At 36.6% G+C, this 61,575-nt stretch overlaps 1 protein-coding gene across 1 annotated transcript; it reads left to right on the forward strand.

Moving 5' to 3' along the window:
* The first annotated feature begins 43,267 nt into the window (after window positions 1–43,267).
* Window positions 43,268–44,027, forward strand: LOC101154368 (peptidyl-prolyl cis-trans isomerase A-like 4A). Its single transcript, XM_019021233.4, has one exon. It carries the CDS (start codon window positions 43,318–43,320, stop codon window positions 43,810–43,812), a length of 495 nt encoding a protein of 164 aa, XP_018876778.2. The 5' UTR covers window positions 43,268–43,317; the 3' UTR covers window positions 43,813–44,027.
* The last annotated feature ends 17,548 nt before the right edge of the window (window positions 44,028–61,575 follow it).

The raw sequence follows: 61,575 nt of genomic DNA on the forward strand, positions 1-61,575 counted from the left end.
ATTAAACTATGAGAACACATGGACACTGGGAGGGGAAAAACACACACTGAAGCCTGTTGGCAGGTGGGGTGAGGGGAGGCAGAGCATTAGGAAAAAAAGCTAATGCATGCTGGGCTCAGTATCTAGGTGATGTATTGATAGGTGCAGCAAACCAACATGGCACATGTTTACCTTGTAACAAACCTGCACATCCCGCACATGTACCCCAGAACTTAAAATAAAAATAAAAATTAATAATAATAACCTAAATCATTTGGCCTATTTTTTCTATTAAATATATTTTATTAAAACTTAGTTTAATGTTTTTAATCAAATTAAAAATATTCCTCACTGTAACTTTTTTGAAGTGACATTAAACTTCTAAATTAACTCTGATTCATATGTCTCAGGACTTAGTATGCTTCTTCACCTTTTTGAATATTATTTTATTTTGCAATAAATTTTACTACTTTTCTTTAATAAAAATAATAATGATAGAAAAGTTTAGAAAGTACAAAAATATATATAACATCATACTCTTAATAGGCCATAATATCAATTATTTCCTATTTTTAAATTTACATAAATTTTTTATATTTTTAGAAAGTTTTAAATCACTTTATTTAATTACAGTAGGTCCTCTGTATATGCAGATCAAAAATATTCCCAAAAATCAATAAAGATAATACAATAATAAAAAATAATACAAATGAAAAAACAATATAGTATAATAACTACATAGCATTTACATTATATGGCTTTAGGTATTATGAGTAATCTAGAGGTGATTTAAAGTATATGGGAGGATGTGTATATGCAAATACTATGTCATTTTATATAAGAGACTTGAGAATTCATGGATTCTGATATCCTCAGGGGACAGGGACTTCCTATAACCAATCTCCCCCAGGTACCAAGCAACCACTGTGTTGCTAATTTCATTAGTGTTTGCAAATTCCCTTAAGTTTTCTAGGTGTCCAATCTTATTATCTAAAAATATTGATAATTATAATCCAGGTTTACCTCCACTTTTGTTCCATGTTGTGGTAGATAAAATAATGGCATCCCAAAGATGTAAATTGTGAATATATTGTTACATGGCAAATGGGAATTAAGGCTGCTAATCAGTTTACCTTGAAATAAGGAGATTACCCTGATTTCTCCAATCTAATCACATTAGTCCCTAAAAGCAGAAGCCTTCTCAGCTTCAAAGAGATAGAAGATCAGAGATGAGACATTGGAAGGACTCGATGAGCCAGTGCTAGCTTGGAGAAGAAAGAAACCATGAACCAAGAAATGTGGGTGGCCTCCGAAAGCTGAAAAAGACTTCTCTAGTGCCTCCAGAAGGAAATGCAGCCCTGCCGCCACCTTGATTTGAATCCACTAAGATCCCTGTTAGACTTCTGATCTACAGAACTGTGATAAATTTATGTTGTTTTATGCCACTAGTTTCATGATAATTTATTACAGCAGCAATAGAAAAATGCATGTCTTCTTATATTGACCTGAACAATGTTAAATAATAATGCAAATTTTGGGTGGAGAAAGAGATATTTAGGTTGAAAAGACAAATGAGGCTGCCTTGTCTCAACAACAAATGATTTAGAAATTTTCTTCTACTTCATTAGATTAAATTAATGTTCTAATTTATTATAGTATTACTAATCTAGTTTCTAATGATACATTTCAATGCTTCATATTTCACTTTTCTGATTTTCTTTATCTGTATTTATTAATTTTTTGAAGTATCATTTTCAAAGGATTGGTATTTTCTCTAATGGTTTCTTATTTGAAATGCAAAGTCTCCTTAAAGTATTGGCACCCTCTGCTACTTTTGCTAGTGTTTCTCCCATATATGCTGTGACAAAATTCAAGCCTTCTGTGTATATTTTGATTGTCATCTTTGAACATTTCTCACATTTCAACCATATCGCTAAGGATAGAATCTATCAGCTGAATCAATAGACAATGATCTTGCCCCATTCTCCTTAATTTCTTTCCCTAAACTAGTCATGGATAAATTGAGTATCAGCTGTTGTCTTTCCAGCAGCTCTTCCCCCTTTTTTTACTAGCAGCGCACTGCAATTAGATTGTAAATCACAGTACCCTGCCCCTTCCAAACTAATAGATAGCAAATAACCAAGATTCTCCCTCTCCTGGTAATCTGAAACCTGAATAGAATGTTTAGTTGGTCTTGAAATCATCAATAGCACTCAAAAGAAACTGTCTCTAAGTTTCTGATTGACATGACCCAAGCTGCTATAGTTTATTAATTTCTGAGACCTCGTTATCTGGTTTTTCCTTCAACTGTGTAATCTAAGCAGTATCTTCCTTTAAATGTCTTTATTTATTTATTTTTATTTTTTATTTTTTTTGAGACTGGGTCTTGCTCTGTCACCCTAGCTGGAGTGACAGAGCAGCAGCCTCAATTTCCAGGGCTCAAGCAATCTTTCCACTTCCACCGAGTAGCAAGGACTATAGGCATGTGCTATCATCCCTGAAAATTGTGTGTGTGTCTATGTGTGTGTGTGTGTGTGTGCAGAGGAGTGGTGGGAGATGGGGTCTCACCATGTTTTCTGGGCTGGACTTGAACTCCTGGGCTCAAGCAATCCCTCTGCCTCAGCCTCCCAAAGTTCTAGGATTATGACCAGTGTCAGTTTCTAATGTTTTCAACCAAAGACTTTGAACTGATTGATTCACAGGGGATGGTGGTCACGATGGCATGTATCATCATCTATTTTTGTGGATTCGATGCAAAAGTGTTTCTTTGTGTACTATCTTAGTTAAGAATCATTTGGTTTTAGTGTAAGAATGGGGATAACAAGAAGAAAGAGAAAAAGAACAATTTTCAGAAGAATCTCCCCAGTGACTCCAATGCTGCCAATGTTCCTTCCAATTAACTCCTGTTCTCTTTCAGCTAAGAGGCAGCAAAATGGAGGCTGGAAAGAGATAGTGTACCTTTTGCTCCCTACTTGGCAGTAGAGTGTCAACAAACCTCTTTCCCAAGTCAATCCTATGTAACTTTTTAATGAAATTAAAGGCTCTAGCAACCGTGTGTCTGTGTCAACTCTACCCAGCGCTCGACTTCTGGGTGGTGACATGTAAATGAGGATGAGCTTCACATAATGAGGCTGAATGTTCTATACATCAAAGTAGGGCAACATGGCCAATGGCAAGAATATGAGTGGCAATGGGGACCACCCTTGGAGAAAAAGCCAGAATGATACCTTTGTGTCAGTCATGCTAAGGGATAAACATTAGCAAATAAATGAGGTTGCATAGTGGACATATTTGTTTTGAGAGTTTTGGCTTTAAACCATCAGAACACTCAATACTCAATACCTTGCCCCCTCCTTAAAAAATGAACATTTATAAATCTGAGTTTTCCCTATCTCTTCTACTGATATTAATACATAAGAAGAAACTTCAAAGCGCAAATACCCGTGCATACAATTCCACTTATCCTGAAGGGAGAATAAAAGAACTTTTTGAAAAGTTTCTCAGGCATAGCTAAAGCTCTGAAAAAAAGTGGGAATACTAAGCCACAAGAATGTCTGAAACCAGGATAGCTCAGAGGAAGTGAGTGGCAGGAGTTTATGCACCTTCCCTGTATAGTTCTACCTTGAATTTAACTTATTTCACAAAACTAGAAATTTACATTTGTGAGAAATGGATGGGCAAAGGCTTTAGAATAACAAGAAACAGTAGAATTTTGGGGAGCCAGAACAAACCCTGACCACAGGACCTTCAGAGCTACATTTTCTAGTCTCAGTGTAGCACTTCTTTCCTTCCTTCTATTTCTTTTTTTTATGTGACCTCCATTATTATTTAAGTTTCATCCTCTGTCTTTTGTTGTTCTCTATTTATTTGACCATTTGATTGCATTCTGTAATTGTGAAAATTGACTATTTTAAAATCTTTCATTTAACCTTTTCTCTTAAAACTTTTTTCATACCTTAACTACTTCATTCTTCAGAATTTCAAAAGTTAAAAAGGATCATTGGTTATCCTCTCCGGCTTTATCTTTCTTTTATTTATATAGTACATGAACTGTAAAAGCAAATTACAAAATCTATAGTGAGTACATCTTGTTTTTGAAAAAAATAGTGTATATATAATAAATTTATACACCAGGGTCTGGATCTAACTAGCAATTTGCAGAAAATATAAAGGATGAGGGAAGAGAGTAAGTCAAATGACACCACAAAAAAAGCAATCAGCCAAATCCAAGAGAGGGAAATTCTTCAAGAGAATAGACCAAATTTCCTCAACAATAAACATCATAAACGTAGGCAGAGGGAGAAGCAATTATAATGTTGTACCTGAGCGAGTTAGAGAAAACGCTACACTTTGAGACGAATTAAGAGTCCGTTTATTTAGCCAGCGGCCAAGAGACGGCTAACGCTCAAAATTCTCCCGGCCCCGAAGAAGGGGCTAGATTTTCTTTTATACTTTGATTTAGAAAGGGGAGGGGGGTCTAGTTAAAACAATTTTACAGAAATAAAGTAGGCAAAAAGTTAAAAGGATAAATGGTTACAGGAAAGTAAACAGTTCCAGGTGCAGGGGCTTTAAGACTATTACAAGCTGATAGACTCAGGGCTTTGGGCATTATCAATCAGATGAATTCCTGGGAATTGCGGATATTGCTCGCCACAGTATCTTATCAGTTAATTGCATTCTTGGATGTGCTGGGAGTCAGCTTGCACAAGTTAAGTCCTTGAGGAAGGGGCTGCCAGTGAAAGAGCCAAGATGGAGTCTGTCTGGCTCTCTTAGCTAAGGGAGAGTCAATTCAGGTGGAAACAAGGCTAGGTGATTAAAGGAAAGGGAGAGTCTAAGAACAGGGTTAGTAAAAACAAGGTTGGGCATTACAATACACTCAAAAAACTGGTTTGTAACCATCCTTGTAGATACTTCATTTAGGGAAACACACACACACACACACACACAAATAAACTGGTAAAAGACATTTTTGAGACAATCAGAGAAATTGTATTAAGGAATAATTGTTAATATTTTTGGTTGTGATAATGACATTATGATTACATTTTTTAAAAAAACCTGTTAAGAGATACGCACTGAAGCACTTTCTGGTAAAATACTATGATTGATATTATGGTAAATATTATCATTGATATTAGTACCACTTTGGCAAACTGTGTGTGTTGGGGGTAGTAGGGCAATCAATGACAAGATTGATGGAGAGTCAATAATTGTTGGACATGAATGATGGGTTCAAGGGGAGTCATTAAACTCTACTTTTGTAGATATGTTTAAATTTCCGTAGTTAAGTCTGACGAGTTTATAGGTGGTTTGTGTTTCCTTTTCAGTATTTTCTAACTTTTTGCTGCAAACTTCCTTGTGTAACAAGGAAAGTTTTAAAATGTTAAAGGTATGTCCTGTATTTTAAATGTATTCCCATTTTGAACAAGAATTTGTTCATATGCTACTGCCATTTTTAAAGTTTTGAGAAATGAATGTTGACATGATCAGAAAAAGGTGACATATTTCATCACAAGGCAGTTTTGAATTTCAACTGAAATCACATTTCTGAAAATACAGTATAGCCATCATAGTCTTATCCAAGTGCATTGTTATTTGCTAGTGACTTGCTTCTTGCTTTTCTTTTAATTCTTTTCTGTTTTTTTTCTTCTGTTTTAACAGTCCAGACTGTTAGCACATACATATAAGTATAGGAGTTTCCACCTTACATTCTATCATACTGATTACTATCATTTGAATTCAGAAGTTTTGTTTACTTCTGCTTCTGTTATCCTTTCCCTGGGATGTAACTATAATTTCCTTTGAATAACTGCTATAACAGAAATTAGCCTCAGATAACTCTTCATATTTCTCCTAAGAGTACATCCATTTCTATTAGAAATGTCTTGGTCAGGTGTAGTGACTAACACATAATACAAGCACTTTGGGAGGCTGAGGCAGGAGGATTGCTCGAGCCCAGGAATTTGAGACTAGCCTGGCAACATAGGGGGACTCTGTCTCTACAAAAAAAATAAAAATAAAAAATTAGCCAGGCATGGTGATGCATGACTGTGGTCCCAGCTACCCAGGAGGCTGAGATGGGAGGATCGCTTGAACCCAAGAGAACAAGGCTGCAGTGAGCCAAGATCACAGACTGAGACAGAGCAAGACCCTGTCTCAAAAAAAAAAAAAAAAAAAAAATTAAAAAAAAAGAAAGACATTCTAATGTTAGGTCTCAAGAGAAAGCATAACCTTCTTGAAAGGTAAATGTAAGCACCTTGGCACATGGAAAATATTGAGGTTAATACTGTAACCGCCCAATGGGTGGGTTCACCTTGCCCGCTGCCTAGATAGAACTGACTTATCAAGACTGAGGAATTGCAATGGAGAAAGAGTAATTCACACAGAGCGGGCTGTGCAGGAGACCCGAGATTTATTTTTACTCAAATCAGTCTCCCCGAGCATTCAAGGATCAGAGTTTTTAAAGATAATTTGGCAAGTAGGGGCTTGGGAAGTGGGGAGTGCTGTTTGGTCAAGTTGGAGATGGAATCATAGGTGGGGGGTGGGCGGGGAGGGGAGGTTTTCTTGTTGTCTTCTGTTCCTGGGTGCCATGGCAGAACTGGTTGGGCCCGATTACCGGTGTGGGTGGTGTCAGCTGATCCACCGAGTGCAGGGTCTGCAAAATATCTCAAGCACTGATCTTAGATTTTACAATAGTGATGTTACCCCCTGGAGCAATTTGGGGAGGTTCAGACTCTTGGAGCCACAGGCTGCCTGACCCCTAAATTGTAATTTCTAATCTTGTAGCTAATTTGTTAGTCCTGTGAAGGCAGACTGGACCCTAGGCAAGAACGGGGTCTTTTTGGGAATGGGGTGTTATCAATTTTGTTTCAGAGTCAAACCATGAACTGAATTCCTTCCCAAAGTTAGTTCAATCTATGCCCAGGAATGAACAAGGACAGGAAGATAGAGTCAATTAGGTCTGATTTCTTTCACTGTCATGATTTCCTCAGTTATAATTTTGCAAGGACGGTTTCAATAATAATGATAATAATAATTTCCTTTCTCCTACACTCTCTTCAATTTCTTTCTGCTGCTTTGTCTTGTCTCAGGTCCTATTGTTATTCCTGTGCTCCTGTGCTACTGTTCTACCAGGCTGTATGGCCCATTACACTGGGTCTGTTAACCCCAGGTCTTTGAACACTTTTCTCTGCTGATTATTCATATACTGTTTTCTTCTCTCTGCCTTTCCACTGATGGACTTAGACACAATCTCTTTCCCAAAAAAGAGCTATATTTAGCTCCTTTTCTTTTGCATATTGTTCCATTTGCAGCCACACTATTTGTCTTCCCCCACACCACCTCTATCACCAGGAATCCATTTTCCTTGTTTTCTTTTTAATATCGGGAGCCTCTGCTCACTGCACTGCATAGTCCTTGGGGCTTTTTTTAAACTTTATTTTTAACAATCATTTGAGCAGAAAGTAGCCAATTCAGTTCTTTAATTTCCCATTTTATTCTTGGTTTGAAACTGACCTGATTGTGTCCCTTTTGTTATGACCAGTTACTTAGAAGCCGTACAGCCCACAAGGTACCCTTGGGTATAAATCCAACTTCTTCATTTTAATGGTGAGAAACCAAAAGCCCATGTTTCCTGATTTCTGGCCCAGCACTGGAACTGTTTTCATGGCATGTCAATTCATCATACATTTTAATAGTGATATTTTATATTTGCATAATTTTATTGCCTTTGCAATGGGCTTTCACATCTATCTTCTCATGTGTATATAGTTTAAAGGCCATTTTTACCCACTATCTCCTAATCATATTGACCACAGCCTCAGGAAATGTCTGCTCTATTATTTCACTTGCCTGTCTGGGTTCTTGGGCAACAGCATAGAATCCTGCACTGTGTTTTCCCTCACGCTTTCTCACTCTCTGCAGAACAAATTTTTGTTACATGCCTTATTATCATGGTAATATTGGCCTTCAGTCCTGTATAGAAGCATTAAAAATGTGCGTAATGTATATCCTTTTAAAATGTTATCCTAAGAAGCATCTTTTGGAGTTAAGGAGAGTTAGATGAATAAAGAAAGAATATAGTTTCTCCTAAACAAACCCACTAAGAAAATCATGGAAAGAATTATGACAACTATGAAAATGAAGGAGGTATACTCTGTCAACAAAAGCAAAATAACCAAGCTACTCTTAGACATAATCTCACGTTATCTTTCTGTAGTGCTCTAGCATTTTCTAAGCCTTTTCACACACTGTTATCTCTTTTCTTTCTCCTTCTAGAAATTCATTATGACTTTTCCTTTCAAAAATGAAGGACTTTTTTTTTTTTTTTACTCCTTTCATTTTTTCCTGAGACCATATGTCAAAGGGAATGTGAGGAACAACTTTGGTGTGGTAATAGCCAAATTTCTCCAGGTCTGCTCCTCAAGCTTGCAAAGTCAAGACTGGCAGAAGTGGTGATTTTTACCTGGGTATCCTGAGAACCTTGCACAGTCCTTATCACATGCAGGTGTTCAGAGTGTGCAAATAAATGAAGAAATGTGAGATTGTGATGATATTTTCATGGCATGCTTTTTTTCCACACTTCCTCATGCAGCCCAACATCCTCTACACTGTGTTGTTCTACCCGTTTAAGTGATTTACCACTTCTCCATTAAGCCAACTTAAACCATGTTGCCTTCAACTCAACATTGATTGATCCCCAATACAGTCCTGTAGGGAGGCAAGAAAACTTACAAACGAAGTGGTAAAGAAAGAGAGAGATTAAGCAATTTGCCCCAAATCTCATAACCACTAGGTGATAAATCTTCAACTAGAACTCAAATATCTGGCTGAGAATTCAGTGCTCTTTTCATTTAAATCACATTGCTTCATAAAAATAGATCTGCAGAAAGAATAAAAATGTCCAAAGTGCAATAAGACAGAGAAGATAATATGGAGACAGACATATTGCACAGAAATCATTTGACCATATGTCTGCCTGATCCCCTTTATGTGTCTTGTTCATAACTTACTTTACTCGGGCAGCAGGAGATAGCATAAGAACTGTCAGAGTGAATTTAGGCCACAGTTTTGTGTTGCTGAATGTGTTGAGTCTTTTCCCTTAGTTCACATTTCTACCTAACTTTATCTTTTAAGTCATCATCATGGCTTTAATCTCGTATTTATTTTGACTGTTGAGATTTTGTAGCCATTATCCAAATAAAACATTTATTTTCACTCGTGAGTCCCTAATCCTTCCTCAATGGAATTAGCTATTTATTTGATGCCATAGCTAGACCAGTAGGGTTAAAAATGCTTTTATAAAGACATTAATAGCTGGGTATGGTGATGTGCACCTAGGGAGGCTATGGCAGGAAGATCACTTGAGTCCATGAGTTTGAGGCCAATGCCTTCGCAACATAGTGAGACCCTGTCTTTAAAGTAAAAATTTAAAAATTAAAAGAAAAGACATTTAAAAAGGCTGTTTACCAAAATGATGGTTAATTGACAGAAAATAGAAACTGAAACTAGAAATCATTGCCATCAGCTTTCTCTAATGTGTACTTGATCCTTTTCTCCCTGTGATGGAAGTTGAAAGTCTTTTTTTTTTTTTTAAATCCACTACTGTTCAAATGAGAATAAACAGCCAAATGACTGAATTAGTTGGTAGACATAATTCCTAGTCTTCAATTATTTTTATATTCTTTTGTAATGCAGTCATTATTTTTTCAGGCTTCTATAATATTGCATTTAACCAATCCCCAAATAGGGAAACGTCATGTAATTTTTCTATTATTTACAGTTCCTTGATTATAATCTTTTATTTGAAAAGATTATATATTTATATAAAAACCCAGTGTCTTTCTTATATATAAATATTATTAGTAGTCTAAAAATGTCACTCTCAATAAACAGGATGAGTCAACTTGAGGACTAGAGAATCAGGTAGTCAACATCAGAGAACTGGTTTAGCAAACAGAAGGGGCCTACCCAGATAGAGAGAAGTCAGGCAGGGCTGTGCTGTGAAAATATTAGAGAAGCTTGATGGGAGGCCTAATATAGTTTGTCTTTACACCTGTATATTTTGCTTCTTGCATCTGCTTCAATGCCCTCTGTCATTTATTATAACTAGATTTATTGTTCCAATAGGTTTGTACTACAGTCAGAACAAACAAATCACTGGATCCAGCAGAAGCCTTAGATATATGACATAACAGAGATTTGCACAAAGATTTGCCCCATTGCCTTCTCGAATTTCTCTTATCATCAATCCATCTAGCTGGAGCTCTCTGAAGGTCATCAGAGGTCAGTCTAATTTTAATAAGATTTTAACTGAAGGATAGCCTTGATGTTCAGTGACCTTCAGACATGTTTATAATCGAGAAGCCACTCCCCCTGTTGAATGATAACCTCTTCCATGAATTACCAAACCAATGGTGCTCACATTCTGATTAACCATTGATTCCCATAAACCCAGCTTCCCCCAACACTGATGATCTAAATAACCTGAATTATTTGCATTGCCTTATCAATTCCATCTCATTTCCTGTCTTGGTGGTTTTGCTCACACTGCTTCTATGTGGAATGTCCGTATGTACCCACTCGAGTTTCCACTTCATCATTCCATCATCTGTAGTCTCTATACACTATCCATCATCAGGACTAGTGTGAGCTGACTTTCCTCCAAAAAGCTTTCCCTGAACTTATCCTGAAATAACGTTTTTCTCTGCTAACTTACCATTTGTCACGTTAGTATACAGCTTCTCTATCTGTCATGAAATGAAATAAATTGGAAGAAGATGAAACTTGAAAAGAAATCTGCTTCTTAAGGCAGGCCCTGGGGGAATAGCCCTGGCTGGAGGTAATGTAAGGTCTAGATGGTGTTTTTAGAATCTGAAGACTGCAACACCAAACACAACAAGTATAAGCCTAGGCAAGCTGTCAGTGCAGGGCCTAAAATTAGGTATTTCAACAAGTGGATGAATCAATTTGGGGAATTGTATTAGTAAACAGAGGAAGCCCGTCCAGTAAAAGGGAGAGTAAGCAGGGATGCAATTTAAAACTATTGAGGAAAAATGGCTAAGAAATAGTAAAATTAACACATGGCCTAAAATATTAAGAAATTAAGCCTGTTACAGAATTACTGACCTGGCTAGTATATAGGAGCATTAACAACACTAAAACAGATTAGGTCAGGATTAGCAGTGGGGGTGAAATAATCTTCAGGGCTGAACTAGTGAGCTAGAAATATTTAAATCCTCCTTGCAGATGAAAACTATAGAGGACAATTTATTGGTTCAGCATGAATTTCTGGTCTTCTGTTAAGAAATACGCTCTTTCATTGAAAGTGAACATTGAGGCAGTAAACTCCAAATACAGCTGCAGGTACTATCTCCTGCTGATTTGTGTGTATAGAGCATGAAAGAAAGGCTCAGAAACAAAAGTATGTTGGAAAAATAAGCAGAAGGAGGCATTTACTTGCAAAGAAATGTGAGGAAGTCAGTCTTCAAAAGAACTGCCCAAAAAATTAAAAAAATAGAACTTTTTAAAACAAACAATATTATGAAGACTATAGGGTTTATATTAATCTCTTCATGGCAGAAAACAGCAATTTTATCATGGTTATTGTATTCAAAAAGTTCATGACATATCTTCAGACAATAAACAGCATTGTAAAGTCAAGGATAAAGTGATTTTCATTAAGGAGTTAGCAACTCTCAGGAAATGCTCAAGGTTTTATTCATTTGGAGGACTGCAGGTAGACAGAGAGACCCTTTTATTGTTTCTTTATGCCACAGTGCAGAGGTTTTTTTCTCTGTTTCTTCAGCAGTGGGACATGATGAACGGGCTGACAATGGTGTCAGGCCCAGATGTCACTTTGGTTTTTGCACTTCATCTTGTGGTCATGTTTCCTTCTCTACAGGACATGTTTGTCTACCTACATTTGCTGAACAATGTTCCTAATCAGTACTATTGATTTTACATTTTAATTTGATCCATTTTATTTGTACAGATCTAAGAAGTGTTGATTAATATTTAATGACCTCCTAGTATTTTTTTGATGAAACAATAAACTAAGGCTCACAAGTTTATGTCTATCTATAGATTTATAAATCCCTTGTGGTTTAAATTTACTTTTACATGTTTAACAGCTCAGTTTAGAGCAGACCAAACCAGTCCGTTCACCTCTACCTGATTTCATCTGCAGTATTTATAATGCAAATGTATCCTTTTTAATAAAAGATATCCAATGTCTCGGTGTCCCTGCTCTGCCAAGAAAGGACATTCTTTCTTACCTCCAAGCCTGAGATTGCATAGTCCATAGAGCAAGTACCAGATTGGTTTCCTAGAAGGATGTTATAGGTATCGCTTCTGCGTGAAAAACATAGAAATTATTCTTACTACTGGATTTGTCTTGTCTAATTAAATTGAATTTGTAGCACAGCTATAAATTTTTTATTAAAAAATTGATTCTTCCTGGCTGGGCAAGGTGGCTCACGCCTGTAATCCCAGCATTTTGCAAGGCTGAGGCCGGCAGATCACCTGAGGTCAGGAGTTTAAGACCAGCCTGGCCAACATGGTGAAACCCCGTCTCTATAAAAATACAAAAATTAGCCTAGCATGATGGTGGGTGCCTGTAATGCCAGCTACCTGGGAGGCTGAGGTGGGAGAAGTGCTTGAGCCCAAGATTGAGAGGTTGCAGTGAGTTGAGATCACGCCATTGCACTCCAGCCTGGGCAACAGAGCAAGACTCCATCTCAAAAAAAAAAAAAAAAAAAAAAATTCTAATTAGTAATATATTCAGGTAGAAGGGAGGACAAATTCTTATTGAACCAATACAAATAACTACATAGTCACAAAAAGTAAATGTTTTTATTAAAGAAACTTTGTGCAAGATTTAACCAATATTGCTAATTAAGAGTATGTTCATAGACAAAACCAAATACTGTATGTCACAATTCTTTACAAAATAATTATTTGTATGTTTTTCTTGGCAACTTATTAGCTTTGTTTTTATATTAAGAATTTCTACAAGGTATTTTTTTCCTCAACACTAAGAATTCAGAGTGTTTTATTTAGTTTTTACAAATTTAATAATTTGTAAATTTAATTGGAGATTAAAGGTAGATTAAGAAGAAAGAAAATGGTTTTCTCTCATGTTCATTAAAGTAGAAAATTAAACTAACCTCAATTAAATTGCCTTACTGAGGCCCTTTAATCCTAAATAACAACCTCTTGTCATGCTGGTCTTGAGTTAAGCAGTCTATTTTCATGAATTCATCCGCTTCTACATTGTGAGTGTCTTGGAAATCCTGACTCATTTACTGCGTATAGTTGGAATATTGTTTGTGGGGACAAGGTCAGCCTATTCTTGGAGGCCTATATCCATGAGTCAATTTCCTGTGGTATCAATAGTATCAACAGTGTCTGCTACCGTTATTACTGGAGCTCTTTTGATATTTCTTTCAGATGACTCAAATTCTGATTGGCGCTTTGTAGAGAGGCTTTTAGGTATGCTTAAAGGGAAAGGAGGGCTGGGCACAGTGGCTCATGTCTGTAATCCCAACACTTTAGGAGGCTGAGGCAGGCAGATCACTTGAGGTCCGGAGTTTGAGACCAGCCTGGCCAACATGGTGAAACCCTGTGTCTACTGAAAATAGAAAAATTAGCCATGCGTGGTGGCGGGCACCTGAATATAGCTACTCGGGAGGCTGAGGTAGGAGGACAGCTTGAACCCGAGAGGTAGAGTTTGCAGTGAGCTGAGGTCATACCACTGCACTCCAGCCTGGGCAACAGAGCGAGATTCCATCTAAAAAAAAAAAAAAGCAGCGGGGATAGGGGGAGGAGATGTTGCTAATAATAAAACTGTAAAGTTTGGTTAATTTTTTGCCATAGCAAACAACATCACAATGGGGGACAGTGGCATTCTCTGTTGAGGTGTAATACATACTCATCTAATGAAATTTTAATCAGTGATTACCGTAAAAGACAGAACACATGAAGAACAATTAGTGCATCCCGATACCTCTCCAGGGCCTTTAATTTTCCCCACAAAGTAGATATTATTATTTGCCACCAACTGATAAGTTTACTTTTTTTAATCAGTTGGTTGACATTTATTGTACCAGTCTTTGTACATGAACATAAATATGTCTCAATCCAACCTGAGAAGTGCACAATTATTGTAACATAGCCACAGTAATCATACATAATTATTGTATTTAATTAATTTAAGATGACTTTATTGCTATTTTCTCAGAATATGGCCTTGAAAAACACAGCAGCTTCCACTATATTGAGCATAGTTTTGAGCAAATTAAGTATCTGGAGAATGCAAAACATTACCTTTATTTCTAATATATCTTCATGTTAAGAGCTAGGAGGAGGATCTCTGGAGTTTCCCAGCAGCCATCTGAGAAACCCAGAGATACTGTGTTCATAAATAACATCTCAGTAGTTTTACTATTTTGGATTTTAGGGTTAAATTTGGGGAATATGGTAGCAGAAACAGTGTCACAGGTGGGGGCTGCAGATGTGAAGGGCCTGCTATCAATCAGGTGACCCTGGATGGACTACCCACTCCCTGTGTCAGTCCAGGATCCCAGCTGTAGTGGGTTCCTCTCTGCTACAGCACATGTTTCTAAAGGACAAGAATCTGGGCTCCCAATAACTGACCTCTGTCTCCTCCATCCTAGCTTGTCATGGTAGACCTGAACCACCCTCCCATTGAATTTGGGCCCTTGTGGCTCATAGCCACAAGGGAAATTGGGAGCTCACATGTGAAAGGCAGAATTAAGTTAATGCACCTTCTTCCAAAGTCTTAAGTTTGTTTGTAGCCCAGGTGCCCCTGTTTCCAGCAGGAGTATTAGCAGTACCAGGCAGCCACTCCCCAGAGTTTGTGTTTCTGAGCTTTCCCATCATCAGTTAATTGGAAATTTCAGGAACTGTCCCTGCCTTACAATGCCTGCTCTGATCTACAGGTCTTTTGGAGACAGACAGCAGGTGATGGGGCATGCCAAAGAGATAAAAATGTCTTCTGATAATCAGGGGTCAGCAGATGAGTATGAAAGCTAATTATCCCCACTACTCAGGGAATTTAAAGGCTTCCCCTTTTGTCTTTGTAGGAATAGCAGACTTTCTGACTGTAATGTCCAAAGTTCTTTACAAGTTGAAGTACAGAAGAGATCAGAAAATGTCTTACACACATGAGAGTTGTTATCCAAAGATTTGTCATAGGAGCAGCGACTCTAGGTGTTCTCTATTCTATTTAGAAGAATTACATTAGATTTTGATTCCTCAGTGTGGCCAAGAAATAGAGCTACTTGCTGGGAGCAAGAAAGACAACATGACTTCTGGAAACTATTTATTATGAAAAATGAATTTTCATTATGTAGCAAATTACACTGCAGAAGTATTACAAAGAATTCTCATAGACATGGTGTATTAAATCTCAAATCAATAATCATACATAGTCAATTAAAATGTCTTTGTTGATATCTTTCAGAACCTGGGAAGTAATTTTCTGACTTTCAAATTTTTTAGTTTCTATTCAATGGCAGAAAATCTATATTGTGCCAAACCAGTCTGAAAATTAGTAGTTGATTATATGCTGGACACAGAAAAATTTTCTATAACCTGTTAAATGCAACACTCCATTCATCGCTTAATTCTCCCCAAATAGCATAAGGTAATTAAGGCTTTTGTAAACTTTTTTCTTTTTTTAGAACAGCCTACGGTGACAGAGGAGAATGGTTATATTGTTAATTAAAGCTCACTCATGTGGTAAACCTGACTCACATGGAAACTTAACTATTTTATCACAAAGATAAATGTTTATCATTTACATATGTATGTATTCATTTTTATACTTCTTGAAAGGATTTCTAGGAGTACAAAGTAAACTACTCTAAATCTCTTTTCTCCCGGATGGCAATATTGTTGTGGGTGAGAAACAATTTAGTCCAGGAGAGCTATATCTAATCCGGTAGGACACTGTGGAGAATACAAGGGTTAAATTTTTGCTAAAAAACTAATATATGGCTGGGAGTGGTGGCTCACGCCTGTAATCCCAACACTTTGGGAGGCCGAGGAGGGTGGATCACCTGAGGTCAGGAGTTCGAGACCAGCCTGGCCAACATGGTGAAATCCCATTTCTACTAAAAATACAAAAATTAGCCAGGCATGGTGGCAGGCGCCTGTAATCCCAGCTACTCAGGAGGCTGAGGCAGGAGAATCGCTGGAACCCGGGAGGCAGAGGCTGCAGTGAGCCAAGATGGCGCCATTGCACTCCAGCCTGAGGGACAAGAGCAAGACTTTGTCTCAAAAAAAAAAAGGCTAATATATGGAGATTGATTTATCATTTTATCAAAAAGGTAACCCAAATACTAATATGACTTTTTTTAGACCATCCATTTAACAAATTGCACTAAAAGACTCAAAAGTTCTTTTATGTTTTATGCCCAAACTAATTAACATTGAGTAAAGTTAGTCCAAAAATGATAAACATTTTATTGCTCATTTAAACTCATTATGTGCAGGTATTATAAGCTATAGCAAATGAAGTTTACTTCCCTCAGATATTCTACAATTATTGTATGCCCTTAAATTTGTATTTTAAAATTCAGTTTTATATTCTAGCAAAACTCTACAATTTGCCTTTTAGACAAAATTACTCTCTTTGCCTTGATAAGCAAAAACACATTAATTATATTGCATGCACTTTTCTAAATACTCAAACTGACTTAATTTCTTAAAGTAGTATAAAAGAACATGTGCATTAATCAGAACTAAGGGTACTTTTACATACTGTTCATTCTCCTACTTGATAGCCACTCTATAATGTGTAAAAATATGCAGCAAGGATATGTTAAAAATTTTACGAGACTATCCAAAGATTTTTCACTAATTATCTCAATGAAATATTAGCCAAGTTCATAAAGCTAACTAGTATGTTAAAATTCATTTTAAACTGACACACTGCAGAGAATTTATACTAAAATATAAAAATTTACATGAAAATTGTGTTACATATGAAATTTGAATTTTTTACCAGGTAGGGTATGTGTGGTTTTACCTATACAGTATAATTATTTGTAGCCCTATCTCAAGTTACAGGAACAAATGTTTTAAAAAATACTAGTTTAATAATTCAATTCAGCTGAGCCATAAATCCAGTAGGGGACATCTAGAAAGCTCTGGTAAGTTAAAATATTTTATAAACCAGAAAAATATGCTAACATTAATTCTAAGATTGTGACAAAATCAGAGAAAAAACATAATTAATTTAAACCAAAATTATCAAACCATATACATTTATCCAAGGATTTCCCATGATTAAAAATATTACTGAACTTTATTTCAATCAAATTTTTATTTTTATTTTTTATTTTTTTTATTTTTTTTTTATTTTTTTATTTTTTTTTTTTTGAGACGGAGTCTCGCTCTGTCCCCCAGGCTGGAGTGCAGTGGCGCGATCTCGGCTCACTGCAAGCTCCGCCTCCCGGGTTCACGCCATTCTCCTGCCTCAGCCTCCCGCGTAGCTGGGACTACAGGCGCCCGCCACCACGCCCGGCTAATTTTTTGTATTTTTTAGTAGAGACGGGGTTTCACTGTGTTAGCCAGGATGGTCTCGATCTCCTGACCTCGTGATCCGCCCGCCTCGGCCTCCCAAAGTGCTGGGATTACAGGCGTGAGCCACCGCGCCCGGCCTTCAATCAAATTTTTAAAACGCTTCAATTTTGTTCTGAAGCACTGAAGTCCTTTGCGTTATGCAATTCTCTTACCCTCCTGCCTTCCCTTGCTTCTCGCCTTCTGACATAGCAACAAAGTCCATTAATTCACCTCAGAACTAAACCTCTCTATAGATTTTTTCTTCTGAGCTGCAGTTCAGCAAGTTACCTGTGCTAGTATACATAAGCCAAGGAAAACAGAAGCTCCATTAAACTTAAGAAATTGTTTAACCTAATTCATTAATTTTCTCCAGAGATAGGAAAATGTATAATAATTTGTTCAGAAGATATTTACATACATACAACAAGAAGTCATTATCAAATTCAGAGCCAGTGATGATTTTCTCCCTGCTTTATTATAGACTTTCATATGCTATTTATTTATAGTCCTTATCCAGTCAGATTATAGATTATGGTAGACACGTAATTTTTGAGGTTGAGTAATACTTTACTGTTGATGTATAGAATATTCCTCACAACTTATTTTAACTCATTTTTATATTTCTATGAGATTTTCCTTGTTTGGGGTTTTTTGTTTGTTTGAGAAAAGGGCTAGAGAAATTTAAATGCTTGAAAACCTTTAGAGTTTTCAGAAGCACCCAGAACTTCAAACAAACACAAAGCTATTCTCATTAATGCTTTCTTAAGACAAATAAAGCAAAGCCCTATCAAAAGTTAGAGCTCTCCATTTTTCAAGCTATGCAAGACTGTCTCCAATAGTTATGGCTTCAGCAGTGATTCAACTTGAGTGTGCATCAGAACCACCTGCAAAGCCTAATTAAACGGATTCCTTGGCTCACTTGGCAGTATATGACTCAGTAGGTAAGATTTGAGAATTTGCATATCTAACAAGTTGCCGGGTAATACTGATACCGATGTCTAGGGACTATGAGAATCACTAACCTGGAGTGTTTAGAAAATGACCAATTTCTGTGCCCAATTATCTGCCAAAGTTTCCTAAGAGAAGGAAAACAACAACAACAAACAAACAAACACACCAAAACAGAGAGAAACTGAGAGAAACAGCCACAACTGGAAACTAGTAACACAAAAACAAACCATTGTAAAGGCTAATTAACTTATTTTCATACCAATGGGGAAAGATTTTTATTTCATTTTGCACCCACAAAAAGTTTTAGGAGTTTTTTCATGTGCCAGAAGGAAGCACATAACCTCCAAATTCACAATCTATTCTTTACCCGTTTGCTGTAGTTACTCTTTGTACCAAAGGTTCTGAGCCTGGAGTCTCTGCTTCCACTGGTCAGATAGACTCTCTGCTTACATTGTGGTCTCTCACTGAATGTTCTCACCCACTGCTTCCTCACTATGTAATATCTGCCCAAGAAGCTCCCGTCTTCTCATTCTCCCATCCCATTTGCTGACATTCTTTCCAGTCCCTGCATTGTTATGAGAGCTCAGTGGGGGAGGGAGCTGAATGTCTGTATTCAGTCCACAACTACAATCTAGGATACTCTGTATTAACCATAAATAATTGATGCAAGTTTCTTCCACTCAGCCATAGCTGAGCCAGATTACCCGCAATGCTATCTCATCCCACCACAGTCTCTACGACTAATTTCTATTATACAAGGTAAGATCAACATTTGAAGTGATTGAGTTTAAACATAAAAAGATCTATTGGCTCCTGCGACTGGGCAGTCTTCAGGGTTAGTTGCTTGAGTGATCAATGATACCATTAAGATTATGATTGGGACATGAAAAAAAGAACTGGCAAATAAGGAGAGAACTTTGACAATAGAAAGGCATTTAATCCTTGTGTTGTTTTGAGCGCCCTAAAGGAAAAGACAAATTAAAGGCAGATCCTAACAGAACTATTAACAAAGAAGGAAGAGGGTGAATGAGACTCTTGAATCAAAAATTCTTAATTCTTAACTCCACCTGTGAAATCTTACTTAATCTGGTTATACTAAGAATAATCATCACACCATTCTGTCTCACATTCTAGAAGGCTTTGTAGTGGTAGAACTGTAAACAACATATAAACATTTCTGAAATATTTTGGTTGTTTTATCTTCCATAAGCCTCACACAAGCCGTGTGTATGATCATCCATCTTCTGGGCCATTATCTGATTATTGCTGCTATCTCTCGCTTTGGGGAAAGGAGAGTCTCTTTCCTTATCAATAGTATTGGATCAGCTCTTCTAATTTCATGATGACATGAGTGTTCAGGAATGATGGAAGGCAAATGTAACCCTGAGAAAACTCTGTTTAACTACTGCATTTCACAAGTCCATATCCACCCTAGAAGGTCGTCCAGCCTGCTCTCTGCCTTGCTCCCAAGATGGCCACATGTAGGTCTCTTCTTTCCCATAACCAGAGGGTTATAGATTATATTATCCTTCAAAGTCTGGGATAAACCAATTTCTCACTCTAAAGAGAACAACGTGTTTTGATTTTTCCAACCCTAACCCTAGCCTAAAGTCTACCTTCTAATCCTATCTTATTATAAATGTCCCTGTATTGATCTTTCAAGGGATTTTTGCCTACTAAAAAAATATTACTCTCACTCAAAGAATTGTGGCCTGACAAGAAATCTACAAGAGTCTTGGACACAGAGGCCAAAACATCATAACATCTGGATTATTCAGGCTAAAGTAATATCACCTGTGGGTTACCCACAGCCCAGTCCTCAGCTTCAGACAATGCCGCAGTCACTAGTGTTCTGTTTTCTTTCCTCTATCATTCCTATTCAAAAATTCTAAAAATTTGGAATTCCATTTCTCTTAAGAAGACATGAATACATTAGTACAGTAACATATTTATTTCTACTTCCTTGAAATTTTATTGAGAAATCCATCATTTTCCGAACTTTTCTTTCTATTGGTGTAAAACAGGGATGAATGGCCATGAGCACTTCATTGCCTCATCTCAGGTGACACTTTTTTGCCCTTCGAAAAGCCTATAATGTACTTTATAATGTAGTTTAACTTTTCCACTTCACCTCATGTAAACAAACTGATTTTCCAACTTATCAATACAGTATGAACATTTCTCCAAGTCAATTAACAAAAAGAGGAAATATCACTTTAAATGAATGCACAGTTTCTCTATATAGAGAAAAATAATATGTGTGCATATATGCGTGTGTAAATATATGTATATGACTAAATTCTACAAGTTTTTAAACTATCTTTTTACTGATGGAGACTCATCATGGTTTTTTTCCCCCTGTACTACAAACAAAGTAGCCATAAACATTCTAACATTCTGGAGTATGGTATCCCTTACATGAAATGCTTGGGACCAAAAATAATGTAGATTTTGGATTTTTTCAAATTTTGAAATATTTTCATATCATAACATGACATGTTAGGAATGAGACCCAATCTAAATTTATTTACATTCCCTACATATAGTATACATGTAGCCTGAAGGTAATTTTATGTATTTGTAAAATTTTGTGCAAGAAACAAAATTTTGACTGTCTTTTGGCTGTGACCAGTCATACAATGTCATATGTGAAATTTTTCACCTGTGGCATCATATCAGTGCTCAAAGTGTTTCCAGTTTTGAAGCATTTCAGATTTCAGATTTTTTAGTTGACCTTGGAACAACATGAGTTTCAACTGTGCAGGTCCGCCTACACTGGTATTTTTTTAAAAAAATAAATATATCAGAAAAAGTTTTGGAGAATTGCAATTGAAAAAACTAGCAGACTAACTGCATAGCCTAGAATATAAAAAAAATTAAGAAAAAGCTATGTACATCCTGAATGCATAAAGTATATGTATATATTAATCTATTTTATCATTTACTACCATAAAATATACACAAATCTATTATAAAAAGTTAAAACTTATCAAAATGTATGCACACAAACCGTACAAGTCACTATTTGCAGTCAAGAGAAACATAAACAAACATAAAGATGTTGTATTAAACCACAACTGCATACAATTAACCATAGCACATACTGTACTACCCAAATAATTATTTTTATTTTATTTTTATAAATGTGCTAGGTACAAGCATACTTTTATTATATGATTGTTTTGTTATTTGGATATATTGCTAGTGGTGAAGTCTGAGCTTTTACTGTACTCATCACCCCAATAGTGAACATTGTACCCAATAATAATTTTTCAACCCTCACTCCCCTCCAACCCTGGCATCTTTTGGAATATTCTCCAGCGTCTACTTTCCAGTGTATGTACTATTATAATAATTTTGTAGCCACCCCCTGTTGCTACTGTGGTGAGCTCATGTTGCCAGTATCTGCCATGAGCACTTGGTCTCTTCAGTAAATTCTGTATCTAAGTAAACAGTGTGTTCTCTCACAGTTCTCTTTTTATTGTGCTTAGTGTAATACTATAAATCATGAATAACACCATGAGACCAATACAAAGTGCCACAAGTGATGCTGGGAGTGCTCCCAAGAAGCAGAGAAAAGTTGTGACATTATGAGAAAAAGTTAGATTGCTTCCTATAGATTGAGGTCTGCAGCTGCCTGCCATTTCAAAATAAATGAATCCAGTGTAAGGTCCCTTAAAAAAAAAAAGAGAGAAATTCATAAGGCCTCATTTCATGCCAGCAGGCATGAAAACCTTGTCCTTTCTTATCTCATATTCAAAATGCAGCTTTTATGTGGGGTACAGAATTGCTATAAGAAAGACATACCTATAGACTCTTATTTGATTCAAGAAATAGCGAAGTCATTATTTGACAACTTAAAGTGAAAGCAAAGTGAAAGATCTAAAGCTGGAGAATTTAATGACAGCAAAGGATGATTTGATAATTTTAGAAAGTAGTTTGGTTTTAAAAATGTCAGGATAATGGGAGTAGCAACTTCTGCCAACCAAGAACCAGCAAGTGAATTCTCAAATGCCATTAAGAAAAACATTGAGGAGAAAGGATATCTGCCTGAATAGGTATTAATGCAGCTGAAAGTGCCCTATTCCAGGGGGAAAAATAAAAGCCACAAAGGTCATTTATTAGTAAGGAAGAGAAGCAAGCACCAGGATTTAAGGCAGGAAGGGATAGGCTAACCCTACTGCTTTGTGCAAATGTAGTCGGGTTTATGATCAGGGCTGCCCTTAACTATAAAGCTGCTAAACCCTGAGTCTTGAAAGGGAAAAGAGAAACACTAGTTGCCAGTCTTTTGGTTGTACAACAAGAAGGCCTGGAGTATGAGAATGCTTTTTCTGGATTAGTTCCATCAATGCTTTGTCCCTGAAGTCAGAAGTACCTTGCCAGTAAGGGACTGCTTTTTAAAGTTTTTTGTTGTTGTTGTTTAATTGGAAAATGCCCCCTGGCCACCCAGAACCCCATGAGTTCAACACCAAAGGCACTGAAGTGTTCTCCTTTTCCCCCAAACACATCTCTACTTCAGCCTCTAGATAAGGGAGTCATAAGGACCTTTAAGGCTCTACACATGGCACTCTATGGAAAGGTTTGTCAACATTACAAAAGAGAAACCCAATAGAGAGAACATCATGGAAGTCTGGAAGGCTTACACCTTTCAAGATGTCATCAGTTGATATAGAAAAAGTCGTGAAAACCATGAAACTCAAAACAATAAATTCCTGCTGGACAAAAGTACAATTTGTGTCCAGATGTTGTGCATAACTACAGAATTACGACAAACCCAATTTAGAAAAAAACATGGAAAGAAGTATGGATATGAAGGGAAAAAAAGGTTTGGAGTGAAGGGTTGCAAGATATGGATCTTGGAGGAATTTAAGAGCTAATACACACCACACCAGAGGAATTAACAAAAGATGACTTCATGGAGATGAGTGCTTCCTAACCAGTGCCAGATAATGAGGAAGAAGACATAGGAAAAGCAGTGCCAGAAAACAAATTGGCATTCAACAATCTGGCAAAAGAGCTTTGATTATTCAAGACTACTTTTGTCTTCTTTTATGACATAGACCCTTCCATGATACAGGAACTGAAACTAAAGCAAATGGTGGAAGACGGATAGGTACTACACTGAAATGTTTTTAGAGAAATGAAAAAGCAAAATAGACAGAAATAATGATGTATTTTTGTAAAGTTTCACCAAGTGTGCTTGCCTCTTTTGCTTCCCCTTCCGTCCCTTCACCCTCTTCCACCTCTGCTACCCTAAGACACAAAGACCAGCTCCTCCTCCTCCTCTGCCTACTCAACATGAAGACAACAATGATGAAGACCTTTAGGATGATCCACTTCCACTTAATGAATGGGTCATGTATTTTCTCTTCCTTACAATTTTCTTGATTATAATTTCTTTTCTGTACCTTAGTTTATTGTAAGAATACAGTATATAATACACATAGCATGCAAAATATGTCTTAAATGTAAAGCATGTTATCAGTAAGCCTTCTGGTCAACAATAGGTTATTAGTAGTTTGGGGGGAATCAAAAGTTGTATGCGGATTTTTCACTGTGTGGGAGGCCAGCTCCCCTAACCCTATGTTGTTCAAGGGGCAACAATATTCTTTCTCACTGGCACTTTACTTTCCATAAATTCAAATCCCAAAAGTAGAACTGCAAGTTCAAAAGGATTTTTAAAAAAATAATTACTGTCAGATTACAGAAAGTTTCCAATTTACATTTTCACTACCAATGTACAATGTTGGCGTCCCTGAATCCTTATCAGCAATGAATTTTTAAATATACTATAAGGGATGAAAAAATTTTTTTTTAATTTGAAATTCCCTGATCACTAATGAAGTTAAGCATCAATATTATTCCTTTAATATGCAAATGCTGAAAATACATTTAACTATAATAGATGTCAAAAATCTGTAAATCAGGCTAGGTGTGGTAGGCACTCACCTGTATTCCCAGCCACTGGGAGACTTGAGTCCAGGAGTTCCAGACTGTAGTATGCAATGATCAAGCCTGTGAATAGCCACTGCACTCCAGCATGGACAACATAGCAAGACCCCATCTTTTTTTAAAAAAAAGAGTCTATAAGACAAAGGTTCTCATAAATTAAGAGAAGCCAAGACAGTCACTGTGACTGCAGAATATTTTAATTTTTTTATTATACTTTAAGTTCTAGGGTACATGTGCACAACGTGCAGGTTTGTTACATATGTATACATGTGCCATGTTGGTGTGCTGCACCCATTAACTCATCTTTTACATTAGGTATATCTCCTAATGCTATCCCTCCCCCAGCCCCCCACCACAGAACAGGCCCCAGAGTGTGATGTTCCCTTTCCTGTGTCCATGTGTTCTCATTGTTCAATTTCCACCTGTGAGTGAGAACATGCGGTGTTTGGTTTTTTGTCCTTGTGATAGTTTGCTGAGAATGATGGTTTCCAGCTTCATCCATGTCCCTACAAAGGACATGAACTCATCCTTTTTTATGGCTGCGTAGTATTCCATGGTGTATATGTGCCACATTTTCTTAATCCAGTCTATCATTGATGGACATTTGGGTTGGTTCCAAGTCTTTGCTATTGTGAATAGTACCGCAATAAACATATGTGTGCATGTGTCTTTAGAGCAGCATGATTTATAATCCTTTGGGTATATACCCAGTAATGGGATGGCTAGGTCAAATGGTATTTCTAGTTCTAGATCCTTGAGGAATCACCACACTGTCTTCCACAATGATTTAACCAGTTTACAGTCCCACCAACAGTGTGAAAGTGTTCCTATTTCTCCACATCCTCTCCAGCACCTGTTGTTTCCTGACTTTTTAATGATTGCCATTCTAACTGGTGTGAGATGGTATCTCATTGTGGTTTTGATTTGCATTTCTCTGATGGCCAGTGATGATGAGCATTTTTTCATGTGTCTGTTGGCTGCATAAATGTCTTCTTTTGAGAAGTGTCTGTTCATATCCTTCACCCACTTGTTGATGGGGTTGTTTGTTTTTTCTTGTAAATTTGTTTGAGTTCATTGTAGATTCTGGATATTAGCGCTTTGTCAGATCAGTAGATTGCAAAAATGTTCTCCCATTCTGTAGGCTGCCTGTTCACTCTGATGGTCGTTTCTTTTGCTGTGTAGGAGCTCTTTAGTTTAATTAGATCCCATTTGTCAATTTTGGCTTTTATTGCCATTGCTTTCAGTGTTTTAGACATGAAGTCATTGCCATGCCTGTGTCATGAATGGTACTGCCTAGGTTTTCTTCTAGGGTTTTTATGGTTTTAGGTCTAACATGTAAGTCTTTAATCCATCTTGAATTAATTTTTGTATAAGGTGTAAGGAAGGGACCCAGTTTCAGCTTTCTACATATGGCTAGCCAGTTTTCCCAGCACCATTTATTAAATAGGGAATCCTTTCCCCATTTCTTGCTTTTGTCAGGTTTGTCAAAGATCAGATGGTTGTAGATGTGTGGTGTTATTTCTGAGGGCTCTGTTCTGTTCCATTGGTCTATATCTCTGTTTTGGTACAAGTACCATGCTGTTTTGGTTACTGTAGCCTCGTAGTCTAGTTTGAAGTCAGGTAGCGTGATGCCTCCAGCTTTGTTCTTTTCGCTTAGGATTGACTTGGCAATGCGGACTCTTTTTTGTTTCCGTATGAACTTTAAAGTAGTTTTTTTCCAATTCTGTAAAGAAAGTCATTGGTAGCTTGATGGGGATGGCATTGAATCTATAAATTACCTTGGGCAGTATGGCCATTTTCACGATATTGATTCTTCCTATCCATGAGCATGGAATGTTCTTCCATTTGTTTGTGTCCCCTTTTATTTCCTTGAGCAGTGGTTTGTAGTTCTCCTTGAATAGGTCCTTCACATCCCTTGTAAGTTGGGTTCCTAGGTATTATTTCAAATATTATTGTAAAACAATGAGATATTGAAACATACATTGGAGCAAACTCTTCTTCATTCTTAAATCCTTTCAGCACAGAGACAATCAACTGACTGTCTGGGTACTACCTGACCACTACTGGAGTCTCTTTCATCTGCCTGAGTCTGTGCAACAATATGAAATTATAATTTTACTATGCACCTAAACTTTCCTCAATATATTGAATTCTTACAGAATTTGATGAGTCAAATTTTGTAAATCCAGTTACCTTTTTCCACTACTCTAGGCCTCATATACTATCTGACCTAAGGGTTAAAGGTCCACAATTGAATAAGCCAAACTTGTTAATTTGAGGGTAAAGCATGTCAAGAAATCTGGCCTTAATGTCCAATGAACTTATGTCATATTAAGTAGCTAGATAGAAACATGCATTCCAAAGTGGATACTGTTTATCAGGCTCAGTGCTCTATTCTTGACAGTAAATCCCAGAATAGGATAGATGCTTTAATTTTGTATTAAATAGTATTAGGTGTAATATCAAAACCACTAAGGGAACACTAATGATGAGAATAGGAACACTAGCTGTGGAGCTGGCAATTTTCTATAGAAATCCTATCTCTTTCAATTGCCTGTTTAGTGGGCAAGTGTTTCAATTCCTATAATATCTAAATTGGAGAGAATCACCCCACCTACTTCTTCAGGTGTTATGATAATTATGAGGGATAACATCTTTTTAAGTGTTTAACACAATTCCTCACACATAGAAAGCAATAATAAACATTGGCTAGCATTGTAAGGATGGATTATTGTCTTCTAATGTGTTTTCATATATTTTCTTTCTGGGATCTTGAGTGAAACATGTGGATCTAGAACAAGAACAAAATGATGTTACCTTAATGATCTCTATGTAGGGTTACACTCAAGGCATCTTAAAATATTTTGCTGGCCGGCAAAAGACACCTCCTGTTCTAATTGGGCATTGTCCTTTTCTTTAAACTATGCAGACAAACAATATTATAAAGTGAGAACATCAGCATAAAAAACCTAAACATAAATCTTAATAGTGAGTTCATGAAAATTCTTACTGACGAAATGGCAATGTCACAGACTGACTGTTTATGTCCCCCCAAATTTGTATATTGAAATCCTAACCCCCGAGCTACTCGTGTTAGGAGATAGAGCCTTGGGGAGGTGATTGGGTCATGAGGACAAGATTCTCATGAATGGGATTTGTGCCCTTATAAAAGAGATCCCAGAGAGCTCATTGGCCCCTTCCAAAGTATGGGGATACAGCAGGAAGTTGCCATCTATGAGCCAGAAGGGTGAACCTCACCCCAGATGCTGAATCTGCCTTAGTATTGGACTTCCCAGCCTGCACAACTGTAAGAAATTTCTGTTGTTTATGAGTTACTCAGCTTGTGGTATTTTGTTACAGCAGCCTACACAGACTAAGACAAGTAGCATTTTGAGGATTGAAATTTCTTCATAAATGAATAGAGTATGCCCTGTTAAACCATATTCTCAGCTAACCCCATTTACTCACTGTTCCTCTTTATTTTAGTTTCACATTTTTGCTATTTATCTCTGTAATTTTATTCATTCTTCACAATTTGCCATTCTTATACTTCAAATCATGTTATCAGTTTATAATACCTCCATCAAATGATAGTCTGCATTTGTTTATCCTTGGCTGATTCAAAACACTTGGCATAATTTCCTTAAAGGAAATCATCTTCATCCCACCTCACAACACTGTATTATTTTCAATTAATTTCCAATAAACTCTTAATTGTCCATGCTCTGTCAGAGTTGGCAGAGTTAATCCCTGTTTAAGCTAATAGGTTCAACTTCTTCAACAAACAAATCTTTCATGAAAGCTGCTGACAAGCCAGAGTATTAATTAAATCTAGTTTCATTGCTTCTCACTTTCCTTGATCTTTCTCTCTTGTTCTTTGGGAAACAGTCACAGAGTTCTGGTGCTAATAAATACTATAAAAAGTAGGAAATACAGTCTAAAGAAGCAGAATATTCTGTTTAAAGTTGATGTGGTGCTTTTTGTGCACCAAGCATTGGCTCAAAAGCCTGAAAATTAGGCAGCAATACTTCCTAAGCTCATCTTCAACCATAAGGCAGAAAAGCCAAACATATCTGAAAATATAATATCACTGGTACCTTATACCAGCACTAAGAATAAGAAAACCCTGGAAAGTGGCTCGAGTACAATATTTTTCTATTGGAATTAATTTTTCAAAATGGAAAGGACTTCATTGTTATTTTTATTATAAAATTAGTGTATGTTTATTATTAAAAATAAGTACAAAAATCTCTAAAAGAAAAAGGGAAAAATTACCAGCAGTTCCACATTCCAGATACCATCACTGTTAGCATTTAGGATACAAATATCCAAACACTTTTTCTATCAATACATTTAATTTTTAAATTTGACCATTATGCAATGTACACATGCACTAAAGCACCACACTGTACCCCATAAACATGTGCAATTATTATGTCAATTAAAAACAAAATAAAAGCATTTTACAAAAATTCATGTTATTTTTAATAACTTGTTTTTCTAATTTTATACACCATAAAATAAATGTCTTTACATGACATTTATTTTATGATAATAACTAATTTATTCATTTAAACAACAAGGTACATTTCATTCTACAGATATACTATATAATATTTACTCCGATCTCTGGATGAGAATTTATGTTGCCTGTAAATATTGTATCACAAACATTATAAGAATAATCTCTGTAAAGGTTTTCTTCCTGTATTACTATTTGGGTAGAAAAATTACTAGAAATAGAATAACTGGGTCAAAGATTAAAGACAATTTAAATTTCAATATATAGAATCAAATTATTCTCCAAAATATTGTACTCTACAGTATTTGAATTTTGATTTTTTTCTCCATTTTCACTACTGCCAATAACTTTAATCTTTGTCGATAAATGAGACAAAAAAGACAAATAATGCAATATTATACAAGGGAGATTAATAGGTAGAAAAAGAAATGCAATGGCCAGGAGTAACAGAAGATGTTCCACATCAATCCAATCAAAGTAATGAGTCTTTAAAATGCAATAGCAGTCAATGTTAGCAAGAGTGTAGGCATTAGACATTCTCATAGGAATATAAACCAGGGCCATGTTTTAGGATCATATTAGATCGCAGCAATTAAAAAATGTTAAATTCATATGTTCTATAGCAACTTCTCAGGTTGGAATTTATCACATGGAGAATCTTGTAAAATACATAAACCAAGATATGTTATTAATGTTACTGGTAGCCTATTGTTTAAATAAAAAATATATTTATACAATACAGTTGTTAAAAGTTAAGAATATCTTGAAGGTAAATTATTAAACAAAAATAGAAAGCCTAGGCCAGGCAAGACTTCCTCTCATGCTTGTAATCCCAACACTTTTGGAGACTGAGGCGGGAGGATTGCTTGAGCCCAGGAGTTTGAGACCAACCTGGGCAACACAGTGAGACCTCATCTCTAGAAAAAAAAAAAAATACAAAGCCTAGTTCTGAACATCCTTTTGTGTAATACTAAAAGATAAAATTTTATTTTCTAACTTGTTTAAGATCTATATTCTATACGGGGGATGTGTATTAAGGTCATTTTTAAAAAGATACTCAAGAAATTGTCAACAGTGATTATCTTAAGGAGAGATTCTAGATGTCTGGGGGTAAGAGACTAGAGGAAAGAGAATTTTATATTTCATTTTTACCTTTATTTAATTTTTTGATTTTCTTACTGGGTGCATGAATTATATTTTTATGTCAGCATGTTTTATCAGATAAATAAAATTATGAGCTATTTCTGTTTTCTCTCATTTGTTTTATGTTTAAATAAAGGAAAATGAGATATGTCGTTTTAAATTAGATAATCTTGAGTCCATGATTATTATGAAAGCCCTCTGTTATCTTTTTACTTCCTTTCACAATGACTATTTATGTTGTAGAATCATTAATTTCTCAAGACAAATGTCTTAGAAGGTAGATACAAAAAAAGGTATACATTTTTTGATTCAAGCTAATTTCATGTTATGAACAAAATTACGTAATGTCATTTCTAAGACCTTTCTGTGATCTATCAATCCACTAGGTTAAAGAGCAGAAATCACTTCCAAAACAAATCCTTTTGCAGTCAGCAAAATGAAGCAATTATATGAATAAGTTTTTCCACTTGGCCTATTTTTCTACCCATGGTTATTAATCAGTCTCACTGACTACATTTTCCATTTTACATCCCCTTTCAGGCACTACTGCAGATGGCCAAGCATATCACATTATGTAAATAAAATAAAACAAAATGTTTTCCCATTTAGCAAATGGATATACTTCACCTCTAATGCTTCCAGTCTTTCTCAGATCATTCAAAAAGCATGATATGGTTTCCATAAAAGGACATTCACCCCATTTGACTAACTGGAATTTCTTTACTCCAGCTAATCTTTACCAAATAGCTGAATTAATTCAAGTTGACACCCTGTTATCTACCAGCTCTTCCAGCCCTTTTGCTTGATTGTTTTGTCATTTTGCCTTTTCTTTTCTTCTAAAGTGGGAGTATGGAGATTTACCCTTCTGAAACAGCTGTGTCACATCATAATCCTTCAGGATATCAGCTCTTAACTGGCTGCACATCAAAATCACTGTTTCCTTTTACCAATACTCTAGACACACTCAAGCAGAGATTCTGGATTCTGATTTAATTGACACAGAGTAGGGCCTGGGCATTTTTATAGCTCCCCACATGATTCTATTGTGCCTCATCTATCCTAGCCCTTAAGCAGGACCAAACATTTGTTCTATCTTAATTATTATTCTCTTAAACTTAGTCCAATTCCTTACAACTGATAGCTTTCTATATACTCATCTGCCTTGAGTGATGACAATTGATATGGTTTGGCTGTGTCCACACCCAATCTCATCTTGTAGCTCCCATAATTCCCACATGTTGTGGGAGGGGCCCAGTGGGAGATAACTGAATCATGAGGATGGGTCTTTCCTGTGCTGTTCTTGTGTTAGTGAGTAAGTCTCATGAGATCTGATCATTTTTAAAGTGGGGGTTTCCCTGCACAAGCTGTCTCTTTGCCTGCTGCCATCCATGTAAGATGTGACTTGCTCCTCTTTGTCCACCATGATTGTGAGGCCTCCCCACCCATGTGGAACTGTAAGTCCATTAAACCTCTTTCTTTTGTAAATTGCCTGGTCTCAGGTATGTCTTTATCAGCAGCATGAAAACAGATGAATACAACAATACTGTAACAAATCTACTCACATCTGTTCTCTTTATAGGAATTGCAGTGCTACAATATTAGTGGCTCTTAATTCTAAGAGTGTTAAAAAATATTAATGCTTGTCCCACCCCTAAAGTCTAGGGTGTGACCTGAGCATTAGGTTATTTAAAACTTTTCTCAGGTAATAGACATGTGCAGCCAAGGTTGAGAACCACTCTATAGGGCCAAGATATGTAAGAAAATTCAAGTCCTTTAGCTGGGCATGGTGGCACGCAGCTGTAGCCCCAGGTACTCTGGAAGCTGAGGTGGGAGGATTGCTTGAGCCCAGGAGAGAGAGGCTGCATTAAGCTATGATCACATCACTGCACTCTAGCCTGGGTGACAAAGTGAGATCATGTCAAAAAAAAAAAAAGAAAGGAGAAAGAAAGGAAGAAGAGGAAGGAAGGAAGGAAGGAAGGAAGGAAGGAAGGAAGGAGGGAAGGAAAAGAAGAAAGAAAGAAGAAAGAAAGGAACAAAGAAAGAAAGAAAGAAGAGAAAAAGAGAGAGAGGAAGAAAGAAAGAAAGAAAAAAGAAAAAGGAAGGAAGGAAAGGAAGAAAGAAAAAGAGAGAAGAAAGAAGAAAAGGAAAGAAAGAAAGAAAGAGAGAAAGAAGGAAAAGAAAGAAAATTCAAGTCCTGCCTTGTAAAATGCAGTACTCCATTTTCCCAAAGAGATCCCAAGGGAAACTTAACTACAGGATAAAGACAGACAAAAGGACATAAATTACAACTACTCTAGGTTCACATATTATTTTGTTTCTGAAATTGGGTTTAAAATATCTATGTCAGAGTTCATTTCTAGAACTTTAGAAAACATATTTTCACTTCTCAATACAGGAAAATGGAGATTGGAAAAATGAGGTTGGAAAATGATGTCCATGCTTATCTCTCAGCTTCTTTTTTCAACTTCCCTTTTTTCATCTCCGTATCTTCACTGATACCTAGGAATCTCTGTTACATCACAGTCTTCAAGAGCTTTGCTCGCAGCGAATTAGTTAAGACATTAGCTTTCAAAAGTATATGATATTCTCTCACAAGCATTTGTCTACTTTTAATAGGGCAAGCTACGTAAAGATGTTAAATCTCATTCCAGAAATACCACATCTACTCTACCTATTTATGAGAACAGTCATCTCTAGACCAAGATAGAAATTCATAGTTAGGAAATAAATCCCTGTAGGGTTTTTCCACAGTCCCAATATGTCCCCTACTGTCCCGATTTTAGCAACAAAAATCCCCCATCCAGAAAATCCTTCATTCCTGAGTGAGTTGAAAGATTGGTCACCCTATTTCTATCTGTGTCTCTTTCTTTCATAATTGGCTCATAATCATAGCAGTCACAATTTTGAAAAATTTTATTTTACTGAATTACTCATTGCTGTTTTCTCATTTTTTAAATAATAAACACTTATTAAGAAACATTGGAAATATACCGAAAATAGTAAACAATAAAACAGAAACCATTGGCAGAAATAGTCACTATTAAAATCTTAATATACTCCCTTCCAATGTTGTTTCTGTTAATGCAAATTAAAAAATCAGAGATTTGCCTCTGTGAACTAGATCTCTTTTTACCTTTAGATATTATTTGACAAATACATAGCTCAATCATCTATCCAAACTTCTCTTTTACAGACTCCATGCCAATTAACCTTCTCCTATGAAACTATTATTTCTTCACATAGGATAAATATGGTTATTGACACACAAACTTTCTTAGTTACACTGCAATCTAGTTGTGCATCCCTAAATTTATGCCAATTGGATTTAGAATGATCATTACTAAAGAGGCTTGGTCTTATCTCTTGCAATTTGCTTCTTCCTTCTTAAATTCAATTCTTGTAATGTAACTATAATTTAGGGGTATCTTTTTGCCTCATATTCAAATTCTCTTTCAAACTGAGGTACATTTCTGTATTTCTGTATTTGTATATTGTATATAATAGTATAGAAAACAATAATGAGATTATAGTGTACATAAAAGTTTCAAAGTATAATTAAATATTTAATATATAAATATATTAAATATGTATAAAATATCTGATTAGTAATAAGATAATAATTTAAAACCTCTGAGTTTTAAAACTAGGACTTTGAAATACCAGCAAAGGCCACCTGCTTTGACCAGCATCTCTTTTCCTTGCCTGCTTTAATCATGTCTTGGGTAATAACACCTTCTCCCATTATCCTTCTAGTCCTAGGGGCAGTACTGGTTTCTTGCTCTTGAGCTGCTGACTCACCAAGCCTGGTTTGGCTTCCATCACTTGTGTAATCAATCACCTGTATTAAATCACCTCTGCTTGAAAGATGAAGAATAGTTTCTGATTTATAAGCAAACACTGAAAGCTCTTCTATTTCTTGTTTGCTAAACAAGATTTGTCAAAGTTAAATATTTTATTTTATTGAATTCACTTTTTGCCTCTCCTACAATGATGATTTGCTTTTCCTCCTTTAACTTGTTAATGTGATGAATTATACATAGTTTTTTTTTCTATTGTTAGAAATCCTTGCATTCATGGAACAAACACAATTTTCATACTATATTATCTTTTTTATAGATTTCTAAACTTAATTTGCTAACTTTTAATTTAAAATGTTTGCCGTTAGGTTCATGAGGAAAGTTGGCATGTAATTTTCCTGTCTTACACATTTCTCATATAACATTGGTATCAAGGTTGTACTGGCCTCATAAAATGAACGAACAAATGGACCTTTTTTTATTCTGGAGTTGTTTTTATAAAATGGAAATAATCCATTTCTTGAAAACATTTGATAGAACTCACCAGTAAAAATGCCTGGGCCTGCTGGTTCTCTTCTTCTAAGAAGAATTTGGAACTTATAATTAAAGCTCCTTTAATGTGTTAGAAAACTTTCCAGGTTTCCTTGAACATTAATAAATTCCAATGATGAAAAGCCCTCAGATATTAAATATAACCTTAAATATAACCTTCCCCCAATTCAATTTTTCTTTTGCAGATATGATTAGATACTCTAATTTTTCAACCTCTGTTTCACATATCCATTCTCCTTTCCTCGTCTGTACTGTCTTCAGCATAATTTTTTTAGTCTAACTTCCAACTCACTTATTTTCTTTTTGGTTCTATCCAATATTGTGTTTAACCTGTCCATTTAGTTTTTAATTTTCATTATATTTTTTATTTCTAAAAGATCTCTTAAATTCAGTTTCAATCTGCTTAATATAAGATAAATACACTGTCTCAATTTATATTCCTGGCACACCTCATTGATTTTTTAAACATATTAAACACAGCTTTTATAGTTATATAATCATCCTAATATCTGAAATCTTTATGGGCATAATTCTGTTTCTGCTCATGATGTTTATTTCCTCATGAGTTTTGTAAGAGTCTTACTTTTTTCTCATTTTGGATGAAATTTTACCTGTGGCCATTCTTTGAGACATGGGCTGAATGTGGGTTTCTCCAAAGACACTTTGCCTTCGTCTTGTGTTTGGTGGTAATACCAACATGGGATAACTATAAAATAAATTATCAGTTTCATGTGTGGGTTTTTTTTAAATTATACTTACAGTGAAAATTTAAACCACAAATTCATGTGAAGATGGCCTTCTAATTTTTCCTCTAAATAGCACCGAGTTTGAGGCAGGAAAATTTCCTGGTTGTCTCCCCCTGAGGAACAGGTTTTTATCTAGTTTATCCTTTCACTGAAATTATAGTCCTTCGTATCTCTGGCTTTCAGCAGTTTTCTCCTGTAAGACTGCTATACTGGGCAGGCACTAGGTTTTGTCTCACACTCTCCCATATCCCAGGTGGTCATAAAAATTGAAGCTCAGGGTACTAGGGCCAGGACTGTCCTTATGGAAGCTTCTGGTTTGGGGGTCTGCATACCTCTCTGGATTTATGTATTCTCCTTATGCTTGGCCTATGTGGTTCACCTTAATTTCTATTCAAGTCAGTAATATACTTTTGAAAAATGACATGTACATTTTATCTGGTATTTGTAGATTTCATATAGCAGGATAGTGATTCAGCAAATTTAGTCTACCACAATGCTAGGAATAGAATTCCCCTAATTTTTGAAAACATTATATCAAATCATGTTTATTGCCATTAATAGTCTTATAAATGTGCTTTTAAGTAACTGCATTTTGTTATAGCTCTTTGTGATTGTATATTTAACTAATTCACCCCTACCTCATGTTTTTTGGGAGTAAAGGTTGTACTCAACTCATTATGTTAAGTAATACTACAGTAAACATCAATCTATACATGCATTAATAATGATTTCCAAGAAAGTAGTGACACATGGTCATAATCATCTTTGAGGCTGATGGTACATATTTTCAAATTGCATCTCAGAAATAATATACCAATCTGTGCTCTAATCAGCCGCATATGAAAGTGTCATCTTTCTGTTCTCCAACCAATACAACTACTACTGTTTCTATACCTACAAATCTGACAAAGATGTGAGAAGGCATCTTATAGTTTCAATTTGTATTTCTTTGGTGACCAATGTACTAAATTACTCAATGTACTAAATTACTCTTTTCCTGTTTATCATCCATTTCAAACAAAATGTAAACCATTTTTTAAATTTTTTTATATTAATGCAAATCGTAAATCACTACTTTATTTATTCAATTTCCTAAGCAAAATTATATGTTGTCCCATTTATACATTTTATATTAGATCATTCTGCCTTACATTTATATCCTAAAAACTGTCAGAATTATATAATAATTATGAACAGTTGATTATAAATAATGTCTTTATTAGGATATTTCTCCATAAATCTAAATTTCGTCAATCTTTCTTTAAATATCTCTACACAATTTCCTCTTGTATTATATTAATAATTGCAGATACACTTCTTTTTGCTATTTCTATTAATTCTTTCCTATTCCTATTGTCTGTTAGTCTCCCATTTTCTCCCATAAAATAAATAAAAATTTTTCTATCAGATTCTGTGATATATTACTTCTTGTTCCCAGCCTTCAACATTTTAAGAATTCAGATTGACCTTTTCTCCCATTCTTATTTCAAGTTATCAGCATGTCAATACTTGGGAAATCTCATCAAGTGTTTAACAGTGCATACCTTACTGATTCATTATTTATTTCAATTTAATCTTTCTTATTTTCATTCAACTTTTTTCTCAGTAATACAACTTTTTTTTTCAAGCTTTTTATTTTCTAATGCATTTCTCCAAATAGCAGCCATAACCCTTATATGCCCTCTTTCAATGACAACAACAAAAGTGTGCTAGGCTTCTTGGAAGAAAATAATTATACCAATTTAAGAAGGAGAAAATTGATGTACTGATAAACAAATGGGCATCTTAGGATCATGTTTCTCACAAGTAAGGCAGTTCCAGAAATTCCTAGGACCATAATGGGTTTTATTCTAAATAGGTTAAACATATCACTTAAAAAATTGTTTTCTACAGTTCTCTAATATTGCTTACAATTGTCCACGTTTCCATGTTTATAAACTTGCACTTTTTTTTTTTTTATGGAGTTTTGCTGTTGTTGCCCAGGCTGGAGCCCAGGCTGGAGTGTAGTGGCGTGATCTTGGCTCACTGCAACCTCCACCTCCCAGGTTCAAGCAATTCTTCTGCCTCAGCCTTCTGAGTAGCTGGGATTACAGGTGCGTGCCACCACACCTGGCTAATTTTTTGTATTTTTAGTAGAGACGGGGTTTCACCATGTTGGCCAGGCTGGTCTCAAACTCCTGACCTCAGGTGATCCACCCGCCTTGGCCTCCCAAAGTGCTGGGATTACAGGCATGAGCCACTGCTCCCGGCCTTATACTTGCACACTTTTTAATTCTAAGACCTTGCTACTCAGTGAGGGATCCTGGGACTAATACCATCAGCTTGACTTGAGGCCCTGTTTGAAAGCAGACTCAGAATCTGCAATTTATCAGGATCCCCAGGTAATTTGTATGTGCAGTCTAGTTTGGTAGATCTGCTCTGGCAGACTGGAAGACTCTTCTATCTGCCTCACGTAAGGTGCAGGTGACATAATTAGGTAATCAAGCAAAAGATCACATATTTTAATAAGAAAGAGACACTGGCTATTATTTTGAGTGGCAAAACAGGTTATTCAGTCCCAGTTTAAAATGGAAATGACAGAGACCAAGATCAAGATTTTTAATTTGAGATGTGCCTGCGATGCAATTACATTTGCTGAATGAAACTGCTTCATTAATTAGATGCAGGTTTCTTCTCTCTTCTTTTTGAGATGTAAAGAAGACACAATAGACTCATGGAACTTAAAGAACTAGATGCCAGCTAACAAAACATGCTATCCAGACTCTTCTGTTTCACCATATTGCTTTCTTGAAAACATAGGACAGTGCCAGTTTAGCACTGAAAAAAATCAGTTCTCCTAATTCTAAAAAGAGGAGACAGCCAGGCATGGTGGGTCACTAAAAATACAAAAAATTAGCTGGGCATGGTGGTGCATGCCTGTAATCCCAGCTACTTGGGAGGCTGAGGCAAAAGAATCACTTAAACCCGGGAGGTGAAGGTTGCAGTGTGCTGAGATAGCGCCATTGCACTCTCGCCTGGGCAACAAGAGCGAAACTCCGTCTCAAGAAAAAAAAAAAAGAGAGAGAGAGAGAGAAAAACTGTAATTTCATTTCAGAAGTTTTATAGGGTACTATTTCCAATTCTTTTTTTCTTACTCCATTAAAGTGTAATTAGCAGTATGTGAAAATTTCCACTTTATCCTCAATCAGAAGCCTCTCCTTCCAATTAGCATATTTTTTTCTATTAACTTTGTAAAGTGGGATTCTTGTTTTATACGTACCCCTGGAAAGTATACTTAAACTGTGAGACCCTGGGATTTTATATTTCCAAATAGAAGATACCATCCTCTTGTATCACAAAATGTACCTAAGATGGTTTGGATTATATTTAAATATTCTTGAATGAAATAGACTTACTGACTGAAGCCAATTATTATATTTTTCCACACCAAAATAAATGCAATAGGAAAAGATGACAGTTCTATGTAGTATTCCTGCTTCCATATTGCACAAATTAGAAACATACATATTCTATTATGTTACAGGGTCTAGGGCTTTGGGAGGACAAGGCTGCAGGCAGCCGAGATTGTGCCGCTGCCCTCCAGCCTGGGCGACAGAGTGAGACCTTTTCTCAATAATAATAATAAAAGTAAAAAGAAATATAATATTTAATCAATATATGCACACACATGGGTTTATCATGACACACATGACATGTGTGTACAGTGAAAAAAATGAGTAAATCTAGAAACCTGTATTGCCTCAATAGTTAGCTAAGTACTTCAATATGCATGTTTATTTCAATAATTTTGTGTTAAGCTTCAGTGGTAAATAAGCAGAGTACACTGACCATAATGAATACTTCTTTTGATGAGGGTTATCACTACACAATTAAAATATTACATAGTTGGCTGGGCACGTTGGCTCACACCTATAATCCCAGCACTTTGGGAGGCCGAGGCAGGCAGATCACCTGAGGATGGGAGTTCAATACCAGCCTGACTAACATGGAGAAACCCCTTCTCTATTAAAAATACAAAATTAACCAGGCATGGTGGCACATGCCTGTAATCCCAGCTACCCAGGACGCTGAGGCAGGAGAATCACTTGAACCTGGGAGGCAGAGGTTGTGGTGAGCCGAGATAGCGCCATTGCACTCCAGCCTGGGCAACAAAAGCAAAACTCCGTCTCAAAAAAATATATAATGATAAATATATATATAATATATAATAAATATAAATATAATAAATATAATATGTATTATACATATAATAAATATATATTATATATAATAAATATATCATATATATATGATATAGTTTAGAGTTAAATACTGACTGCTCTTGGGAACTTTGAGGTATTCTGAGGGATATAAATAACACGAAGAGAATAGCACATTGGCTTGAAGCAGATTAGAGTCTGCTACCTGCGTGAATACTTGCTTTTCATGAACTATGAGGATGCCCTTAGCTTTTGAACCACTTCTACTTGTGTTGAAATTTACCCTTTAATTTTGGGGTTTGACAGGCTCTGCCCTTCTGTTATGCTTGAGTCTGGCTTTTCCTACTCTGACTCACTTTGATTCTTGACCTCTGAATCTTATTCCTATTTTACAGTAAACACACATCGCACATACGCCAATTAGTAGAGTGGAAGAGGGAGAAATTGCCAAGGAACTATGTTTAATGTTGTTCCTTTCGCAAACCAGACACCATAACAGAAAAATTTTAGGAACATGTGCATGTTCAGTAGCCTTCAATGCAATTATACTGGTTATTAAAAAGTGTTGGATAATCAATATTTTTTAAAGATTCACTAGTCCCTTCTCATAATTTTAGAACTTTGGGAAGTAATAATACGAATGTATTTTTAGCTGTGTCCTTTAATCTTTTACTGTTTCCTCTATGTGTGGTGTTTGGTTTGTGTGTGTGTGATAATTATTATAAAGATCAGAGGCTAACAGAGGTGTTAATCACGAACTTTTAAATTTGTTTTATTTTTATTTTTTTATTTTTTTTAAGAGACAGAGTCTCGCGGTGTTGCCAAGGCTGGATGCAGTCATGCCAACTCAGCTCACTGCAACCTCTGCCTTCAGGGTTCAAGCGATTCTGCTGCCTCAGCCTCCCAAGTAGCTGGGACTGCAGGAGGGCACCACGATGCCCCACTAATTTTTGTATTTTTAGTAGAGATGCGGTTTCACCATATTGGCCAGGCTGGTCTTGAACTCCTGACCTCATGATCCGCCTAACTCAGCTTCCCTAAGTGCTGGGATTACAGGCGTGAGCCACCGCATCTGGCTGCATGACCTTTTAACTTGTCTCATACACTCAATATTCTCAAGATATAACTTCCAAAGTGAAAAATTATGGCACTTTGCAGCCCTGACCACTAACTGAGAACTTTGATGCTTTGGATTTTGGAGACCTCATTTTATCACCTGGTCCTTTTACTTCATGACTTGTCATGCTGCCACCTTTTGATGGGATTGAGATCAAGATAATAATCAAGATAATAGGGTCAGGAATATTGTGCCCCTTTGTTTTTATATCCAGATGCAATAGAGCCTCTGACACACCACTACTATTGTTCTTAGGATTTGGAACAAAATGCTTCTTTCTTTGACAAAATAAATGTTTTCTTTAAAGAACTCTTGATTGATCCTGGACCATTGTAGAAACTGAAGTCCTATCAATGCAAAAAATATGACAACATGAGCTGCTTATCATGAAATAAGTGTTTTCCAATTAACTATCCTGCTTCATCAGCAGGTAAGAATAATAGAATCTATACCTATGTCTTCATGGGAAGTTCTCTATGGCCAGTTGATTAGTGAGGGAAAAATTGAGCCTGATTTACAGAAGTCACTGTACAACATCACAGCAACAGCCAAAAGTAGGTTGCTTAGGCATTATAACCTACGTGAATGCAATTTTAAAAGAAATTCAGCCTATGTAATTGGTTGTCCATGATGTCTAGAAGGAGAGATATTATTGATGTATATGTGGCAGCTAATAATTTGTCTAGATAATTAGGGACTTGGGGCCACGCCTGATGGCTCACACCTGTAATCCCAGAACTTTTGGAGGACAGGACAGGTGGATTGTCTGAGGTCAGGAGCTCGAAACCAGCCTGGCTGACATGGTGAAACTCCGTCTTTACTAAAAATACAAAAATTAGCCAGATGTGGTGGTGTGCGCCTGCAATCCTAGCTACTTGGGAGGCTGAGGCAGGAGAATCTCTTGAATCCAGGAGGAAGAAGTTGCAGTGAACCAAGATTGCACCACTGCACTCCAGCCTGGGCAACAAAGCGAAACTCTGTCTCAAAAAAAAAAAAAAAAAAAGAAAAGAAAAGAAAAGATAATTAGGGACTTGGAAAGACAAAGACTGAAGGATTGGTGACAATGAGTGTTGGGGAAAAAATATGTAGATGAACCACAGAAAATGAGCCAGAGTGTAAGAATATTTGTGCTTAATACGAATGCTCACCAAACTATCATCGGGAAGGTTATCAAATAGATATGAAGGTATGAAACAATCTCTTTCACCAGGCACTACATTGCTTGCTCAGAAGGCTAATAAACAGCAACATTGGTGGTGGCAGTAGAGAATACACATAGGTTTAGCAACATGTTGGACTTTACCACTCTCGCTTACAAAAGCCTATTTAGCTGTCAAGACTATTAGGTGTCCAACACACAAGCAACAAAGTCCAAGGCTAAGCACACAATAACATATCCTGGGTGAATAAACCAGTCACCTTTTGTCAGACTTGTTGATTTTACTGGAGCTCCTCTATGATAAAGGCAACAAGGAATTTTGTAAATGGAATCTACCTTTATCCTTGAATTACATTTGCTTTACCTGACATCATTTTTCTCTGATCGCCACTCTCCATGGGTACATTGAATGCCTTATATATACTGCCATAATATCCTGTTCTACATCCTTCTATTAAAAGAACTTGTTGTATAACAAATGAGTAGATATTCATTGGACTCACCTGGTCCACCATTTATCCTATCACTAACCAAAATTATTATTATTATAGAATGGTGAATATTTTATTAAAGACTCAATCACAGTGCCAGCTGGAGACAATGGCTTATAAGGTTGTACTCATGCTAGAGGATGTGGTGGTGTATCCTCTGAACTAGTAACTAAGTATAAGCTTGTCTGGTGTCTCCCATATAAAAAATACAACAATCTTTGATATTTGTTATGAACGTTGAAGTGACTCCTTTTGTCATTACATCTAATGATCCACTCCAAATACTTGTCTCTTGTCTCTGAGATTCTAGGCTTTTGCAGAATTAGTACCCAAAGGGAGAGTCTTAGCAGTATTCCATTTTACAATCCATCCTTCGTTAGAGGATGAGAGACTTCTATCTAGCCTTTTAGGTTGCCTGAGACCTTTAAACAAACAGTCAAAAATTTAAAATTTAAAATGCGGCTACACTGTTGCATGGGGTAGTAAATCTTGACCTTAAAACTGGTATTTGTAAGAAAAACAGAAAGAATTCAGGGATCCCCTTTGATGGCTCCTAATTCTATACAGTCCTGTAAATATTCCTGAAGACTAGCCAGGCGTGGTGGTGCACACCAGTGATCCCAGCTACTCCAGAGGCTGAGGAAGAGAATCACTTGAACCTGGGAGGCGGAGGTTGCAATGAGCTGAGATTGTGCCACTTCACTCCAGCCTGGGTGACAGAGCAAGACTCTGTCTCAAAAAAAAAAAAAAAGAAGAAGAAAGAAAGAAAGAAAGAAAGAAAGAAAGAAAGAAAGAAGGAAAGAAAGAAAGAAATTAATGAAGACTGCCAAAACTTGGAAGCAACCAAGATGTCCTTCAATAGGTGACTGCATAAGCAAACTGTGGTATATTCGTACAGTGGAATATTATTCAGTGCTAAAAGGAAAAAACTATCAAGCCACAAAAAGATACAGAAAAAACAAAGACATTTTGCTAAGTGAAAGAAGCCAGTCTGAAAAGGGTACATAGTGTGATTTCAACTATACGACATTCTGGAAAAGGCCAAACTATAAAGACAGTAAAAAGATCAGTGGTTATCTTTGCAGACGCCACCATCGCTGTGAGCCCTGTACTATCAGCCATGGTCAACTCCGTCGTCTTTTTTGACATCACCGTCGACGGCAAGCCCTTGGGCCGCATCTCCATCAAACTGTTTGCAGACAAGATTCCAAAGACAGCAGAAAACTTTCGTGCTCTGAGCACTAGAGAGAAAGGATTTCGTTATAAGGGTTCCTGCTTTCACAGAATTATTCCAGGGTTTATGTGTCAGGGTGGTGACTTCACACGCCATAATGGCACTGGTGACAAGTCCATCTATGGGGAGAAATTTGATGATGAGAACCTCATCGGAAAGCATACAGGTTCTGGCATCTTGTCCATGGCAAATGCTGGACCCAACACAAATGGTTCCCAGTTTTTCATCTGCGCTGCCAAGACTGAGTGGTTGGATGGCAAGCATGTGGCCTTTGGCAAGGTGAAAGAACGTGTGAATATTGTGGAAGCCATGGAGCACTTTGGGTACAGGAATAGCAAGACCAGCAAGAAGATCACCATTGCTGACTGTGGACAATTCTAATGAGTTTGACTTGTGTTTTATTTTCACCACCAGACCCATTCCTTCTGTAGCTCAGGAGAGCACCCCTCCACCACATTTGCTTGCAATATCCTAGAATCTTTGTGCTCTTGCTGCAGTTCCCTTTGGGTTCCATGTTTTCCTTGTTCCCTTCCATGCCTAGCTGGATTGCAGAGTTGAGTTAAGTTTATGATTATGAAATAAAAACTAAGTAACAACAACAACAACAAAAAAGCTCAGTGGTTGCCAGGAGTTTGGGGATGGGTAAGGAGATAAAAAGTTCTGAAACAGGCGATTTTTAGGGGATTGAAAATACGTTGGTAATAATGTAATGATGGGTACATGACATTATGCGTTTTGCAAAACTGCTAGACCTGTACCACACAAAGAGTGAACCCTAATGTAAACTGGGGTGGGATAAAGGTGACAGTATGTGAGAACTCTGTACTTTCTGCTCGATCTTTCCATAAAGCTAAAACTGCTCAAAAAATAAAGTCTATTATTTTGTTAAATGAAAGAAATTAACAATGACCATGGCACGCTCACACAAAAAGATTATCAAGGACATTTCTCTGTCAGGAATGAATATTTGGTCATCTCACAAGGCAAAACCCTAACTAGCAGAGGTGTTAGCTGAGGGCACATGGCCATAGATGCCAATAGTGACCTGCTGGCCACTTGCAGAAAGGAGAGCCTTGACATCCAAACACATTGTTTCTCTTGTATTGTCCTGTGCATACTTATGTATCTTAACAAGTTGCCTTCTTTCCTCTCCATTTATCCCTCTTTTTAAAACAGGGCTTATTGAGGGTGATTAACTTAATTTTTAAATGATATATGGCAGAATGTCAAGAGAGTATAGTGAAGAACTTCGTAGAGGAATGGACATAACCCAGAATTCTTAGACTTAGAGTACATGCTGTGATTGAGAATTTTTTATTGTTTCATTGTTCAAGAGATTGTAGGTACATGTTCAATTATTAGAGAAATAGTTGCACTCTGTTAGAAGGAAGCTTGGGTCTTTCGTGTTTACTTTCAAAAGGGAAAGTTTATATTGATATTGAGCAAGTTAAAGCATGAATATTTATTATTTGATGTTTGTTTCTGTGTTTGAGGAATTCCTCAGCCTCTCAGTTTTGACGAAAACAAGAAACCACCTCCTGCTTTAGAAGCTAAAATGCCAAATGCTTGCTTTCTCAGCCTCCTTTGCAGCTAGGGTACAAGCATATGACTTAGGTTTTGCCAATCTGTTTGCCAGTGCTGAATTTCGACTTCAGAATTAATAAAAAAAGAAGCAGATTCAGTTATGCTTTCTCTTGTTTCTGGTGGAGGCCATGTAGCAGCTGCTACAATATCTGTTGCAAAGCGAACAAGTGGGAGTGGTGCTGGTGGCTTTGCAGTTAGCCTAGGATTGAGCAATTGCTGCAATTGTTGCTCTCTGCATCTTCGGTGTTACTTCTTACTGGTGGTGACAGTGGTTTCCTCCCTGGATGAGTTCTACAGCATGGTTTGGGGTACATTTCCTGGCTGCCTAGCTTCGATCTGGCTTTCTAGCCTTCTCAACAGTTCTACAAGTTCCCCACTATTTCTGTGATAAACCTATTTATTGTTAATGTCAGCCATAATTGGCTTCTGTGGCTTATATTTTTTAAAATTCCAAGATATACCAATGTAACAGATAGCTCAACAAACATATGTCTTTTTAAATTAAGATATATTCTGTGTCACATGAAGTACAATGGACAAAATGCAACAAATTGAATTGAGCTAAAGACCAAATATATATTAAGCCTGGCTGGTCTTAAAAATGTAACTGGATACAGCCAGGCATGGTGGCTCATGCCTATAATCCCAGCACTTTGGGATCCTGAGGTGGGCAGATCACCTGAAGTCAGGAGTTTGAGACCAGCCTGGCCAGAATGGTGAAACCCCATCTCTACTAAAAATGCAAAAATTAGCTGGGTGTGGTGGTATGCCCCTGTAATCCCAGCTACTTGAGAGGTTGAGGCAGGAGAATCACTTGAACCTGGGAGGCAGAGGTTGCAGTGAGCCGAGATCATGCCAATGCACTCCAGCTTTGGCAACAGAGTGAGACTTTGTTTCAAAATAAAAAAATAAAAATAAAAAAATAAAAACGTAACTGGATAGACCTAAGGTTCTTGAATAAGCAGAAAATAATTTAGGTAAAAACCAAATAATAAACTAACATTCTGAAAGGTTTAGGATTTGGAGGCCCAAATGTCTTAGCTAAAAGTGTTCATTCTAACCTCACAGGAAAATTGAAATATGAAAATATACAGAAAAATCTTAGGCAGTATTTGTCAATTTTAAGAAACAACTATTTACAGGTTTTTCAATAGGCATTACATTAAAAATGAAATATATAGTTAATAAATATGAAAACTGTGGATATAATCAACACATTTATTTTACTTCTTGAAGTGTTAACATGTGCTGTCTCAAATATCAACAGTGTACATGTGAGAAAGAACATTTTATATAGATTTTCTGCGACAGAAAACAGCATCTCATTAGACATCCCAAGTTTTTTCATTTGGAACACACACCCATTCCCCAGTATACTAGGGGTAATAATAATTTAAAGAGTTTAATTACTTTTTACTACTATAAATCTAATTTTATGTTTGGCACAAATTTCTGAAATGATATTCCACTGCAAAGAATAATACCTACATATGGCCAGAATTACTTTTTTTCTATAACATTAAGATAATACTTGTCAGCCTGAGCAACAAAGTGAGACCTCATCTTTACAAAAAATAGATAAATTAGACGGATGTTTTGGTGATGAGGGTCTGTAGTCCCAGATACTCAAGAGGCTGAGGTGGGAGGATCCCTTGAGCCTAGGAGGTCGCGGTTGCAGTGAACTATGATTGCACCACTGCACTCCAGCCTGGGTAACAGAGCAAGATCCTGTCTCAAAAAAAAAAAGATAATATTGGTATAATTCAGGGTTTTTGCCTCAATCCCCATGCTTCTTCATTTGACCTTCCCTGACTCCCTGATGAATTTTAGTTTGAATTTTTGCTATAGTCCAGAAGTTAATTTAAAAGATCTTAAAATTTCCACCTGCCTAGATATTACTTATTTGTTACACTTTAGTCCATGATTTCTATTGTCATTTACATTACCCCAAAAATATGACCTGCTGAATTTCTGCTGTCATGAATTCACTAACATATTTTGGGCCTAAAACCTTTACATTTACAATCTTTTTGTTTTGTATTGGAAAATATTGTAAGTCCTCCATTTATTGGTCAAAAGCACTGCCTATTTATTTCCATGCTTAATCAGAGAGACTTTCTAATAGTTATTTAATATTATTTACGTTCATTCACTTGTTGACTATAATGAGGTTAGTTGCTATGATATTTTTAGGTCATTAATATAATAAAAATATGTCAACTTTTCTCTTCCAATGTGTCTTTGGGTTATTAATTTTTAACTCAGGTATCAAGCTTGTAAAATGTTTAATGGCTTATAATAATGTCTAACACATAGTATCCACTGAGTTCTGATAACTCCAGTTTATCAAATTCTCTTTTTTTGTACCATTCTCCAAATGCAATGCTATTTGGTTTTATTTTTATTTTTTAAAAATGTGCTGCCTGTTTTGAGTCTCTAAAAGTGTGAAATGCTCAGTATTTTCCAAATGTATTTGAACATGGAGTGTTATATTTACTAAAAAGTTAACAAGCAAGTATTCCCCTAAACACTCTAGCAAATACTACTAGTACAGACAAATTATGATCTAACATTATAGTACATTTTAATTTATTAGGTTAATTTTGGTTGCAAAAAATCAAAATTCGAAATGGCTTGTATAATAAAGAGATTTTGAACAATAGTATAGGCTCAAGATAGTTTAATGCAGAAGTTTAATAATGACACAAAATAAATGCTTCTTGTCCTCCCTGTTTCTTCACTCTACCTTAAGTGATATAGATTGAATGTTTGTATCCCCCCAAAATTTGTATGTTTAAATCTAATCCCTAGTGTGATGATATTTAGCAGTGGGTCTTCGGGGGGTGATTAGGTCATGAGGACAGAGCCCTCATGAATGGGATTAGTGCCCTTATAAAAGAGACCTTAGAGAACTTCCTTGCCCCTTCCACCATGTGAGGACACAGCAAAAAGACAGCTGTCTGTGAACCAGGAAACAAATCCTCATTAGACCCTGAATCTGTTGACACCTTAATCTTGGACTTCCTGGTCTCTAGAACTGTAAGAAATAAATCTATGTTGTTCATAAACCATCCAGGCTGTGATATTCTGGTATAGCGACCTGAAAGGACTAAGACATTAGGTCTCAGTTTTATTCTATGGCTTAAAATATCATGTCATGAGTAGACAACTTCCAATCCTAGTACCTCGTGCTTCCTCTGCTGCATTTGGAAAGAAGGCATTTCCCCCTTCAATCATGGAATGAAAAAGTTGTACTTCATTCTGATTTGATTAGCAGAAGGCACACGTTCCTTCATGCACCAATTACAATGACCAAGAATTGGGCATGGGACTCATGTCACTTAAACATTGTGAAGCTGAGAAATTCATTATTTGGTTAGGAGTGTGTGAGAGCAGGGAACACTGAATGCTTGAGACACCACCACGATGTCCACTACATGTATTTCCATTTCAGTAAACATTTCCATTAAGATAATGCTAGAACAAAATCAGAGGAGTAGATCTTGGTGTCCCCAACTTTTGTTGACCTAACAAAGTGAAGTTGCTTCAACTGGACACTTCTGAACCACATTTATGCCTATATGTTCAGTTCAAATTTATTATAAGCAATTTTCAGGTCCATATGTTTAGGATATTTCATTTGTTTGGTTATGCATTATATGTATACATGTTTTTAACATACATACGCCTCTACATATATTTTGGAGGCCTTTACACAAAAGTGTTTTCCCTAAAGGGAGAAGAGAAAAGTTGAATGCAGAAGTAGAAAAAAAAATTCATTTGCACTTGTAGTATTTATATCTAAATATTTTATATTACAGATGTATTAATATTTTTATAATTTTAAACACTACTTTAAAACAGGGAGATGGTTTACCTTCAAAAAATGTGGCTCTCAACTCAAAGTTATCAAAGTATATCCTAGATGTAGTTTGCTTGTCAGCCTTCTACATGAAAATCTAAAATGCTCCTGCATTTCAGAATGAGCCTAACATATGTAATTGCACTCATCCACTATGTCTACATTGCCAACCAAATACTGACAGAGAGAGCTAGAGTGCCACAGAGAGCTGGCAGTTCCTCTGTTTGCATTAGCTTCTACTTGCTTCTTCATCTTTCCTCTATGTCTGACACATTTCATGTTACTGTTTTTAAATGTTCCCTTAGCTACAGAGCTAATGTGCTTATATCTGTAAGGGGTCTCATGTGAACCTCTAAATAATTAAAGATTCATTAGCTCCCTGGAGGGCCACCATGATTTCCAAAACAAGTCACAATAGCTAAAGATCTAATTGTACAATTTCCCTCAGAAATAGCCTTGAGAAAGAAGTCACATCACTCAGCAATGAGTATTATAATTACTCACAGCAGTTTTCATAGTACTATATAACATCCAATTTACAGAATTAAAGGTAATGTAATTCGAAAGAAAAATAGCTGGTTTTAAGGACTGAATGGCCATGTCAACTATTGGAAGCATCTTTGAACTGGAGCCTCTATGTTCGGGTTTCACCAGGTTTATGTTTTTAATTAATATCCTATTCAGCTTGCTGTAATTTCCATTGAGGTTTTCTAGAACAAGACAAGTCAGAAATTGATCTTTAATTATAAGCTAAGAGCAAACTGCCAAAGAACTGAGAGAAATTTTGAAGAAACAGGTCTATCAGGACTAACCATTTTAAGATAATGAAGACTAATCAGACACACACACATATGCATAAAAGAGGGAGAGAGAGAACAAAAATCCTATGAAATACATTTTAAAAAATTAATTTTTTTAAGAAGAAGCATTTGATCTGCCAAAGAGAAGAGTTAGCAGTTTGGAGATCTGACGTTGCTAATCTCAGGGCAAGAAAATAACAAAATAAGACACCAAAGAATTACCTAAACTGTGGAAGATGAAGCTTTCAGAGTTCTCACAGAGAAATGGGATACTAAAGTACCAAGTTTAAGAGGTGTAATATATTAATGTTTAATTTATGTCCCAAATACTTAAAAACTATGTTTCATTGTTTTACATATTTATTTTATTATAAAGATAATGAATGCAGTAGGGTTAGATTTAAATAATGCATTGGGTTTAAAATGAGAAATGAAAGTCTGGCTTTTTACAACCTACAGTCTTATCACCAAAGTTAGCTATTGTTAATAATTTCTTGTCCATTCTTGTATGTGTTATGGTTTCTTTCTTAGAAAGAAGTGTGCTATACTAGTATACATACTATTTATTCATGAACCTTGCACTTATCATGTAATCATATGTCTTAGTGGTCTTTTCATAATAGATGTCTCTCTTTCCCATGCTGTCAGTGGTGATTGCATGTGTCATATTGATGGTTATTCAGATTGTTTTCACTTTGCCCTTGCAGACAACACTGCAATGAACATCCTTATGCATATATTATTCCAAATACATCATAGTGATGGCTGTGTGAGAGAAATATACATTGTTGACTTTATTTTTTTATTTTTTATAATTTCAACTTTTGATTTTAGATACAGTGGGTACATGTGCAGGTTTGTTACATGGGTATGTTGTGTAATGCTGAGGTTTGCTGCATGATTGATCCAATCACTCAGGTACTAGGCATAGTAGTTGTTTTTCAACCTTTACCCCCTCCCTCCTTCTACCCTCGAGTAGTCCCCAGTTTCTATTGTTCCCATCTTTGTGTCCACGTGTACTCAATGTTTAGCTCCTGCTTATAAGTGAGAATATGTGGTATTTGGTTTTCTATTCCTGTGTTAATTCGCTTAGCATAATGGCATCGAGTTGCATCCATGTTGCTGTAAAGGACATGATTTTATTCTTTTTATGGCTGCAAAGTATTCCATGACATATATGTACCATATTTTCTTTATCCAATCCACAGTTGATGGGCACCTAGGTTGATTCCATGTCTTAGCGATTGTGAATTACATTGCTGATTTTAATAGAAACCACTAATTTTTATGCCAAAAAAATCATCAATGTGCACATGCTCCAAGGCTGTGTGAGCATAGCCCTTTTTCTTGGGATGTCAACAACACTGGGTTTTATCAAAATATAATTTTTGCCAATTTATTAGTTAACAAATGCTAACTCAGTGCTATTTGGATTTGAACTACCACTGGTGCTGAGCAACTTTTTACATATTCACTGGCAATTTATTTATCTTTCTCTGTTGTTTATCTTTTTCTGTGTAATAATTTTCCCTATTTCTACTCTTTTAAACATTAAGTTTTCACTGTTTTCTTAATAATTTTTAAGTTTAAAAAGTGACCTTTTGGCTGGGCGCAGTGGCTCACGCCTGTAATCCCAACACTTTGGGAGGCCAAGGCGGGTGGATCACAAGGTCAGGAGATCAAGACCATCCTGCCCAACATGGTGAAACCCCGTCTCTGCTAAAAATACAAAAATTGGCTGGGGTGGTGGCACGTGCCTGTAATCCCAGCTACTCGGGAGGCTGAGGCAGAAGAATCACTTGAACCAGGGAGTTGGAGGTTGTAATGAGCCAAGATCACGCCACTGTGCTCCAGCCTGGCGACAGAGCGAGACTCCGTCTCAAAAAAAAAAGTGACCATTTTATCTGCTGCATATAATTCTAATGGTATTTCTCAATTCGTTTATCTTTTAACAATGGTAATATATAATGTCTTGCTATTTAGAAAGATTTTTAAAAGTATTTTACATAAAGAAATTTTTATTCTTTGCCATTAATACTTGTAGGTTTGGAATTTTCAGGACCTCCTCAAAGGCCACCTACAGGAAATGCTCTTCAAAGACATTTCACTTTTTCCCCACTTGATTATGGAGCAAAGACTAACACTGGCAATGCTTTGAAGTACTTGAGTCAAACGGGTCTCTCATGTGGTCATTACTATACTCACTCTCAGGCTCCAATGCAAATTGTTTCCTTACGCCGACTACTCTTGCTTTCCTTTAATAGACCTATTCCTCCTGGGCTGTCTGAAACTAACATTTCATTGTAAATAAAGTCCTGCAAATCCTTGGTATCTCAAAGAACCCTCCTTCCATTTAGTTTTAGGAGAACTCTCCTCCTAAAACTCTATTCTTCTCCCTGGAGTCCAGATCCCCACTCCTTGCAACAAATGAACTCTTGATTTGAGCACTGAAGGGAGATAATTGGAAGTTTGACTTTGTGTTCTAGGTTTTCCCTGCCAATATATGCAGTGTCTTTAAAACTAATTGGGCTGAGGCAGGAGAACTGCTTGAACCCAGGAGGAGGAGGTTGCAGTGAGCCGAAATTGCACCATTGAACTCCAGCCTGGGTGATAGAGCAAGGCTCCAACTCAAAAAAAAAAAAAAAAAGAAACTAATTAGGTTCAAGAAGTTCGAATGAATTCAACTTAGACAAGCTCTTAAGCAGACATGTTGGAAGTTCCAGAAAAGACAGTTTGGGAAAATATTTTATTTAAAAAAAAAAAAAAGACTGTCCTCCACTTCCTCACTCTTTCTTCCCACTTATTTTCACTCCACTGGTGCAGTTTGGTGTCAACTCTCCTCACTCTACTGAAACTGCTGCAGCCGAGGTTACTAGTTATTTAATTAACAAAAGCAATAGATTTTGTTTTTTTTAATTGCATTATACTCTACTATTTTGTGACATTTAAACTATTGACAATGTCTTTCTTGAAAATGTGTCCTTTTTGTTTTTTTCAAAACACGACTTTCTCCTTGATGTCCTCCTTTTTCTCTCATTATTTCACCTTTACATTCTCTGCTGACACCTTTCACCTTACCAAACCTTAATTAAATGTGTATGCTTCCCAGTGTCCCATTCTTGGCTCTCTTCCCTTCCCTCTTATTGATCATTATTGTATTCTGTGATCTCACCAATTCTCTTGGTTTTAACAATAATCAAATGACTCCAGAAAACTATTCAAAATTCCGGACCTATGGAGACTTTGCACCCAGATATGTACCAACAAGTCAACCTGAGTTATCTCTAATACTATCTCATTAAGTGCCCTCTAACTACAGAATGACTCCTCCTTCTGGGTTTCCTCTGCCTGAATGGCACCACCATTCAGTGGCCCACGACAAAGTGGACCTCATTTGGAACTTCTCCCTTTCCCTCATGTTTCATTTTCTCTTGGCTAAAGAGTTATTAGATTCTTCATTTTTAGCTTTTCTCTAGCCTATCTTCAATTTTATAGTGGACAGTTACGTATACCCTATATCCCAGGAGAGAAGGGATATCTTCTTCTATGCCCCTACTATGAACTAGCATATCCTTTGAGTCCTTTCTTTGTATGAAGCACTGGGGAAATTTAATCAACTTCATAATCACTTATAATCCTCATAGTAATTTTATGAGATAAGTTCTATTTATTATCCCTATCTTAAGGGTGAGGAAACTGTGGTTTAAAGAGCTTAAGTAATTTGGGCAAATCATAAAAGAAGCAGTGAAGACAGAATTCAAATCTAGGCAACCTGAAATCTGAGCCTGAGCACTTCGCCTCCCTAATAACTATCTCCCTTTGAGAGTTGTATTACAAAGCTGACAACATTTAGCAACCCTTACTCCCCTCCCCACCCCTATCTCTCTCCAAGAAATCTGCTGTGAGGTAGAGAATGTGTTGATTTTCTCTGCAGTTTTTAGTGCATAGCATAGGGCTTAGAAAGGAGAAAATGATGAAAAATATTTATTAAAATAATTGTTTTTCTTTGATAGTTGTTATAACCATCTAATTGTGAGTGCTTAACAATTACTATAAAGGAGAATGGAAATCACAGATCTTTTCACAGAATTTTTTTTTTTTTTTTTTTTTTTGAGACAGAGTCCAGCTTGTCACCCAGGCTGGAGTGCAGTGGTGCGATCTCAGCTCACTGCAACCTCCACCTCCTGGGTTTAATCACTTGCCTTGGCCTCCTGAGTAGCTGAGATTACAGGCGTGCACCACCATGCCTGGCTAATTTTTGTATTTTTGGTAGAGATGGGGTTTCACCACATTGGCCAGGCTGGTCTCAAACTCCTGACCTCCAGTGATCCACCCATCTCAGACTCCCAAAGAGCTGGGATTATAGGCTTGAACCATCATGCTGGGCCTTTCTCAGAGAATTTATAGTTTACCTGGAAATGTAAACTATATATACTTAAACTGAGGGATATTTACAAAAGAGCTTTCTACTTAACCCACAAGAAGATGTATTAATAACAAAGCAAATCAAGCTTGTTCACAGGCAACTGAATGGAATGAATGGTTTTGATTGGTCTTGCCAGTTATATTTCTAACAAGAGAAAATTCAGTGTGAGCCTCATTTGGAAACAAGATATTACAGAGAGGAAAATTTGGGATTAAGGTCAGATTTGGTGCAACTATGCTAGATACAGAAAAGGCACACTTTCAGCTCAATCCCCAGCTAAGTACAAGTTCAATGGTGAAGGCATAAGAAAATGAGCCATTATAATAAGTCTGAAATAAGTTTATGATTCCACCTCAATATGGGCATGCAATATATTCTAACATTTAATCCCTGGAAAAAATGATGACATCACACTGAAATCTTGACTCATAAGAGAACTTTTTTATGCTGTTCCCTAAGTCAGTTTATTTCTACTTCATTTTTGTGTTAAGGGCAGGCTCAATTCTTACTCATTCAAAAATGGTATCACCTGAAGCTTTTCTTTAATTCTTGTTTTCTCTGCAGTGAGAAAATTAATCAAAGGGTTAAAATGTATATTAAATTATATATGTATTATATATAAAAGTTATATAATATAGATCAGAGAAGAATATATTGCATATGTTATAGGCTGAATTGTGTCCTTTCCCCAAATTAATATGCTGTACCCTGCCCCCTGCCATCCCAGTATATCAGAAGGTGGCTATATTTGGAGATAGAGACTTTTAAGAGGTAACTAATGTAAAATGAGGTCACATGTCTGGGTCGTAATCCAATATCACTGGTGTCCTTATTTGAAGAGGAAATTTAGGTACAGACATACATGTGCACAGAAAAAAGTCCATGAGAAGACAAGATGAGAAAATGACTATCTAAAAGCCAAGGAGAGAAATTTCAGAATAAAATTAACACATCTGATGCCTTGACCTCACACTTCTAGCCTCCAGAACTGTGAGAAAATAAATTTCTGTTGTTTAACTCATCCAGTCTGCAGTAATTGTTATAACAACCCTAGCAAAGTAATATACGAAGTATATATATATATATATATATATATATACACACACACATACATATATATATACATATATTTTTGTGTGTGTGTGTGTGTGTGTGTGTATATATATATATATATATATATATATGATAGGGTAGATAGATAGAGACATATACAGTCATCCCTCAGTATTAGTGGGGTATTGGATTCAGGAGCCCTGCATATACCGAAGTCTGCACATACTCAGGTCCCACAGTCAACCTTGCAGAGCTCACATATGAAAAGTTGGCCCTCCACATATGTGGGTTTCACGTCCCACAAATACTATATTTTCAATCTGTATTTGGCTGAAAAAATCCACCTATAAGTGGACTCACACAGTTTAAACCAGTGTTATTCAAAGGTCAACTGTTGATATATAGATATATAAATATCTCATATGTATAGAGCAAGCAGGAGAAAAAATCTCTAATCTCTCTTCCTTCCTGCTCTTTTTGGATTGCAAACTCTTCTCTCATAAGTACAAAAAATAATGTTAACAAAGTAAAGAGAATTGGAAATAGTAGTGTTTTTGACCACTAGTGTTTTGTAATTTTAGAAAAAAAAAATACTGAAATGTAACTTTTATTTATATTGAGATGTTTTGACTCATACTCCAATCATACAGAAATAATAGATAAAATATGAAAAAGAATTCTTTTTACATACTTAGCTGGATTAAAATATTAGAAATAATATTCTTCCCTCAAAGGATCCCCTATTTAATAAACGGTGCTGGGAAAACTGGCTAGCCATATGTAGAAAGCTGAAACTGGATCCCTTCCTTACACCATACACAAAAATTAACTCAAGATGGATTAAAGACTTAAATGTAAGACCTAACACCATAAAAAACCCTAGAAGAAAACCTAGGCAATACCATTCAAGACATAGGCATGGGTAAAGACTTCATGACTAGAACACCAAAAGCAATGGCAACAAAAGCTAAAATAGACAAATGCGATCTAATTAAACTAAAGAGCTTCTGCACAGCAGAAGAAACTCTCATCAGAGTGAACAGGCAATCTAAAAAATAGGAGAAAAGTTTTGCAATATACCCGTCTAACAAAGGGCTAATATCCAGAATCTACAAAGAACTTCAACAAATTTACAAGAAAAAAACAACCCCATCAAAAAGCGGGCAAAGAATATGAACAGACACTTCTCAAAAGAAGACATTTATGCAGCCAACAGACACATAAAAAATGCTCATCATCGCTGGTCATCAGAGAAATGCAAATCAAAACCACAATGAGATACCATCGCATGTCAGTCAGAATGATGATCATTAAAAAGTCAGGAAACAACAGATACCGGAGAGGATGTGGAGAAATAGGAATGCTTTTACACTGCTGGTGGGAGCATAAATTAGTTCAACCATTGTGGAAAGCAGTGTGGCGATTCCTCAAGGATCTAGAACTAGAAATACCATTTGACCCAGCGATCCCATTACTGGGTGTATACCCGAAGGATTATACATCATGCTACTATAAAGATGTATACATGCACACGTGTGTTAATTGTGGTGCTATTCACAATAGCAAAGACTTGGAACCAACCCAAATGTCCATCAATGATAGACTGGATTAAAAAAATGTGTCACATATGTGCCATGGAATACTATGAAGCCATAAAAAAGGATAAGTTCATGTCCTTTGCAAGGACATGGATGAAGCTGGAAACCATCATTCTCAGCAAACTATCACAAGGACAGAAAACCAAACACCGCATGTTCTCACTCACAGATGGGAGTTGAACAATGAGAATGCATGGACACAGGGTGGGGAACATCACACACTGGGGCCTGTCAGGGGGTGGGGGGCTGGGGGACAGATAGCATTAGGAGAAATACCTAATGTAAATGACAAGTTGATGGGTACAGCAAACCAACATGGCACATGTATACCTATGTAACAAACCTGCATGTGGTGCACACATACCCTAGAACTTAAGATTAAAAAAAAAAATTTCTTCCCTCATGAGGTACAAAGCCAAGCATTACACTGGGGCCATGATAGTCCAGGTTGCTGAAAGATTTAGATCTAAAGACTGAAAATTGGGATATATATTGAGAGAGAGAGAGAGAGAACAAATGGTAACCTAAATTTAATAAAATAATAATAGACAAATTAGGGTAACAGGCATATGAGTATTTTTTGTTCTAACAATTCTTTTATTTTCAAACTTATCTATAATCTTACATTTATTTCCCAATAAAAAGGATTTTAAGTTAAAAAAAGAAAGTTTTTCTGTAGTAACATTTTCACAACTAGGGCCTTTAAGACTGAGGAAATACTCCAAGCTCTGAGCAAACTCAGTAAGTATAAATCCATATGTAGACATACCACAGTAAAATGCAAGATACTAAAGACTAATACAATATTTTCAAATCAACCAGAGATGGAAGGCAGATTACCTGCAAAGGAAGGACAATTGCTTTATCACAGACTTCTCTTCATCAACGAGAACAGACAATACAGGAATAATATCTCCCAAGTTGTGAGGGAGAATAACAGATGACATGAAATTCTACGACCAAATAAAGCATAATTCAATGGGCAGCAGTTAACAGAATTAAGCTGTCTCCAGACATCTATGGAGAGATTTAACTCAAAGATGTCACTGTAAATTTGATTGTTGAGATGTAGTAATGGATACTTGGTAAGGTTATTGAATTAGTTAAACGATCTTCAAAGCTTAGGTCATGTATCTTCATTAAACACATGGTGCTTTGCATTTACTAAAGAAGGGCTTCTGTTTTCTCTCCAAATAAATCATTGCGACCTTAGCACCCCAAGTGTAAAAACCTCTTTTATTTCTATTCTTGATCTCTAGTCCCTGCTTATGTGTATGCATAAATGCATGACACCGTGCTTCTCTTTTAGTTATTTATTTCTAGAGATCATGTCTTTGAAAATCATTATATTCCCAGCAACTATTTAGAGTGGTACTAAGCTAACTTGGTTTATGGTGTCAACCGCGTAGCAGTTATTTGATTGGCCCATTCCTTTATAAAATATTTTATGTTAGATGATGAACTCTACATAAATTCAGCCAGGAGAATGTTTTCCTTGGCAATCTCTGGGAGATTACAAATGTTACTTTTTTTTTTTTTTTTTGAGATGGAGTCTCGCTCTGCCTCCCAGGCTGGAGTCCAGTGGTGCGATCTTGGCTCACTGCAAGCTCCACCTCCTGGGTTCAGGCCATTCTCTTGCCTCAGCCTCCCGAGTAGCTGGGACTACAGGTGCCCGCCACCATGCCCGGCTAATTTTTTTGTATTTTAGTAGAGACAGAGTTTCACCGTGTTAGCCAGGATGGTCTCGATCTCCTGACCTCATGATCCGCAAGCCTCGGCCTCCCAAAGTGTTGGGATTACAGGCGTGAGCCACCGTGCCCGGCCTACAAATGTTACTATTAACTCCTCCTTCTGCTAAGAAATAAACCAAAATAAAATTATTCACAAATATAACTGTTTTGATCATGCTTTCAGATGATATGTAAGGTAGCCCACAGAAGGTAAGTAATATTCAGGGGAAATAAATTATTACTTAAGAGTGGGTGCTGAGAAAAAGAAATGTGTGAAGTGTGAGGAAGGAAGTATGTGAGAAAAGCTAGGGCATAGTTGTGTCTTATATTTTTGTTAAAATCTGCCTGTTAAGACTTCCTGATTGAGTAATGGGAATGATACAGTAAAATACTCTTCCTCAGAGTGTCTGACACCATTGTGATAACTTACTACATAAAAGTACAAGTTACATTATATAAAAAGACAGAATGGCCTGGCTCAGTGGCTCACGCCTATAATCCCAGCACTTTGGGAGGCCGAGGCAGGTGGATCATCTGAGATCAGGAGTTCGGGACCAGCCTGGCCAAAAGGATGAAACCCTGTCTCTACTAAAAATACAAAAAATTAGCCAGGCATGGTGGCAGGCACCTGTAATCCCAGCTACTCAACGGGCAGAGGCAGGAGAATCACTTGAACCTGGGAGACGGAGGTTGCAGTGAACTGAGATCGTGCCACTGCACTCCAGCCTGGGCAACAAGAGCGGAAACTCCGTCCCCCCCCAAAAAAAAAAATGACTCCAAGAAACTGAGGTTTCTAGATGAGGGTTACACAATGTGGATATAAAAGCAACAGGGAAAGGAAAAGGATTTGGGCCTAGAATGTGGGGAAATTTTAGATGCTGCAGAAAGCCTTCTGGTGTCTTTCTAGAATGGCTGGATTTTGGTTAAGACAAAGAAGAAGTAACTTTTCATGGAGAACAGTAGCATACAGGAGTGCGGATGGTTTGATCATTTAAGGCAGGGATGTGAGGCTTGATGGAATATGTTGATAACAAAGATTCTTTGCTTGGCCAACTTTAGTCAGACTTCTAAATCTTTAGCTAGGCTAAACTGTGCACTTCCTCGCAAAATCCAGCATTAGCAAAGAACACTGCCAAATTTACCAAAGAACCCCTCATTCTCAATATCTGATCAGGTTCTTCATTCTTCACCATTCTGCAGGTGATGTCTGATCCCCCTGGCCAGTCTTCAGCAAGAATTCTTTTAGGTCGGTTTAGCCAGCATCTCCCTTACTCCTGATGTTTCCTCTTAGTGATTTTCCATTCACTGACCCCTGCATTGCTCCTGGGCTATAAATTCCCACTTCCCCATGCTGTATTCAGAGTTAAGCCCATCTCTCTCCCCAGCTCCAAGACTGTGTTGCAGTGGTTCGTATATCTACGGTGATGGTCCTGAATAAAGTCTTCTTTACTGTGCATTTGAAGTATCACTGAATAATTTTTTCTTTAACAATTACGGTGTTGAAACTCAAATAGGACAGATTCATCACTGGATACTGGGCCTCTCACTCAGGACCCTAAATGCATGCCTTTGAAGTCTTTGTTGTCATTTCTGACTGATTAGGGATCCATTGGTGAATCAGATTCCTGAGCCATTGCTCCAGACAAAAGCCCGTTGATGGCTAAGGACAGATTTTGAATCTTAAGGGATGAATATTCTCTCTGAAGCTGGGGTAGAGTCCCAGGCTTCTTTTGAAAGGAATCTTCTGGGCAGGAAGGTCTTCGTGTGGGCTTCTTGTTCTGAGTGGTCTATTCTCTGAGTCCCTAGACTAGAAGTCTCTTCTTTCTGGCTCTCTTTTTCTGAGTGAGGGGTTATTCCCTGATTCCCTGGGCTACAAATTGTTCTTCCTGGCTCTCTATAAAACCACTCTGCTCTTTCTCTTCTCTCTATTGGATCCTGCTTCTCCCATGGGAGCTCTGTCACCTGAAACCCCTCTTCTCAAGTCTCTGCTGACTATTTCTCTGTCCACTCTTGCCAGACCCGTTTCTTTTCTGCTGAACTTCAGGACCCCTATCCTACCCTCCTTTGAGGGGGCTCTCAAGGGACTCAGAGGCCCCTCAAAAACAAGCACCTGGGGCTGATAATAGGAGAAAAAAAGAAACTATTTGGAAACTGATAAAGTACAAAAAAAAAAAAATCTTAAAAAACCTCCTCCACAAATATTGGTAAAAAGCTTTAGCCTTTGTTATGTAGGTCAACTCAACTTATCCCTTTTTCACCAGAAACACAATTTGGATAACAATATAAGGCGGAGATAAACCAGTGAGTTTGTATTTTTGTATTACTCTGTTTTACTGCCTTATGGTTAAAAACTTTTTTTTTTTTTTTTTTTTTGAGACAGACTCTCACTTCATTGCTCAGGCTGGAATGCAGCGGGGCAATCTCGGCTCACTGCAACCTCCACCTCCTGGGTTCAAGTGCTTCTTGTGCCTCAGCCGGGCGCCACCATGCCCCACGCCCAGCTAATTTTTGTATTTTTAGTAGAGACGGGGTTATGCCATGTTGGCCAGGCTGGTCTCGAACTCCTGACCTCAGGTGATCCACCCGCCTCAGCCTCCCAAAGTGCTGGGATTACAGGCATGAGCCACTGCACCTGGCCTGGTTAAAATTTTTTAAATGAAAACTCATAAGATCTGGTTACATCAGTCTATATGTTTGTGTATGTGTACATGTGTGTATCTATGTTATTATGTTATGTATATGTGATATTTTTCTACCTCCAACGTTATTACCAAACTAAAATACCCAAATTGGCTAGGGATAAATGAGCACTCAAACAAATAAGAATGTATAAAATTTTCAGAAAAGTAGAAACTGACCCAATTTTTTTTAAGTTCACATAATCTGGGATATTCCTTAGTAAATAAAAACTAGTTTAAAAAATATTGGTAAAATAAAAATAGAAACATTTTCAGAACTGTCAGCATACACTTATTTTACCTGGCTTTGCTGATTAGACAAGTTTGTGTTGTTACTGTTAGATGTTTAAGGCCATGAAACCATAAATTCAACCTAAGAATAGAATATGTAGTAAAAGTAAATTGCTTAATGG

Source organism: Gorilla gorilla, chromosome 1, assembly GCF_029281585.2.
Source record: "Gorilla gorilla gorilla isolate KB3781 chromosome 1, NHGRI_mGorGor1-v2.1_pri, whole genome shotgun sequence".
Classification (NCBI taxonomy): Eukaryota; Metazoa; Chordata; class Mammalia; order Primates; family Hominidae; genus Gorilla; species Gorilla gorilla.

Coding starts and splice junctions, on each gene's coding strand:
- LOC101154368 (XM_019021233.4), top strand. CDS start 43,318: ATGGTCAACTCCGTCGTCTTTTTTGACATCACCGTCGACGGCAAGCCC.